General features: G+C 52.0%; 2 protein-coding genes across 3 annotated transcripts in view; both read right to left on the minus strand.

Annotated features, from left to right (window-relative positions):
• Positions 1 to 36,001: 36,001 nt before the first annotated feature.
• LOC144511429 (G-protein coupled receptor 4-like) lies at positions 36,002 to 54,178 on the minus strand. 2 transcript variants are annotated; one of them, XM_078241775.1, is made up of 2 exons: positions 50,030 to 50,205; positions 36,002 to 38,491 (listed from the first exon to the last, which is right to left on the minus strand). In XM_078241775.1, the coding sequence occupies exon 2, from the start codon at positions 38,437 to 38,439 to the stop codon at positions 37,432 to 37,434; it is 1,008 nt and encodes a 335-aa protein (XP_078097901.1). In that variant the 5' UTR covers positions 38,440 to 38,491; positions 50,030 to 50,205; the 3' UTR covers positions 36,002 to 37,431. The 2 variants fall into 2 exon arrangements, with proteins under 2 accessions (XP_078097901.1, XP_078097902.1); XM_078241776.1 differs by lacking the exon at positions 50,030 to 50,205 and adding an exon at positions 54,089 to 54,178 and having other exon boundaries at positions 36,061 to 38,491.
• A 9,967-nt stretch (positions 54,179 to 64,145) lies between these two features.
• LOC144511104 (meiosis initiator protein-like) overlaps positions 64,146 to 72,089 on the minus strand; it is a 140,074-nt gene continuing 132,130 nt past the window's right edge. The window contains exon 14 of the mRNA XM_078241080.1: positions 64,146 to 64,425. Coding sequence (XP_078097206.1) covers positions 64,146 to 64,425 — 280 coding nt within the window. The remainder of the gene's footprint in view (positions 64,426 to 72,089) is intronic.

Here is a 72,089-nt window from a genome sequence, read left to right on the forward strand (position 1 = left end):
CTCAGCATCCAGGTGGCCCTTCCGAGTGCTGCCACGATGGGCCGAATGGCCTCCTTCCGCGCCGTGACAGCGCCCCGATGCTGTGAACGAGGGGGCGGAGAAGTCAGCCGTCTGCCCTCTGGAACCCCGCGGGGGGCGGGGGGGGGGGGAGAAAAGCTTCCTGGGTTGGGGTGAAGGGGTGGGGGTGGGGAGGGCGGTGGGGGGGTGGGGGGGGAGGTTGTGTGGGAGGCGGGGGGAATGGTATGGTGAGGAGGGTGGAGGACCACTTCATTGGCTATAGCAGCCACCATGGTACTAAACGGCAGAACAGGCTCGAAGGACTGAGTGTCCATTCCTGCTTCAATTCTCTACGTTTCTCCCACACGCGGCGAGATTTTCAAGGACAGTCCAAGGATTTTTCCCTCAGTTGTTTTGGCTGCTTTAAAATGGAGAGGTTACCATGGCTGGATGGTGGGGGGCGGGGGGGGGGGGGTGGTGAGGGGTGTGGGGGGGGGGGGGGGTGTGGTTGGTACTGGCTCTGGCCTGAGGTGGCGTGAGAACGGTGTCTAGGGCAGTGCTCCGAAAGCTTGTGTGGCTTTTGCTACCAAACAAACCTGTTGGACTTTAACCTGGTGTTGTTAGACTTCTTACTGCGTGAGAACAGAGAGAGAGAGAGAGAGGGAATGAGAGAAAGAGAATGAGAGAGAGAGAGAATGAGAGACAGAACGAGACAGCGAATGAGAGAGAGAATGAGAGAGAGAGAGAGAACGAGAGAGAGAGAGAATGAGAGAGAGAGAACGAGGGAAAGTACAAGAGAGAGAGAACGAGAGAGAGAACGAGAGCAAGAGAACGGGAGAGAGAATGAGAGCGAGAATGAGAGGGAATGAGAGAGAAAGCGAGAGAATGGGAGAATGAGAGACTGAACGAGGGAGAGAGCAAGAGAGAGAGAACGAGAGAGAGAATGAGAGCAAGAATGAGAGAGAATGAGAGAGAGAACGAGAGAGAGAAAATGTGAGAGAGAACGAGAGAAGAACAAGAGAGAGAGATAATGAGAGAGAGAATTAGAGAGAGAACGAGAGAGAGAATGAGAGAGAGAGAATGAGAGAGAGAACGAGAGAATGAGAGAGAGAACGAGAGAGAGAATTAGAGAGAGAACGAGAGAGAGAATGAGAGAGAGAACGAGAGAGAGAATGAGAGAGAGAACGAGAGAGAGAATGAGAGAGAGAACGAGAGAGAGAATGAGAGAGAATGAGAGAGAGAACGAGAGAGAGAATGAGAGAGAGAACGAGAGAGAGAATGAGAGAGAGCGAATGAGGGAAAATGAGAGAGAGAGTGAGAGAGAGAAAGAGATAAAGTTTGATGTTAGTGTGGGGGTGCACAATCTGAACTCGGAGCGTAAATACTCTCTCTCTCTCTCTCACTGCCTTTCCCGAGCAGCATTACGTCAGGAAGCGGAAGACGCTGACACGATTAACCACATATACTCAGCGTCCGAGTGTGCTTCCTGTTTCCGGCACGGCGGCGCGCTCCCCAGGGGAGCGCCGGGGAGAGAGGGGGGGGGTAGCGGGGAACCTCGAAAGCGGGCACCCGTTGCTTTGATAGACTCAAACTCCACCTACCTTGGCGAGGGGGCAGGCCTGAGGCTGGAGGCGGGCTGGCAGGGCGGGTGAGTCAGTGGCGTGGGGCTCGGTGAGGTGGCCTTGCCTGGCGTGGTCTCAGACGCCGGTGTCCCAGCTCCCGCTGCTGATCTGGAGGGTAAAGCAGGTACTGTCGCTGCCTGTCTTGGCCTCCTGTAGGCATTGGGACCACATGACCCAGGGCAGTGTATAATATGTCAACAGAACAAAGCGCTTGAATGAAGGCTCCTCAAGGGGTAGACGCCCACTTACTAACAGGTGCCAGCGCTGAATCCATCCCAGGCGAACACACAACTAAAAGTATATTAATCGCTGGTCTCATAGAACAACTGTTTGTTCGAGGAACGCAGATGCAAGTCTCTCACTCACATGGTAAACTCTCACTGCAGACAGCAAACAACCTGCCTTTATATAGCACCTTTATCTGCCTCTCATTCTCTCTCTCGTTCTCTCTCAGTTTCCAGAGAAGCTTAATGTTTAACATTTATTTATTATTGTCACAAGCAAGGCTCACATTAACGCTGCAATGAAGTTACTGGGAAAATCCCCTAGTCGCCACACTCCAGCACCTGTTCGGGTTACACTGAGGAAGAATTTAGCGCCTAACCAGCGCGTCTTTCGGACTGTGGGAGTGATGCGCGATTGATTCACACGGGAGGCTAGGACGTACCCGGGAATAAAGGCTTTTATTCACAACAAGATTGGGGCACACTACTTAACAATACTATCCCAGACTAAGGGCTACTAGGAAGTAGCCGTGACCTTTATACTCCTGTAAGAAGGTGGAGCCGAACGGAGTGTACCACATAAGCAATGATAACAGGTGGAACACCCCAACCCTAACCCCAACAGTAACAAGAGTAACATATGTACAAGTACCCATAGTGGTAACCATCTATGGTTCACCACAGGGAGGAAACCGGAGCGCCCGGAGGAAACCCACGCAGACACGGGGAGAACGTGCAGACTCCGCACAGACAGTGACCCAAGCCGGGAATCGAACCCGGGTCCCTGGCGTCGTGAGACAGCAGCGCTAACCCACTGTGCCACCGTGCCGCCCACTTCAACACCAGGGGGGAGATATTTAGGAGAGGCGGCTACAAGGTCGGTCGCAGAGGTAGGTTTTTTTTTTAGGAGGGTCTGATAAAGGACCAAGTGGAGAGAGAGTGAGAGGGAATCCCAGAGCCTAACGTCCCAACTGCTGGAAGGAAGGAGCGAGTGAAATCGAGGGAAAGTTGGAGGAACGCAGTGGTTCCCGCGGGATGGAGGAGGTTACAAGGATAGGGTAAGGTGTGAGGCCACAGGGAAGGGAATTGAAAGCAAGGACTGGTCTGACAGCGGCGAGGAATTGTTAACTGAAAAATCCGGAGTTATACGAAAGTAAAGTTTATTTATTAGTCATAAGTAAGGCTTATATTAACACTGCAATGAAGTTACTGTGAAATTCCCCTAGTCACCACACTCCGGCACCTGTTTGGTCAATGCGCCTAACCAGCATGTCTTTGGACACTAAGGGACAATTGGGGTGGCACGGTGACACAGAGGTTAGAACTGCTGCCTGACAACGTCAGGGACCCGGGTTCGATTCCAGCCTCGGGTCACTGTCTGTGCGGAGTTTGCACATTCTTCCCGTGTCTGCGTGGGTTTCCTCCGGGTGCTCCGGTGTCCTCCCACATTCCAAAGAGGTGCGAGTTAGGTTGATTGGCCTTTCTAAGCTGACCCTAGTGTCAGGGGGATTAGCAGGACTAATGTGTGGGGTTACGGGAATAGGGCCTGGGTGGGATTGTTGTCAGTGCAGACTCGATGGGCCAAATGGCCTCTTTCTGCACTGTAGGGTTTCTATGAATTTATCACGGCCAATGCACCTAACCTGCACATCTTTGGACTGCGGGAGGAAACCGGAGCACCCGGAGGAAACCCACGCAGACACGGGGAGAACGTGCAGACTACGCACAGACAGTGACCCAAGCCGGGAATCGAACCCGGGTCCCAGGTGCTGTGAGGCAGCAGTGCTAACCACTGTGTCACCGCGCCGCCCTTGAATATCTTTGAGGCAGAACTAGATAGATTAAGAATTGGGATTGAAACATTATCGGGGGTAGGCAGGAAAATGGGTACAGGTATATCAGCCATGATCTTACTGAATGGATAGGTTAGGTGGATTGGCCATGCTAAATTGCCCCTTAGTGTCCAAAGATGTGCAGGTTAGAGGGATTGGCCATGCTAAATTGCCCCTTAGTATCCAAAGATGTGCAGGTTAGAGGGATTGGCCATGCTAAATTGCCCCTTAGTATCCAAAGATGTGCAGGTTAGAGGGATTGGCCATGCTAAATTGCCCTTTACTGTCCAAAGATGTATAGGTTAGGTGGATTGGCCATGCTAAATTGCCCCTTAGTGTCCAAAGATGTGTAAGGTTTGGTGGATTGGCCATGCTAAATTGTCCCCTTAGTGTCCAAAGATGTTCAGGTTCGGTGGATTGGCCATGCTAAATTGTCCCCTTAGTGTCCAAAGATGTTCAGGTTCGGTGGATTGGCCATGCTAAATTGCCCCTTAGTGTCCAAAGATGTGTAAGGTTTGGTGGATTGGCCATGCTAAATTGTCCCCTTAGTGTCCAAAGATGTTCAGGTTCGGTGGATTGGCCATGCTAAATTGCCCCTTAGTGTCCAAAGATGTGTAAGGTTTGGTGGATTGGCCATGCTAAATTGTCCCCTTAGTGTCCAAAGATGTTCAGGTTCGGTGGATTGGCCATGCTAAATTGCCCCTTAGTGTCCAAAGATGTGTAAGGTTTGGTGGATTGGCCATGCTAAATTGTCCCCTTAGTGTCCAAAGATGTTCAGGTTCGGTGGATTGGCCATGCTAAATTGCCCCTTAGTGTCCAAAGATGTGTAAGGTTTGGTGGATTGGCCATGCTAAATTGTCCCCTTAGTGTCCAAAGATGTTCAGGTTCGGTGGATTGGCCATGCTAAATTGCCCCTTAGTGTCCAAAGATGTGTAAGGTTTGGTGGATTGGCCATGCTAAATTGTCCCCTTAGTGTCCAAAGATGTTCAGGTTCGGTGGATTGGCCATGCTAAATTGTCCCCTTAGTGTCCAAAGATGTGTAAGGTTAGGTGGATTGGCCATGCTAAATTGTCCCCTTAGTGCCCAAAGATGTTCAGGTTCGGTGGATTGGCCATGCTAAATTGTTCCCTTAGTGTCCAAAGATGTGCAGGTTAGGTGGATTGGCCATGCTGAATTGTCCCTTAGTGTCCAAAGATGTGCAGGTTCGGTGGATTGGCCATGCTAAATTGCCCCTTAGTGTCCAAAGATGTGCAGGTTCGGTGGATTGGCCATGCTAAATTGTCCCCTTAGTGTCCAAAGATGTGCGGGTTAGGGGGATTGGCCATGCTAAATTGCCCCTTAGTGTCCAAAGATGTTCAGGTTCGGTGGATTGGCCATGCTAAATTGCCCCTTAGTGTCCAAAGATGTGCAGGTTCGGTGGATTGGCCATGCTAAATTGCCCCTTAGTGTCCAAAGATGTGCAGGTTCGGTGGATTGGCCATGCTAAATTGTCCCCTTAGTGTCCAAAGATGTGCGGGTTAGGGGGATTGGCCAGGCTAATTTGCCTGTTAATGTCTCTTGTGATGTCCACAGTGTTTAATTTGCCGCCAGTGTGAAGTGCCGGTGATGCTCCGGCCTGACTGACGACGATGGGAACGGAATTGCAAGAACCATATGGGTGTGTTACCCAGCTATCACCGGGAGCGCTGAGCCGCATCCTGGAGGTGATGGATTGGACAGGGTCGAATGACTCCAATCTCCAACGCAGATCCATTTTACTGTTCCAGTTGCCCAGCAACGGATGATAATATTGTCCCTCCGAACAGCACCTGCTTCTTGGCACTTTCTGCAATGTGATTCACACACAAATACTCCTTGGATCAGAGACGCAGTGCAATCAGCCTCTGTCAGGGCATCTCACCCCAACCTTCGATAAGCCCAGATTACTTCATTTGATTCAGAATAGATTAGAATCCCTACAGTACAGAAAGAGGCCATTCGGCCCATCGAGTCTGCACCAACAACACTCCCACCCAGACCCTATCCCCATAGCCCCACATATTTACCTTGCTAATCCCCTTGACACTAAGGGGCAATTTAGCATGGCCAATCCACCTGACCTGCACATCTTTGGACACTAAGGGGCAATTTAGCATGGACAATCCACCTGACCTGCGCATCTTTGGACACTAAGGGGCAATTTAGCATGGACAATCCACCTAACCTACACATCTTTGGACACTAAGGGACAATTTAGCATGGCCAATCCACCTAACCTACACATCTTGGGACACTAAGGGGCAATTTAGCATGGCCAATCTACCTAACCCGCACATCTTGGGACACTAAGGGCCAATTTAACATGGCCAATCCACCTAACCTGCACATCTTGGGACATTGAGGGGCAATTTAACATGGCCAATCCACCTAACCTGTACATTGTGGGACTGTGGGAACTTGAAGAATGGCAGATGAAGATCTCTCTGATGTCCGGGGAAGAGGGGAGGCAACATTTCTCACTCAATCAACATCACTAACGCAGATGATCTGATCATCATCGTGTTGCTGCTGGTGGGATCTTGCTATGCCTTAAATCGCCAGGTGTGTGTCTGAGACTGCGACAGTAACTACAGTTCCACTGCGAAACATCCTGAGGTGGTGAAGGAGGCTACAGGAGTGCACATCCTGGAAATGAGGACAGTAATGGAAAGGAGTGAGGGAAGTGCTTAAGAATGGGAGGAGGCCATTCGGCCCCTCTGAACCCATTCTGTCATTCAGTTAGATCGAGACTGATTGGTATGTTGACCCCATCTTAACTTGCTCCCACAAGGAACGACGGGTAGTTTTAGCTTCAAGCTTGTGTAGAGTGGGAGGGAACAAGGGAGGGAGAGGGTCTTCAGAAGAATAACAACATGCATTTATGTAGCACCTGGAATGAAAAATCTTGCAGGAACATTATAAATCAAAGTGTGACAACAGAGCGCATAAGGTGACGCTAGTTCAGGTGGCCTGGTCCAAGAGGCCGGATTTAAGGGGCATCTTAAAGAAGCTGATCGAGGTGACGAGAGAGAGAGAGAGAGGCGGAGAGGTTTAGGGAGGGAAGCTCAGGGTCCCAGGCAGGCAAAGGCAAGGCCGCCAGTGGCGGACCGATTAAAATCGGAGGGAGGGTGGTGCTCGAGAGGCCAGAGTTAGACATCTCGGGGGAAGTGTGGAGAAGATTGGAGAGATGAGACGACGCAGGGATCGGAAAAAGAGGATGGGAATTTTAATTTTAAATCTTACTGGGATCGAGATTAAATTGATTTGATTTATTATTATCACATGTATTAATATACAGTGAAAAGTATTATTTCTTGCGCGCTATACAAAGCATACCGTTCATAGAGAAGGAAAGGAGAGGGTGCAGAATGTAGTGTTACAGTCATAGCTAGGGTGTAGAGAAAGATCAACTTAATGCGAGGTAGGTCCATTCAAAAGTCCGACAGCAGCAGGGAAGAAGCTGTTCTTGAGTCGGTTGGTACGTGACCTCAGACTTTTGTATCTTTTTCCCAACGGAAGAAGATGGAAGAGAGAATGTCCGGGGTGCGTGGGGTCCTTAATTATGCTGGCTGCTTTGCCGAGGCAGCGGGAAGTGTAGACAGAGTCAATGGATGGGAGGCTGGTTTGTGCGATGGATTGGGCTACATTCATGGGCAGTAGAGATTGGCGGGTCCAGTAGAATTGCAAAGACTTCACTGCGCATTACTCCTGCAGTGTGGCTTAAGATTTTTTAAAGTTTATTTATTCGTCACAAGTAAGGCTTACATTAACACTGCAATTAAGTTACTGTGAAATTCCCCCTAGTCGCCACACTATGGCACCTGTTTGGGTCAATGCACCCTAACCAGCACATCTTTGGACTGTGGGAGGAAACCGGAGCACCCGGAGGAAACCCATGCAGACACGGGGAGAACGTGCAAACTCCGCACAGACAGTGACCCAAGCCGGGAATCGAACCCAGGCCTCTGGCGCTGTGAGGCAGCAGTGCTAACCACTGTGCCACTGCGCCGCTATTCACTGCTGATGGGGGCAGGTCCTTCGCAGGTTCCAAGTTTACTTTCCACCCCCCCACCGTCTGCCCCCCACCCACCCCCGTCACCCCGAACACCCCCAGCCATTGCTGCCCGCATCCCGTTAAAGAATTGAGAACATAAATAAAATCCTGGGAAAGCTCAGCAGGTCTGACAGCCTCTGAGGAGAGAGAAACACAGTGGCTGGAATTTTCCCCGGCCGTTCATGTCCCGCCGCTGCTGCAGCGAGGATGGAGAACTTGGCGCTCAGCTGAATCTCTGTTTACTGCAGCGGGACTGGAGAATCCTGCCAGTATGAATGGCTGGAAAATTCCGCTCCAGTGATTAGGGACAGAGATTTTCCCATCACTCCCTCTGTCAGGATTTTCCAGTCACTCCCACTGATGGGATTTTCCGGTCACTCCCACTGTCAGGATTTTCCAGTCACTCCCACAGGTGGGATTTTCCAGTCACTCCCACTGGTGGGATTTTCCAGTCACTCCCACTGGCGGGATTTTCCAGTCACTCCCACTGGTGGAATTTTCCAGTCACTCCCACTGATGAGATTTTCCAGTCACTCCCACTGGTGGGATTTTCCAGTCGCTCCCACTGTTGGGATTTTCCAGTCACTCCCACTGATGAGATTTTCCAGTCACTCCCACTGTCGGGATTTTCCAGTCACTCCCACTGATGGGATTTTCCAGTCCTCCCACTGATGGGATTTTCCAGTCACTCCCTCTGTTGGGATTTCCAGTTGCTCCCACAGTTGGGATTTTCCAGTTGCTCCCACAGTTGGGATTTTCCAGTCGCTCCCACTGGTGAGATTTTTCAGTAAATCCCACTGTCGGGATTTTCCAGTCACTCCCACTGGTGGGATTTTCCAATTGCTCCCACTGATGGCATTTTCCAGTCACTCCCACTGTTGCGATTTTCCAGTCACTCCCACCGATGGGATTTTCCAGTCACTCCCATTGATGTGATTTTCCAGTCCTGCTGTCAGTACCTTAGCGGCGAAGGGTGCGAACCAACCTGTTGACGGCGGCGGGACTGGAAGACACAATGGCTTCTGCAAAACACACCGCGGGGTGAGGGGGGGTCAGGCGGGTGGGAGTGGGGTGGAAAATCCAATCCAACTCTTCTCTGTAGCTCGAGAGAAAAAGAATGTTTGCTTTCTCATGCCGTGCTGGATGAATTTTCCAGACTATCGCTGCTCTGCCAGGAATCGGTCGGGACCAGGGATTGAACCTGCGAGTTCTTTGGTCTGTGAGGTTTCAGTCTCGATCGGCCAGCGCCTCTGCGATTATTCGAACGCTCGTGGAATCTGTTGCATAAACAACACTTGGTGGTTCTCAGTGCAAATGAGCATTCGAAACTCTGAGACTGGATTATTGCCACAACATCCTTTGGCAGCTGTCCAGAAACCTCCAGAGTTAATGGAAAAAAGACATCTTAACCCTTCCTCCTTGAGGGCTTTTTATTAAAAATCATTCATAGAAACTAGACCCTGACTACAAGGTTCACCAACAAGAGTAGACATCCCCTCCACAACCACCCTGTCAAGACCCCTCAAGATAGAAACATAGAAACTAGAAGCAAAAGTAGGCCATTCAGCCCTTCAAGCCTGCTCTGCTGTTCAGGATCATGGCTGATCATCGAATTCAATATCCTGATCCCCCGCTTCCCCCCCCACCCCGACCCCTGACCCCCCCCACCCCCCCATATCCCTTGATCCCTTTAGCCCCAAGAGCTACATCTAATTTCTTCTTGGAAATCACACAATGTTTTGGCCTCAGCTACTTTCTGTGGGAGTGAATTCCACACACTTGCCACCCTCTGGGTGAAGAAATTTCTCCTCACCTCAGTCCTAAAAGGTTTACCCCCTTACCCTCAAACTATGACTAGGGGCGGCACGGTGGCACAGTGTTTAGCACTGCTGCCTCACAGCGCATTCTAATCAGTATTCTGTAATTTGATTTCTGTGTCTGTGCCCTGTTTGAGAACAGATATCCACTCCATCTGACGAAGGAGCAGTGCTCCGAAAGCTTATGGTATTTGCTACCAAATAAACCTGTTGGACTTTAACCTGGTGTTGTGAGACTTCTTACTGTGCCTCACAGCGCCAGGGACTTGGGTTCGATTCTCGGCTTGGGTCACTGCCTGTGTGGAGTTTGCACATCCTCCCCGTGTCTGCATGGGTTTCCTCCGGGTGCTCCGGTTTCCTCCCACAGTCCAAAGATGTACAGGTTAGGTGGATTGGCCGTGCTAAATTGCCCCCTAGTGTCAGGGAGATTAGTAGGGTAAATATGTGGAGTGACGGAGATAGGGCCTGGGTGGGATTGTAATCGGTGCAGATTCGATGGGCTGAATGGCCTCCCTCTGCACTGTAGGGATTCCATGATCACTCCCTCCCCAGGGAATCTCCATCTTCCTCTTCTCCCTCAGAGGCATCTGGACTGACCGCGGTCTCACTCACCGCCCCCCTCCCCGCCCCCCTCCCTCCGCTCCCCCCCGACCCCGCCACGGCAGGCAGACGCGACCTGGGATCTTCCTGGGCCGCCGCAAGATCAGCGACTGGAAAGTTCGGGCGGAACCAGGGATTGAACCGGGTTCTGCCCGACCTCCGGTCCCACGGAAGGTGACATGGCGCCCCCCCCCCCCTCCCCAACTTACCCGCAAACCCCATACCCCACCCCATCCCCCCCGCCTCCGCACCCACCTTCCCCTCACCGCAGAGGGTCCCTCCAACAGCAGAGAGAATGAGTCACACAAATCATTGTCGACCCCACCAGTGACCAATGGCGAACCCCCTTCGGTAACGCACCGTGCGTGGGGGTGGAGGGGGAGGCGGGGGGTCGACTCTGACGGGGCTGGAAGATTCCGCCAGTGGGAGGGTCTGTAAAATTCCACCCTGAGAATTGGGCCCGTGTTGGAGTCTCACACAGCCAATCCCAGTGCGTGGCTGTCTCATCTCTGAGAGGAGGGATTATGGATAGATGGCCCAACTCCAGAGGTCTGAGTAGATAATCTCGGCCGGCACTCCCAGCGACAATACTCAAGTGGACAAAGTGACCCCACAGGATTATTCTCAAGAGGAGCCTTGGAGTTCCCATTCTTCCCTCAAGCGGCCCAGATAACTGCTTCTCAAAACATTCTCCTATTCCTTTCGGAGAAACATGCCAGATGGGAATTCATGGACTTGAATCTCGTCAGTGCAGAAGGAGGCCATTCGGTCCATTGAGCCAGCAGCGTCAACAATCCCACCCAGGCCCTATCCCCATAACCCTACGCATTTACCCTCCTAATACCCCTGACACTAAGGAGCAACTTAACATGGCCAATCCACCTAACCTGCACATCTTTGGACACTAAGGGGCAATTTAGCATGGCCAACCCACCTAACCTGCACATCTTGGGACACTAAGGGGCAATTTAGCATGGCCAATCCACCTAACCTGCACATCTTGGGACACTAAGGGGCAATTTAGCATGGCCAATCCACCTAATCTGCACATTTTAGGACATTAAGGGGCAATTTTGCATGGCCAATCCATCTAGCCCACACATCTTTGGACACTAAGGGGCAATTTAGCACGGCCAATCCATCTCACCTGCACATGGAGTTTGCAAATTCTCCCCTGTGTCTGCGAGGGTTTTCTCCGGGTCCTCCGGTTTCCTCCCACAGTCCGAAAGACATGCTGGTTAGGTGCTAAATTCTCCCTCAGTGTTACCCGAACAGGCACCGGAGTGTGGCGACTAGGGGATTTTCAGAGTAACTTCCTTGCAGTGTTAATGTAAGCCTTACTTGTGACACTAATAAATAATACTGACACATGTGGCTGATCTGTTTGTTTTGGGTTCCCCCATCCAAACCCCCCCGATAAACTTTGATTCCCCTCACTGAATATTTGCCTCTGCAGTGAAAATATTCAGCGAGATACCTCCCCTCCGCCTTCCGAGGCAGAGTCCTAAAGTCGCACAACCATCCCGAGAGGTAAATCATTTTGCCTCCGTTCTGTCCTGTGAGGGTGACCCCTTAACTTTAAAAGGGTGCCCCCTGCCTCCCCCCGCACCCCCCCTCCCCCGCCCCCAGACCCTGTTCTGGGTAAGTGCAAAGCGTAACTCTTTTTGGGAATAAATGTTTGAACTTTGTGCTTTGCGTCAGAAAGGGATGATGTAACAGCCGGTCACTGTGTGACCTCAACCGCCATTCCTTTTCCCAGCCGAGAATTTTCCAACGTCCTCCTGCTCCGTTTTTCCGGGATCGGAGATAGGGTTGTAGAGAGCGCACTCTGCTGGCAGATTCCTGTCGGACAACATAAGAACATCAGAAATAGGAGCAGGAGTAGGCCATCTAGCCCCTCGAGCCTGCCCCGCCATTCAATAAGATCATGGCTGATCTGAAGTGGATCAGTTCCACTTACCCGCCTGATCCCTATAACCCCTAATTCCCTTACCGATCAGGAATCCATCTATCCGTGATTTAAACATATTCAACGAGGTAGCCTCCACCACTTCAGTGGGCAGAGAATTCCAGAGATTCACCACCCTCTGAGAGAAGAAGTTCCTCCTCAACTCTGTCCTAAACTGACCCCCCTTTATTTTGAGACTGTGCCCTCTAGTTCTAGCTTCCTTTCTAAGTGAAAAGAATCTCTCCACCTCTAATCTATCCAGCCCCTTCATTATCTTATAGGTCTCTATAAGATCCCCCCTCAGCCTTCTAAATTCCAACGAGTACAAACCCAATCTGCTCAGTCTCTCCTCATAATCAACACCCCTCATCTCCGGTATCAACCTGGTGAACCTTCTCTGCACTCCCTCCAAGGCCAATATATCCTTCCGCAAATAAGAGGACCAATACTGCACACAGTATTCCAGCTGCGGCCTCACCAATGCCCTGTACAGATGCAGCAAGACATCTCTGCTTTTATATTCTATCCCCCTTGCGATATAGGCCAACATCCCATTTGCCTTCTTGATCACCTGTTGCACCTGCAGACTGGGTTTTTGCGTCTCATGCACAAGGACTCCCAGGTCCCTTTGCACAGTAGCATGTTATAATTTTTTTCCATTTAGATAATAATCCAATTTGCTATTATTTCCTCCAAAGTGAATAACCTCGCATTTGTTAACGTTATACTCCATCTACCAGATCCTCGCCCACTCACTCAGCCTGTCCAAATCTCTCTGCAGACCTTCTACGCCCTCCACACGATTCACTTTTCCACTTATCTTTGTGTCGTCTGCAAACTTTGTTACCCTACACTCAGTCCCCTCCTCCAGATCGTCTATATAAATGGTAAATAGTTGAGGCCCCAGTACCGATCCCTGCGGCACGCCACTAGTTACCATCTGCCAACCAGAAAAGCACCCATTTATTCCGACTCTCTGCTTCCTGTCGGATAGCCAATCCCCAATCCACGCTAAACCCTACCCCCAACTCCGTGTGACCCAATCTTCTTCAGCAACCTTTTGTGAGGCACCTTATCAAACGCCTTTTGGAAACCCAAAAACACCGCATCCACCGGTTCCCCTCCGTCAACCGCACTAGTCACATCTTCATAAAAATCCAACAAGTTCGTCAAGCACGACTTTCCCCTCATGAATCCATGCTGCGTCTGCTTAATCGAACCATTCTTATCCAGATGGCCTGCTATTTCTTCTTTAATGATGGATTCCAGCATTTTCCCAACTACAGACGTTAAGCTAACCGGCCTGGAGTTACCCGCCTTTTGTCTATTTCCTTTTTTAAACAGCGGCGTAACATTAGCCATTTTCCAATCCGCCGGCACTACCCCAGAATCCAACGAATTTTGATAAATAACCACTAACGCATCCGCTATTACCTCTGACATTTCTTTCAGTACCCGGGGATGCATTCCATCCGGACCCGGGGACTTGTCCACCTTCAGTCCCGTTAGTCTACCCAGCACTGCCTCTCTGGTAACATTAATTGTATGATGATGACAACAACAACAACATGAATCTTGCATTTGTATAGCGACTTTCACCACCACCGGGCATCTCCAGAGCCCTGCACAACCAATCCGGTCAGGTGGGAAACGCAGCAACCAAGCTACGCACAGCAAGATCCCACGGGCTCCAATAATCTGATTCTGTGATGTCCGTCGAAGGATAAATATTGACGAGGACACCGGGGGAACTCCTCCCCTCCCCGTCCCCACCTTACTCTCGTTTCGAAAACGTGACCTGGTGTCAATGCGTCAGCAACTGTATTCTTTGTGTTAAAGGTCCAGGGGGCGGGCACGGTGGCACAGTGGGTTAGCACTGCTGCCTCACAGCGCCAGGGACCCGGGTTCGATTCCCGGCTTGGGTCACTGTCTGTGTGGAGTTTGCACATTCTCCCCGTGTCTGCGTGGGTTTCCTCCGGGTGCTCCGGTTTCCTCCCACAGTCCGAAAGACGTGCTGGTTAGGGTGCATTGGCCATGCGAAATTATCCCTCAGTGTACCCGAACAGGCGCCGGAGTGCGGCGACTAGGGGATTTTCACAGTAACTTCATTGCAGTGTTAATGTAAGCCTTACTTGTGACACTAATAAATAAACTTTAAAATAACTTAAAGATCCAGGCCAGAAACTAAGATGTTTGGGGAGGTGAGCCTAGACCCTTTGATTTATTATTGTCACATGTATTAACATACAGTGAAAAGTATTGTTTCTTGCGCGCTACACAGACAAAGCATACCGTTCATAGAGAAGGAAAGGAAAGAGTGCAGAATGTCGTGTTAAGTCATAGCTAGGGTGTAGAGAAAGATCAACTTAATGCGAGGTAGGTCCATTCAAAAGTCTGATGGCAGCAGGGAAGAAGCTGTTCTTGAGTCGGTTGGTACGTGACCTCAGACTTTTGTATCTTTTTCCCGACGGAAGAAGGTGGAAGAGAGAATGTCCGGGTGCGTGGGGTCCTTGATTGCCGGCTGCTTTGCCGAGGCAGCGGGAAGTGTAGACAGAGTCAATGGATGGGAGGCTGGTTTGCGTCATGGATTGGGCTACATTCACGATATTTTGTAGGTTTTTGTGGTCTTGGGCAGAGCAGGAGCCCCATACCAAGCTGTGATACAACCAGAAAGAATGCTTTCTATGGGGCATCTGTAAACATTGGTGGGATCCGTAATCTAAGGAGAAATAACGGCAGAGAGAAATGGTGGAGGTTGGAACACCAAGGGACAATTTAGCATGGCCAATCCACCTAACCTGCACATCTTTGGACACTAAGGGGCAATTTAGCATGGCCAATCCACCTAACCTGCACATCTTTGGACACTAAGGGGCAATTTAGCGTGGCCAATCCACCTAACCTGCACATCTTTGGACACTAAGGGGCAATTTAGCATGGCCAATCCACCTAACCTACACATCTTTGGACACTAAGGGACAATTTAGCATGGCCAATCCACCCTAACCTACACATCTTTGGACACTAAGGGACAATTTAGCATGGACAATCCACCTAACCTGCACATCTTTGGACACTAAGGGACAATTTAGCATGGCCAATCCACCTAACCTGCACATCTTTGGACACTAAGGGACAATTTAGCATGGCCAATCCACCTAACCTGCACATCTTTGGACACTAAGAGACAATTTAGCATGGACAATCCACCTAACCTACACATCTTTGGACACTAAGAGACAATTTAGCATGGCCAATCCACCTAACCTACACATCTTTGGACACTAAGAGACAATTTAGCATGGCCAATCCACCTAACCTGCACGTCTTTGGACACTAAGCAGCAATTTAGCATGGCCAATCCACCTAACCTACACATCTTTGGACACTAAGGGACAATTTAGCCTGGCCAATCCACCTAACCTGACTATGGGAGGAAACCGGAGCACCCGGAGGAAACCCACGGGGAGAATGTGCAAACTCGACACAGACAGTGACCCGAGGCTGGAATCGAACCCGGGCGTGTGGCGCTGTGAGGCTGGCACAGGCATGATGGGCTGAATGGCTCCTTTCTGTGCTGTACAATAATGCTTCCGATCCCCTGTGGGGTTTCACATTTTATTTGTCGATGGTTTACCGCCTGAACACTAGATGGCGGTCTCCACATTTGCTGATTAATTCACCCGGTCCCCAGTGACTGTCCAATTGGGGGCGATTCTCCCAAAAAGCGAGTCACCTGGTCTGGATCAGTCCAGATCTCTGTTTTTTCAGAGCAGATTCTCACCCGAATTTCCCGCACTCCGTGCAACGGGGAGCTCACAATTGTGAATATCATTAAAACCTTGGCGGGGGCGCGGGGCCTATTCACACCAAAGAGCCTGAAATCGGCAGGATGGGCGGGAATCCGCATGTACGCACATCGCTGGCCTCCCCACAACCCCCCCACACACATCGCTGGCCCCCACAACCCCCTCACAGAGACATGGCCGCCCACTCCATGCCCTCATGGATCCGGATAACGTGGGTATCCAATCCCTCCATCCCTTGAACATAGTGTCCTCACCCCGTGATGCACCTCAATGAGCACCCGGAAACAAGGCTTTAGAACTGAAGGCTTTAATACATTAACAATGAAACTACTAACACAAATTCACCCGTTCAGACTGAAGGGGTCCTGCCGGAGCAGGGGGTCTTATACCCTGCCACCGGAGGCGGGACCCCACTGGAGTGTGCCATGATAACACCCAGGACAGGTAAACACCCTATCCCAACAACATAGTACAACCCCCATAACAACAACACCCTAGCCCAACAGTAATACAATAACAACCCCAGTGGTGAACCAACGATGGTTCACCACATTCACCCCTCCTTTAGGAACCAAAGGTGGCGGGGTGGATGAAAACAGACAATGACAAAAAAAATAACAGGATTCACAAGTCCAGACGGTCTGGAGGACCACACCGACGCTGCGATCTTCTCAACACCGGTTGCGAAACCGGAGCAGGTGCTTGCGGTGGCTCTCTCAAAACAACATCTGGCTGTCCCCTCAAAGACTCCCGGGCCGGCCGGCCCTGATGAGGCGATGGTGTAGGGGATCCTGGAACGTTTGGTGGTGGTGGTGGTGGTGATGATGGTGGCGCCGATCTCCGAGTCTCAGGCAAGCTGTACATGGGAGTAAAAGTGTTATGCACTGGTCCCGGTGCTGACCGCGCCACGTCTGGGGAAGTAATGAGGAGTAGTGGATCTGTGACTGGGGGAATAGGAGCGACAGGAGTTGCTACGTCCCCTGCGGGCGCCAGGTCTCTAATGGAGACAGTGTCCTCTCGCCCGTCAGGATATGCCACATAGGCATACTGAGGGTTGGCGTGGAGGAGTTGGACCGGTTCGACCAAGGGGTCGGACTTGCGAGCCCTCACATGGCGCCGCAGAAGGACGGGTCCTGGGTACGTCAACCAGGCTGGCAATGAGGTCCCCGAGGACGACTTCCGAGGGAATGAGAACATCCTCTCGTGGGGAGTAGCATTGGTTGACGTACACAGGAGGGAGCGGATAGAATGGAGCGCAGTTGGAAGGACCTCCTGCCACCGGGAGACTGGAAGGCCCTTGGATTTCAGTGCCAGTAGGACAGCCTTCCAGACTGTAGCATTCTCCCTTTCCACCTGTCCGTTACCCCTAGGGTTGTAGCTCGTGGTTCTACTAGAGGCAATCCCGAATGAGAGCAGGAATTGCCTCAAGTCGTTGCTCATGAACGACGAGCCCCTGTCGCTATGAATATAGCAGGGGTACCCGAACAGGGTAAAAAGCTCACTGAATGCCTTGATGACGGTGGCAGTCGACGTGTCCGCACAGGGGAAAACAAACGGAAACCGGGAAAATTCGTCTATTATGTTAAGAAAATAGACATTCCGATCCGTTGAGGGAAGGGGGCCCTTAAAATCTACACTCAGCCTCTCAAAAGGGCGAGTGGCCTTGACCAAATGTGCCCGGTCTGGTCGATAAAAGTGTGGTTTGCATTCTGCGCAAATCCGACAACTTCTAGTAACTGACCTGACCTCCTCCACCGAGTAGGGTAGGTTGCGGGCTTTTATGAAGTGGTAGAGTCTGGTGACTCCAGGATGACACAGATCATTGTGGAGAGCCTTCAAGCGGTCCTCCTGCATGATGGCGCATGTTCCGCGCGAGAGGGCATCCGAGGGCTCATTGAGCTTCCCTGGACGATACATAATATCGTAATTATAGGTGGAGAGCTCAATTCTCCACCGCAAGATCTTATCGTTCTTGATCTTGCCCCTCTGCGTGTTACTGAACATAAACGCCACGGATCGTTGATCCGTGATCAGGGTGAACCGCTTACCTGCCAGGTAATGGCGCCAGTGTCTGACTGCCTCCACAATGGCCTGAGCCTCCTTTTCCACCGCTGAGTGCCGAATCTCTGGGCCTTGAAGGGTGCGGGAAAAAAACGCGACGGGCCTGCCTGCCTGGTTTAGTGTGGCGGCTAGGGCGAAGTCCGATGCATCACTCTCCACCTGGAAAGGGATGGATTCATCCACCGCGTGCATCGTGGCTTTCGAGATGTCGCTTTTCAAAACCTTGAAGGCCAATTGGGCCTCCGGCGTAAGTGGGAAGGTCGTGGACTTAATGAGCGGACGAGCTTTGTCCGCGTAGTTGGGGACCCACTGTGCATAATACGAAAAGAACCCGAGGCATCTCCTCAGTGCTTTCGTGCTAGCGGGCAAGGGAAGTTCAGTGAGTGGGCGCATACGGTCTGGATCAGGGCCAATGACCCCGTTTTCCACCACGTATCCGAGGATGGCTAACCTATGCGTACGGAATACGCACTTCTCCCTGTTATAGGTCAGATTCAGGCGAGATGCAGTGCGTAGAAAGTGTTGGAGATTCGTGTCGTGGTCCTGCTGGTCATGGCCGCAGATGGTGACGTTATCCAGGTACGGGAAGGTAGCCCGCAACCCGTTCTGGTCCACCATTCGGTCCATAGCACGCTGGAAGACCGAGACCCCATTGGTGACACCAAATGGAACCCTGAGGAATTGGTATAGACGACCATCCGCCTCAAAAGCCGTATATTGTCGGTCCTCTGGGCGGATGGGGAGTTGATGGTAGGCGGACTTAAGGTCTATGGTAGAAAACACTCGGTACTGCGCAATCTGATTGACCATATCAGAAATGCGCGGGAGAGGATACGCATCCAGCTGCGTGTATCTATTAATGGTCTGACTATAGTCGATGACCATCCGAGGTTTGTTCCCGCTTTTGACTACCACGACCTGCGCTCTCCACGGACTAGCACTGGCCTGTATGATCCCTTCCTTGAGGAGCCGCTGAACCTCAGATCTAATAAAGATCCGGTCCTCAGCGCTGTAACGCCTACTTTTAGTAGCGATGGGCTTGCAGCCAGGTACCAGATTTTTAAAAAGGGATGGTGTCGTGATCTTCAGGGTGGATAGATTGCACGCGGGGCGCTTTGGGCAATTTGGAGGCTGCGGCTGGTTCCCTACTGCCAGTGAAGGGAGTGGCCCACCGTACTGTAGGATCACACTCCTCATGTGGGCCATAAAGTTTAGTCCGAGGAGAATTGGCGCGCAAAGGTGAGGTAGCACAAGGAGCCTGTATTGCTCGTAAACTGTGCCCTGTACCTCAAGAGTTACCATACATTGTCCTTGGATCGGTACAGACCGGGACTGTGATGCCATGGAAATTGTCTGTTTGGCAGGGAGAACCCGGAGTCCACACCTTTTAGCAGTTTCAGGGTGTATGAAACTTTCGGTGCTCCCACTGTCAAACAGACAATTTACAGTTCTGCCACTAACCTTTACCTCCATCATAGAATGTTCCAGTCTGTAATGCCTGGTCTGATCCAGAGAGATCGACGCCACCGTTGGCCCCTGGGCGTCACTGCATGCTGCCGATGTGGATGCTGAGGACCCCTGCTGGTCGCTGCTGCATGCTGCCGATGTGGATGCTGAGGACCCCTGCTGGTCGCTCCTAGTCGTCGTGGACCATGATGGCCGCCCCCATGAATCGCATGTGGCCGAGGGCTCCAAGCGCAGCGACTCCTGGTGGTCTTCCTCCTCCTCTGTCTGCCACGATGGCGCCGTCCTGAGATCGCACGTGGTCGGACCTCGTGGGTACTGCAGCGCCGAAAGAGATGGTCTCCGTTCTGGAGGGTTACAAGCTGCACTGCCGTTTTTAGGTTTGGACCTGCAGACTTTGCCGTAGTGGCCTTTTTTACCGCACTGGCTGCAGATTGCCGTTCTTGCCGGACACTGTTGCCGTGGATGCTTGGCCCCACCGCAAAAATAGCATCGCTGGCCACCTGGAGCTGCCGCCGTCGTCGAATCGATCTGGGAGCGCGGGTTCGCGGGGCGAGGAGGGAGCAGAGCTTGCTCCAACCACGTTGACTGCACGTGGTCCTCGGGGTACAGCGCCAAGCTCTTCGACGCCGCCTCCAACCTCACGGCCATCCCCATTGCCTGGGTCAAGTTGAGTTTCCCCTTTTCTAATAATTTAAGTCTGATGTACGAGGACCCTACCCCTGCTACGAACGCGTCTCGGGCGAGGTCTTGCATGTACTGCTCGGCGGAGACATCCTTACAGTCACAACCCCTGGCAAGCTGCAGGAGTTCATTGGCGTAGTCTTCTATGGTCTCGCCCGACTGCCGACGTCGTGTAGCGAGGAGATAACGAGCGTGAATCTCGTTGGGTGGCGTAATGTACCTATTCTTTAGGAGCTCGACGGCACCCTGGTAAGTGGAAGCTGCACGAATGGCTAGGTAAATCGTGTCGCTTACCCTTGCGTGGAGGACCTGGAGTCTATCACTGTCTGTAGTGATAGCTACCGAGGCTGCCAGGTAGTCCTCGAAGCACTTCCACCAATGTTCGAACGTGTTAGCTGCACCGACCGCACGTGGGTCCAGTGTCAGACGATCCGGTTTTAGGATCTGTTCCATATTCTCAGTTAATGTATTAAATTGATGCACCTCAATGAGCACCCGGAAACAAGGCTTTAGAACTGAAGGCTTTAATACATTAACAATGAAACTACTAACACAAATTCACCCGTTCAGACTGAAGGGGTCCTGCCGGAGCAGGGGGTCTTATACCCTGCCACCGGAGGCGGGACCCCACTGGAGTGTGCCATGATAACACCCAGGACAGGTAAACACCCTAACCCAACAACATAGTACAACCCCCATAACAACAACACCCTAGCCCAACAGTAATACAATAACAACCCCAGTGGTGAACCAACGATGGTTCACCACACCCCGCCCCCTCCTCCCCGGGACACAGTCCTCACCCCGCCCCCTCCTCCCCGGGACACAGTCCTCACCCCGCCCCCTCCTCCCCGGGACACAGTCCTCACCCCGCCCCCTCCTCCCCAGGACACTGCAGCTTATTGATTATGAGCCACTCGGCACCCCGAGGGATGAATGACTCTCAACTGAAAGCAGCCTTCAAAATCTCTCACAAGGATTTGTTGCAAACAGACCCCTGACTGGCCGCACTCACTGCCCCCGCACTCCCCTGACTGGCCGCACTCACTGCACCCGCACTCCCCTGACTGGCCGCACTCACTGCACCCGCACTCCCCTGACTGCCCGCACTCACTGCACCCGCACTCCCCTGACTGGCCGCACTCACTGCACCCGCACTCCCCTGACTGCCCGCACTCACTGCACCCGCACTCCCCTGACTGGCCACACTCACTGCACCCACACTCCCCCTGACTGGCCACACTCACTGCACCCACACTCCCCCTGACTGGCCACACTCACTGCACCCGCACTCCCCTGACTGCCCGCACTCACTGCACCCGCACTCCCCTGACTGGCCACACTCACTGCACCCACACTCCCCCTGACTGGCCACACTCACTGCACCCACACTCCCCCTGACTGGCCACACTCACTGCACCCGCACTCCCCTGACTGGCCGCACTCACTCCACCCGCACTCCCCTGACTGGCCGCACTCACTGCACCCGCACTCCCCTGACTGGCCACACTCACTGCACCCACACTCCCCCTGACTGGCCACACTCACTGCCCCCGCACTCCCCTGACTGGCCGCACTCACTGCCCCCGCACTCCCCTGACTGGCCGCACTCACTGCACCCACACTCCCCCTGACTGGCCACACTCACTGCACCCGCACTCCCCTGACTGGCCGCACTCACTGCACCCGCACTCCCCTGACTGGCCGCACTCACTGCACCCGCACTCCCCTGACTGGCCGCACTCACTGCACCCACACTCCCCCTGACTGGCCACACTCACTGCACCCGCACTCCCCTGACTGGCCGCACTCACTGCACCCGCACTCCCCTGACTGGCCGCACTCACTGCACCCGCACTCCCCTGACTGGCCACACTCACTGCACCCACACTCCCCCTGACTGGCCGCACTCACTGCCCCCGCACTCCCCTGACTGGCCGCACTCACTGCACCCGCACTCCCCTGACTGGCCACACTCACTGCCCCCGCACTCCCCTGACTGCCCGCACTCACTGCCCCCGCACTCCCCTGACTGGCCGCACTCACTGCACCCGCACTCCCCTGACTGGCCGCACTCACTGCCCCCGCACTCCCCTGACTGGCCGCACTCACTGCACCCGCACTCCCCTGACTGCCCGCACTCACTGCCCCCGCACTCCCCTGACTGGCTGCACTCACTGTCCCCGCACTCCCCCTGACTGGCCGCACTCACTGCCCCCGCACTCCCCTGACTGGCCGCACTCACTGCACCCGCACTCCCCTGACTGGCCGCACTCACTGCCCCCGCACCCCCCTGACTGGCCGCACTCACTGCCCCCGCACTCCCCTGACTGGCCGCACTCACTGCCCCCGCACCCCCCTGACTGGCCGCACTCACTGCACCCACACTCCCCTGACTGGCCGCACTCACTGCACCCACACTCCCCTGACTGGCCGCACTCACTGCCCCCGCGCTCCCCTGACTGGCCGCACTCACTCCACCCGCACTCCCCTGACTGGCCGCACTCACTGCACCCGCACTCCCCTGACTGCCCGCACTCACTCCACCCGCACTCCCCTGACTGGCCGCACTCACTGCCCCCGCACTCCCCTGACTGGCCGCACTCACTGCACCCGCACTCCCCTGACTGGCCGCACTCACTGCCCCCGCACTCCCCTGACTGGCCGCACTCACTGCACCCGCACTCCCCTGACTGGCCGCACTCACTGTCCCCGCACTCCCCTGACTGGCCGCACTCACTGCACCCACACTCCCCCTGACTGGCCGCACTCACTGTCCCCGCACTCCCCTGACTGGCCGCACTCACTGCCCCCGCACTCCCCTGACTGGCCGCACTCACTGCACCCGCACTCCCCTGACTGACCGCACTCACTGCACCCGCACTCCCCTGACTGGCCGCACTCACTGCCCCCGCACTCCCCTGACTGGCCACACTCACTGTCCCCGCACTCCCCTGACTGGCCACACTCACTGCACCCACACTCCCCTGACTGGCCACACTCACTGTCCCCGCACTCCCCTGACTGGCCACACTCACTGCCCCCGCACTCCCCTGACTGGCCGCACTCACTGCACCCGCACTCCCCTGACTGGCCGCACTCACTGCCCCCGCACTCCCCTGACTGACCACACTCACTGTCCCCGCACTCCCCTGACTGACCACACTCACTGTCCCCGCACTCCCCTGACTGGCCGCACTCACTGCACCCGCACTCCCCTGACTGGCCACACTCACTGCACCCACACTCCCCTGACTGGCCACACTCACTGTCCCCGCACTCCCCTGACTGGCCACACTCACTGCCCCCGCACTCCCCTGACTGGCCACACTCACTGCACCCGCACTCCCCTGACTGGCCGCACTCACTGCACCCACACTCCCCCTGACTGGCCGCACTCACTGTCCCCACACTCCCCTGACTGGCCGCACTCACTGTCCCCACACTCCCCTGACTGGCCGCACTCACTGCACCCACACTCCCCTGACTGGCCGCACTCACTGCACCCGCACTCCCCTGACTGGCCGCACTCACTGTCCCCGCACTCCCCTGACTGACCGCACTCACTGCACCCGCACTCCCCTGACTGTCCTCACTCACTGTCCCCGCACTCCCCTGACTGGCCACACTCACTGCACCCGCACTCCCCTGACTGGCCGCACTCACTGCACCCGCACTCCCCTGACTGGCCACACTCACTGCACCCGCACTCCCCTGACTGTCCTCACTCACTGTCCCCGCACTCCCCTGACTGGCCACACTCACTGTCCCCGCACTCCCCTGACTGGCCACACTCACTGCACCCGCACTCCCCTGACTGGCCGCACTCACTGCACCCACACTCCCCCTGACTGGCCGCACTCACTGTCCCCACACTCCCCTGACTGGCCACACTCACTGCACCCGCACTCCCCTGACTGGCCGCACTCACTGCACCCGCACTCCCCTGACTGGCCGCACTCACTGCACCCGCACTCCCCTGACTGGCCGCACTCACTGTCCCCGCACTCCCCTGACTGGCCGCACTCACTGCACCCGCACTCCCCTGACTGGCCGCACTCACTGTCCCCGCACTCCCCTGACTGGCCGCACTCACTGCACCCGCACTCTCCTGACTGGCCGCACCCACTGCACCCGCACTCCCCTGACTGGCCGCACTCACTGCACCCGCACTCCCCTGACTGGCCGCACTCACTGCCCCCGCACTCCCCTGACTGGCCGCACTCACTGTCCCCGCACTCCCCTGACTGGCCGCACTCACTGCACCCGCACTCCCCTGACTGGCCGCACTCACTGCCCCCGCACTCCCCTGACTGGCCGCACTCACTGTCCCCGCACTCCCCTGACTGGCCGCACTCACTGCACCCGCACTCCCCTGACTGGCCGCACTCACTGCACCCGCACTCCCCTGACTGGCCGCACTCACTGCCCCCGCACTCCCCTGACTGGCCACACTCACTGCACCCGCTCTCCCCTGACTGGCCGCACCCACTGCACCCGCACTCCCCTGACTGGTCACACTCACTGCCCCCACACTCCCCTGACTGGCCGCACTCACTGCACCCGCACTCCCCTGACTGGCCGCACACACCGCACCCGCACTCCCCTGACTGGCCGCACTCACTGCCCCCGCACTCCCCTGACTGGCCGCACTCACTGCCCCCGCACTCCCCTGACTGGCCGCACTCACTGCACCCACACTCCCCTGACTGGCTGCACTCACTGTCCCCGCACTCCCCTGACTGGCCGCACTCACTCCACCCGCACTCCCCTGACTGGCCGCACTCACTGCACCCGCACTCCCCTGACTGGCCACACTCACTGTCCCCGCACTCCCCTGACTGGCCACACTCACTGCACCCGCACTCCCCTGACTGGCCGCACTCACTGCACCCACACTCCCCTGACTGGCCGCACTCACTGCCCCCGCACTCCCCTGACTGGCCGCACTCACTGCCCCCGCACTCCCCTGACTGGCCGCACTCACTGCACCCGCACTCCCCTGACTGGCTGCACTCACTGCACCCGCACTCCCCTGACTGGCCGCACTCACTGCACCCGCACTCCCCTGACTGGCCACACTCACTGCACCCGCACTCCCCTGACTGGCCGCACTCACTGCCCCCGCACTCCCCTGACTGGCCACACTCACTGCACCCGCACTCCCCTGACTGGCCACACTCACTGCACCCGCACTCCCCTGACTGGCCGCACTCACTGCACCCACACTCCCCTGACTGGCCGCACTCACTGCACCCGCACTCCCCTGACTGGCCGCACTCACTGCACCCGCACTCCCCTGACTGGCCGCACTCACTGCACCCGCACTCCCCTGACTGGCCGCACTCACTGTCCCCGCACTCCCCTGACTGGCCACACTCACTGCACCCGCACTCCCCTGACTGGCCGCACTCACTGCACCCGCACTCCCCTGACTGGCCACACTCACTACACCTGCACTCCCCTGACTGGCCGCACTCACTGCCCCCGCACTCCCCTGACTGACCGCACTCAATGTCCCCGCACTCCCCTGACTGGCCGCACCCACTGCACCCGCACTCCCCTGACTGGCCGCACTCACTGCACCCGCACTCCCCTGACTGGCCGCACTCACTGTCCCCGCACTCCCCTGACTGGCCGCACTCACTGTCCCCGCACTCCCCTGACTGGCCGCACCCACTGCACCCGCACTCCCCTGACTGACCGCACTCACTGTCCCCGCACTCCCCTGACTGGCCGCACTCACTGCACCCGCACTCCCCTGACTGACCGCACTCACTGCACCCGCACTCCCCTGACTGACCGCACTCACTGTCCCCGCACTCCCCTGACTGGCCTCACTCACTGTCCCCGCACTTCCCTGAATGGCCACACTCACTGCACCCGCTCTCCCCTGACTGGACGCACTCACTCCACCCGCACTCCCCTGACTGGCCGCACTCACTGTCCCCGCACTCCCCTGACTGGCCGCACCCACTGCACCCGCACTCCCCTGACTGGCCGCACTCACTGCCCCCGCACTCCCCTGACTGGCCGCACTCACTGCACCCGCACTCCCCTGACTGGCCGCACTCACTGTCCCCGCACTCCCCTGACTGGCCGCACTCACTGTCCCCGCACTCCCCTGACTGGCCGCACCCACTGCACCCGCACTCCCCTGACTGGCCGCACTCACTGTCCCCACACTCCCCTGACTGGCCGCACTCACTGCACCCGCACTCCCCTGACTGGCCGCACTCACTGCACCCGCACTCCCCTGACTGGCCGCACTCACTGCCCCCGCACTCCCCTGACTGGCCGCACTCACTGCCCCCGCACTCCCCTGACTGGCCGCACTCACTGCACCCGCACTCCCCTGACTGGCCGCACTCACTGTCCCCGCACTCCCCTGACTGGCCGCACTCACTGTCCCCGCACTCCCCTGACTGGCCGCACCCACTGCACCCGCACTCCCCTGACTGACCGCACTCACTGTCCCCGCACTCCCCTGACTGGCCGCACTCACTGCACCCGCACTCCCCTGACTGACCGCACTCACTGCACCCGCACTCCCCTGACTGACCGCACTCACTGTCCCCGCACTCCCCTGACTGGCCTCACTCACTGTCCCCGCACTTCCCTGAATGGCCACACTCACTGCACCCGCTCTCCCCTGACTGGACGCACTCACTCCACCCGCACTCCCCTGACTGGCCGCACTCACTGTCCCCGCACTCCCCTGACTGGCCGCACCCACTGCACCCGCACTCCACTGACTGGCCACACTCACTATCCCCGCACTCCCCTGACTGGCCGCACTCACTGCACCCGCTCTCCCCTGACTGGCCGCACTCACTGCACCCGCATTCTCCTGACTGGCCGCACTCACTGCACCCGCACTCCCCTGACTGGCCGCACTCACTGCACCCGCACTCGCCTGCCTGGCCGCACTCACTGCACCCGCACTCCCCTGACTGGCTGCACTCACTGTCCCCGCACTCCCCTGACTGGCCACACTCACTGCACCCACACTCCCTTGACTGGCCGCACACAGTCCACCCGCACTCCCCTCTAAGCTGCACTTGCTCCTGGGGTGTGGTGGGTGCGTGGGTGGTTGCAGCCCCCTCACTGCACAGCACCAGCTGGGTGAAGCGGCTGCAATCAAGTCGTCCCTCGCTGCCCTTCCCTGCCGGACACCTGCCATCGCCGCCCGCCCTCTTCCCTCCGGCTCTTCATGTGGTGGGGCGCCCACCTCGCCCCCTCGCCACTCCCCCTCCTGATCCCCGTCCAGCTGGTCTCCCCGCTGCTCGATGATGTTGTGAAGAGCGCTGAAAATGATAACGATGCGTGAAGCACGCAGAGGGTCATAATGGAGGGCCCCTCAGGGCGGTCCAAGCAGCGAAACCGCATCTTCAGCAGGCCGATGCACCGCTCAACGCTGGACCGGGTGGTTGCACGGGCCTCGTTGTAGCAGGTCTCCGCCTTGGTCTGGGGCCTCCACACAGGCTTCATCAGCCATGACCTTAGTGGGTATCCTTTGCCACAGTAGCCTGGGTGACTGGGCTGGTCTTCAACAAGCCCAGGGATGTCCGACTGTCGGACCTCAAAGCTGTCATGGACACTCCCTGGTTGGCGTGCATCGACCTGCATGACCTTCAGCCGATGGTCGCAGACGATTTGGACGTTCAGGGAGTGGAATCCTTTCCTGATCACTGCCCTCCTGCATGTGGGGCCCGTAAGACGATGTGTGTCACGTCCACTGCTCCCTGGACATTCGGGATCCCAGCAATGGAAGCGAAGCCAGGAGCCCAGGGCTCCTGCTGTGCACGGCCCACATCGAAATTAATGAACTGCCCTGCCCGGGCATACAGGGCATCTGTGACCTGCCACGCACACACATCTGTGCACGGAGGCCTGGGAGATCCCGGCTCGGTTGCCACTGGGAGCCTGGAATGATCCGGAGGCTTAGAAATTGAGGGCTGCCGTCACGTTCACGTCCACAGGGAGTGGGTGGCCGCCCCTCCCTCGCCAGGTGTGTGAGCTCCTCACAAACGTGACGCACCGCGGTCTTAGACAAGTGCAGCCGGCGACGGCACATCTCCGAGAGGGCGTCGAAGGAATTGCGAGGCCTGTACCTCTTTGGCCTCGGCACCCTCTGCCCTCTGTGCACCCTCTCGGGTGCCTCCTCACCCACCTCCTGGCCCTCAGCGGCAGCCCCCTGCCCTCCTTCCTGAGGGTCTGGTGGTGGCTGCTCCTGCGGTGGTCTCTCCACGCCCCGTCATCTCCTGAGCTGCCTCCTCCTCCTCCTCCTCCTCCTCCGCCCCTGCTTGCCACCAACATGGCCAGCTCCCGATCGAGCAAACCGAGATCCATCTGGGGGTTTGGAAAGAGCATAGAATGACGGATTATTATCATCGGCTTCATAGACCCAGCAACACCCCAATCCCTCACTTGTGGGAGCTGGCTGATGCACCATCAATCGTGCAAAGACTAGTTTGTATGCAAGAACAAATAGGCTTTTATTAGCAAAAGACTTGGAGCTCACCCATGCCGATGAACTGGTCCAAAGTCTGAGGGAGTGGGGTGGGGAGCAGTCGCCTTTATACCTGGACCGGGGGGGGGGAGGAGTCCCGGGTAGGGCCGGCAGGGGCGTGTCCAGGCATGTCACACACACACACACACACACACACACACACAGGCAATAAGCTAACAGTGGCTTACCACACTGGCAACCCCACACAATCCATGGTGCCACGCGTGGCCTGATTCGGGTAGTGTGAGATTCCCATCATGACAAATGCTGGCACAGGTTGTGCAGGTCGGTGTGGGCAATGCACACCAGTGAGCCATTGCTATGTGTGTAACTGCAGCATCCGTTACAGGCATGCGTTGCTGGTCCCTGTCACGGGGCAGGGACTGACTGCAAAGCAGCACCAGATGGGTGCCCAGTGACAGCAGATTCCATGCAGTCCGTGTCTGAACCTCGGCACCCCGGCCTGGAGCAGCGGCAGCTTCATCTGGTTAGGCCTCAGTCAGCCCATGGTGCACTCCTCCCCCACCCCGGAACAACAGTCGGGTCCCTGACCACACCCCGCGGCAAGACAAGTGTCCTGGAGGGGAGGGCTGATTTGATTTGATTTGATTTATTATTGTCACATGTATTAGCATACAGTGAAAAGTATTGTTTCTTGCGCGCTGTACAGACAAAGCATACCGTTCATAGAGAAGGAAACGAGAGAGTGCAGAATGTCGTGTTACAGTCATAGCTAGGGTGTAGAGAAAGATCAACTGAATGCGAGGTTCAAAAGTCTGACGGCAGCAGGGAAGAAGCTGTTCTTGAGTCGGTTGGTGCGTGACCTCAGACTTTTATATCTTTTTCCCGATGGAAGAAGGTGGAAGAGAGAATGTCCGGGGTGCGTGGGGGTCCTTGATTAAGCTGGCTGCTTTTCCCCGAGGCAGCGGGAAGTGTAGACAGAGTCAATGGATGGGGGGCTGGTTTGTGTGATGGATTGGGCTACATTCACGACCTTTTGTAGTTCCTTGCGGTCTTGGGCAGAGCAGGAGCCCCAGACCAAGCTGTGATACAACCAGAAAGGATGCTTTCTATGGTGCATCTGTAACAGTTGGTGAGAGTTGTAGTTGACATGCCAAATTTCCTTAGTCTTCTGAGAAAGACTAGTCTTCTTAGTCTTGGTCAGTCTTGGTCAGAAGACTTAGTCTTCTGAGCAGGACTCCTTGAGGGTGCCTCCCACACTGAGCTACAGGCGCTGCCCTGGAGGGGAAGGCTGAGCGGGACTCCTTCACGGAACCTTATCCAGAGAGTCCTGAGAAAATGCAAGACCCCCCCCCCCCACCCCACCCAACCCCAGTATCATTGGTCCATGGGCCAGCATCTGAAGACAGCAGGAGGAAGCCCACCAGGCATCTCCAGGGCCTGCCTGCAACATCCCCTGAGCTCCGCTGGGAGAACTTACCTCTTCACGCCAGTTCAAGGCTGCCACGCCAGGTTGAGACTTTTATAGAGCTACTCTGGTTCGCGCCAAGGTGGCATCACGCCAAAGAGGTGGGAGAGTGCGGGAGGAAACCGGAGCACCCGGAGGAAACCCATGCAGACACGGGGGAGAACGTGCAAACTCCACACAGACCCAAGGCAGGAATCTAACCCAGGTCCCTGGTGCTGTGAGGCAGCAGTGCTCACCATTCTCCCTTCCTGTCTCGGGTAGTGGGCAGAGGTTGCCGTGTCGATCCCGATAATGACATGCTAAGGTATGGTAAGTAATGCAAATCAGCGGCACGCCGGTTTTCAGCGCGGTCCCGGCGACGCCATTTTTTTCCGGTTGGGAGATGCGCGCAGGTCGTAAACGATCGCGGGGAACCCACGAAATGGCCGCCACACGCATCCCCCAACCCGACCCGCCAGAAGCTTTGCGGGTCGCGATGGGAGAATCGCCCCCATTCTTTCTGGAGTTCCTGGGATCACTCGCAGGGCACGCATTTATTACCCATCCTTCCCTCTCTCTCCGTGAGGGGGTGATGCTGGCTACAATATTGCGCTGCCGCCATGCTTTGCGGCGATTCGTCCCCTACGGAACGGCCTGGGGTCCATTACGTACTGGCTACATTGCTGTTGTCCTGGCGTCACCTATCAGCCCAGTCTCATAGAACATAGAACATAGACAGCCACAGCACAAACAGGCCCTTCGGCCCACAAGTTGCGCCGATCACATCCCCACCTCTCGGCCTATCTATAGCCCTCAATCCCATTAAATCCCATGTACTCATCCAGAAGTCTCTTAAAAGACCCCAACGAGTTTGCCTCCACCACCACCGACGTCAGCCGATTCCACTCACCCACCACCCTCTGAGTGAAAAACTTACCCCTGACATCTCCTCTGTACCTACCCCCCAGCACCTTAAACCTGTCTCGGATAAGAATGGGAGTTTCCCCCTTCCTAAAGGACATCCAAAAGTGTCCAGACCCCGTAGGGGTGTCAGAGGTTCGAGGCACCCGATTCTCTCAGGCTAGCTTGCGGACATTGGGGCTACCCTAGAGAGGAAGGGAGAGTGGTGAGCACTGCTTCCTCACAGCGCCAGGGACCCGGGTTCCATTCCCGGCTTGGGTCACTGTCTGTGTGGAGTTTGCACATTCTCCACGTGTCTGCGTGGGTTTCCTCCGGGTGCTCCGGTTTCCTCCCACAGTTCGAAAGATGTGCAGGTTAGGTGGATTGGCCGTGCTAAATTGCCCTTTAGTGTCTAAAGATGTGCAGGTTAGGTGGATTGGCCATGCTAAATTGTTCCTTAGTGTCTAAAGATGTGCAGGTTAGGTGGATTGGCCATGCTAAATTGTTCCTTAGTGTCCAAAGATGTGTAGGTTAGGTGGATTGGCCATGCTAAATTGTCCCTTAGTGCCCAAAGATGTGCAGTTTAGGTGGATTGGCCATGCTAAATTGTTCCTTAGTGTCCAAAGATGTGTAGGTTAGGTGGATTGGCCATGCTAAATTGTCCCTTAGTGTCCAAAGATGTGCAGGTTGGGTGGATTAGCGGGGTAAATGTGCAAGATCATAGTTTATGGAGTTAGGGCAGGGTTGGCTTGCTTGGTCAGATTATCTGCACAGGTTCGATGGGCCGAGTGGCCTCCTTCTGCACTGTCGGGATTCGATGATTCTATGGAAGCTGGATCCTGCAGACTGCACGAAGATCTCACAGAACAGCAGGGGAGGGTTAAAGGGATATCGCATTGCTTACCGCAGACTGCCGATGGAGTGGATAGTGGACCTCACAGGGCATGGCTGTTGGAGAGAGGGGATGAGAGAGAGGATTAGAGACAGAGAGAGAGAGAGAGAGGGGATTAGAGAGAGAGGGGGGGGGGATTAGAGAGAGGGGGGAATTAGACAGAGAGAGAGGGGGGATTAGTGAGAGGGGGGGATTAGAGAGAGAGGACGAGAGAGAGGGGGAATTAGAGAGAGAGAGGGGGGGGATTAGAGGGGGGGGATTAGAGAGAGGGGGGCATTAGAGAGAGAGAGGGGGGATTAGAGAGAGAGAGGGAAGATTAGAGGGAGAGGATTAGAGAGAGGGGGGATTAGAGAGAGGGGGGGATTGGAGAGAAGGGGGGATTGGAGAGAGGGGGGATTAGAGAGAGAGAGGGGGGATTAGAGAGAGAGGACGAGAGAGAGATGGGGGATTAAGGAGAGAGGATTAGAGCGGGAGGGGGGAATTAGAGAGAGAGAGGATTAGAGAGAGAGGGGGGATAAGAGAGAGGGGGGATTAGAGAGAGGGGGAATTAGAGAGAGGGAGGGGGGAATAGAGAGAGGATAAGAGAGCGAGGGGAGAATAGAGAGAGAGAGAGGGTAAAAGGGATAGAGAGAATAAAGGAGACAAGGAGAGGGACAGAAGACAACAGGAGGAGTCCATTCTACCCCTCGAGCCCATTCCGTCCCTCTGGGAGATAGTGTCCGACCTGCATCTTAACTCCATTTATATGCCTTGGTTCCGTAACCCTTCATAAACTAACCCAGAAGCAATCGCAGTTGTGAAATTTTCAGTTGAGTGCCCCAGACTAGTTGGGAAGAGTTCCAAACTTCCAGTCCTGCTCTGTATACTTCATAACAACCCTGAAATTCACGTTCAAAGAGGGCAACTAATGAGAAATATGAGGGTGCAGAGGAGACTCACCAGGATGTTGCCTGGGCTGGGGCGTTGCGGCTATTAGGGGAGGCTGGTTAGACTGGGGTTGTTTTCCTTGGAGCAGAGAAGGCTGAGGGGAGACCTGACTGAGATGTACAAAATTCTGAGGGAGATAGAATCTGTACAGTGCAGAAAGAGGCCATTTGGCCCATTGAACCTGCACTGTCAACAATCCTACCCAGGCCCTAGCCCCGTAACCCCAAGTATTTACCTCGCTAATCCCCCTAACAATAAGGGACAATTTAGCATGGGCAATCCACGGAAACTACACAGGGCCACACGGTGGCACAGTGGTTAGCACTGCTGCCTCACAGCGCCAGGGACCCCAGTTCAATTCTGGCCTCTGATCACTGTCGCTGCAGAATCTGCACGTTCTCCCAGTATCTGCGTGGGTTTCCTCCGGATGCTTTGGTTTCCTCCCACAGTCCAAACATGTGCTGGTTAGGGTGCATTGGCCATGATAAATTCTCCCTCGGTGCACCCGAACAGGGGCGCCGGAGTGTGGCGACCACGGGATTTTCACAGTAACTTCACTGCAGTGTTAATGTAAGCCTACTTGTGACAATAAATAAACTTAAAAAAACTCACCTAATCTACACATCTCTGGACACTAAGGAGCAATTTAGCATGGCCAATCCACCTAACCTGCACATCTTTGGACACTAAGGGGCAATTTAGCATGGCCAATCCACCTAACCTGCACATCTTTGGACACCAAGGGGCAATTTAGCATGGCCAATCTACCTAATCCACACATCTTTGGGCTATGGGAGGAAACCGGAGCACCCGGAGGAAACCCACGCAGACACGGGGAGAACGTACAAACTCCACACAGATAGTGACCTGAGGCCGGAATTGAACCCGGGTCCTTGGCTTTGTGAGGCAGCAGTGCTAACCATTGTGCCACCATGTCAGATAGGGTAGATAGGAAGGATTGTTTCCCCTTAGTAGAGGGGTCAGTAACAAGTGAGCAGAGATTTAAGGTAAGGGACAGGAGATTTAGAGGGGATTTGAGGAAAAACGTTTTCACCCAGAAGGTGGTGGGAATCTGGAACTCGCTGCCCGAAAGGGTGTTACAGGCAGGAACCCTCACAACATTTAAGAAGCATTCACGAGCATTGGAAACGCCCTAGCACACACGGCTACGGGACCAAGTGCTGGAAAATGTTGGCCTTCATTGCGAGAGGTTTCGAGTACAGGAGCAGGGATGTGTTGTTGCAATTATACAGGGCCTTGGTGAGGCCACACCTAGAGTATTGTGTGCAGTTTTGGTCTCCTTTTCTGAGGAAGGATGTTCTTGCTCTCGAGGGAGTGCAGCGAAGGTTTGCCAGGCTGATTCCGGGGATGGCGGGACTGGTATATGAGGAGAGATTGACTAGGTTAGGATTGTTTTCACTGGAGTTCAGACGAATGAGGGGGGGGTCTCATAGAGATTTATAAAATTCTAACAGGACTGGGCAGGGTAGATGCAGGGAGGATATTCCCGATGGTGGGGGTGTCCAGAACCAGGGGTAACAGTCTGAGCATTCAGGGTAGACCATTTAGGACGGAGGTGAGGAGACATTTCTTCACCCAGAGAGTGGTGAGCCTGTGGAATTCATTACCACAGGAAGGAGTTGATGCCAAAACATTGCATGTATTCAAGCGGCGGTTGGATATAGCACTTGGGGCGAATGGGATCAAAGGTTATGGGGAGAAAGCAGGATTAGGCTATTGAGTTGGACGTTCAGCCATGATCGTAATGAATGGGGGAGCAGGCTCGAAGGGCCGAACGGCCTCCTCCTGCTCCTATGTTTCTATGAAATGGGATTAGAATAGATAGGTGCCTGATGGCCGGCGTGGGTACGATGGGCTGAAGGGCCTCTTCTCATGAGATAAACCCCTACAGTCAGCTCACCACTCTTTGGGTGAAGAAATGTCTCCTCACCTCCGTCCTAAACGGTCTACCCCGAATCCTCAGACTGTGACCCCTGGTTCTGGACTCCCCCCACCATCGGGAACATCCTCCCTGCCCAGTCCTGTTAGAATTTTATAAGTCTCTCTGAGATCTCCCCCTCATTCATCTGAACTCCAGCGAAAACAATCCTAACCTCGCCGCCAGTTGGGATTCTCCAGTCCCGCTGCAGTTGATATGAGGGTCCTCCAGGCTGGAAACGTTGGCTCTATTCTCTCTCCACAGATGCTGCCGAGATTTTCCAGCACTTCCTGTCTTTGTCCGTGTTGACTCTGTCGGGGTTTCTTACCACGGGGGTTTTTGCCCTGTTGTAGGGAAATATCCCTTTACCAGTGCAGAATAGAAGTCGAGTCGCAAATCAAGGTTCAAAGCGTGTCTTTATTGTACAATTACTGGGATCCCAGGGAGACCCCCGTAGCCAGCTCAGAAACAGTGGCTTGGCCACGTTGATCTCAATCCTTTCACATCAGCTCTGGATCTTTATAGGGATCCAAATTTGAGCGGGAACATTTGATTATGCATTTTTACAATATGTATAAAGTGGTCTGTCAGTTTAAAAAGTCCCTAGGAAGTTTCATCGATTAGCATTTGTATGGTGTGTGTTCGTGTTAATGGGATTACTTGGTCCTGCCCCGGTGTCTAAATGCGTTTCCCATTATCTTCTCTATGTGTCCTCTTATCTGAATTGATCTTATTGTTTCGTGTCTGTGTTTCCTGCTTGTGAGATTGAGTGTTAATGTCATCCTGTCCTGTTGGATGTCTGGAGTATTTCATTCTAATCTTTTATTCTTATATCTTAGTTTATCAGATTTTTATGTCTGCCTTGGCCGAATTGGTAATATTTCAGTGATAGCTTGGTTTTGATAACCCACTCTATGTCTCGTTTCGTAGGGATCTTGATCGTCCTTGGCCAGTTTAAAATGCAGCTGCGCGCTGTTGCTAGGCAGATTAGGGATCTTCCGTAGTCTTTGAAATTCGCGAGTCTCTCAGCTGTGCAGGGGGGGGACCCGATCGAATATCCATCCGGGGGTGCCCCTCTGCATTGTTGGCCCGTTATGAGTGGTGCCAATTAGTCCAATAAGTAAATATGTTTGATGATACAAAATATGGTTTTCTGGAAAATTTTCTCCTTCAGCCCGTTTGCCCGATTTTAACTTGGTTTCTTTGTACGAAGTTTGCGGTGTAAGTCTCTCTGAAATTCAACCTCTACGTTTCATGAAGAAAGTACCATGAAGCAAAAGAAGAAACGTTAATGACACTGTGTTTTTCTTTAATGAAAATGGTATCTCAGTGACGGGGCACATATCGGGGACCTAATTAGATATGCAGATCACGAATATCTCATTACAGACACAAATTATGGGCATCTCATTACATATACAAAGTATAGCAATCTCATTACAAATGTAAATGGCAAATATTCATTATATATGCAAATATGCCATCATTAATTGCATGGTCTTGCATACACATGTAGCTTATTACACATTAAAAATCCCGAGGGGTCCCTTCAGCTGAATAACTTAAATGTCAAACTCTTAACCGGAGTGAGGAAGTTTGAGACTTGGTTCTCCTCACTGCAGCTCCGGGCTTTGGTTCGGAAGACCCGCAGTAATGCAGCACTCCGTCTTCGGGGCGGGCAGTGGTTAGCACTTGCCGCCTCGCAGCGCCAGGGACCCCGGGTTTGATTCCGGCCTCGGGCCGCTGCCTGTGCGGAGTCCGCACGTTCTCCCCCGCGTGTCTGCGTGGGTTTCCCTCCGGGTGCCCCGGTTTCCTCCCACAGTCCAAAGATGTTCAGGGTTAGAGGGATTGGCCATGCTAGATTGCCCCTTAGTGTCGGGGGGATTGGTTAGAGTGAATTACACAAACTCCCCCTGTAGTCCTCCCCCACCCCCGCTTGGCCAGTTGTTGGGTAGGGCCTGTCCAGTTGAAGTGTGTCCAATTCTGGTCGCCGCACTACCAGAAGGACGTGGAGGCTTTGGAGAGAGTGCGGAAAAGGTTTACCAGGACGCTGCCTGGTATGGAGGGTATTAGCTATGAGGAGAGATTGAATAAACTGGGATTGTTCTCCTTGGAAAGATGGAGGGTGAGGGGTGACCTGATAGAAGTTTATAAAATTATGAGGGGTATGGATAGGGTGAACAGTTGGAAGCTTTTTCCCCAGGGCAGAAATGACAATTACAAGGGGGCACAAGTTCAAGATAAGGGGGGAAAGGTTCAGTGGAGATGTGCGGGGGAAGTTTTTTACACAGAGGGTGGTGGGGGCCTGGAATGCACTGCCAAGTGAGGTGGATGAGGCAGATATGTTAGCGACATTTAAGACGTATCTGGATAGGCACATGAATAGACGGGGAATAGAGTCTAGATAGGACAATGTGATCGGCGCAGGTTTGGAGGGCCGAAGGACCTGTTCCCACGCTGCACTCTTCTTTGAAGTAATCCCCTCAAGAGTCTGGCTTGAAAATTTCACAAGTCCCACTTGACTATTCGTATCTCTAGCCGAGGAGGGTTCATTTTTTAAGATTGTCAGTCATGTCACTGGCCACGAAAGCCCAGATTCCACCTCCTGCCTTATCCACGTCTTGCCTCCCGAGTCCGAGAGCCAACGTCCTTCCAATATTGGAGAGGCTGCGGCGAACCCAAGCTCCCGGCCATTTCGCCCGCCTTCACTCCGGTCACCGCGGTCACGCGCGGCTAATCGCGGCGGTGGTCTTGGGAAGTGAAGTGGGAGAGCTGTTCACCCTCCCCTGTGCGGAGACAGCCCAACCCCAGGAGGTAAGGGACTTCCTCAGGTCCTTCTTGACACTGTTGCTGACCAGCACGTAGAGGATTGGGTCCACTGCGCTGTTGAGGCTGGTCAGCGCCAGGGCGACATTGAAGGCCAGATGGACCCTCTCCTCAAAGTCACAACTACAGTTGACCAGGGTGAAGTTTATCGTCCGGAGCAGGAGGATGATGTGATAGGGGGCGAAGCAGATGACAAAGATGAGGATGACCGATATGGAAATGAGCTTGACCTTTGACTTCTGCTCCCTGCTCAAGGTCACGCTCTTCCTGACACCTTTGAAGATCCTCTGGTAAGATATGATCAGAACCAGCAGGGGCGCCAAGAAGCCAACAGCAAAGCGGAGGTAGTTGCTGACGGCCACCGACTGGATGAGGGGGATGTGCTCGAAGCATGTCTTATTGTCCGCCTCATGGCCTCCATCTTGGCTGGCGGAGCCCAGGAAGATGGCGAGATGGAAGGCGAAAGTGGTCAGGAATATCAGCAGGCTGACCCGCACGGCTGTCGCTGGACGGCGGAACCCCTGAGATTCGAAGGGGTAGACGACTGCCAAGTAGCGGTCGGTCGAGATGCAGCAGAGCAGGAAGATGCTGATGTAGATGTTGGAGTAGAACACAAAGCCAGCGAAGAAGCAGGTAGTCTGGCTAAACATCCAGTGGTGGCCATTGTAGTAGTACAGGACCCAGAGTGGAATGGTCAGCACGTACAGGAAGTCCGATATGGACAGGCTCAATAGGTAAATTCCAAGGACGTTCCTCTGCCTGACCTGAAGGATGATAGGCCAGAGGGTCAGACAGTTCATGGTAAAGCTCATGGTAAAGGTTACACTGTACATTGCCGCCAACTCAACACCATTCCTCTTAAAATCGATCTGACACTGGCTGCAGTTGGTTGATGATTGGTTCATGTTCTCTGCGGACGTGCGGTGGAAGGGGACCCCTGAACTCCCACGCCGGGATCTGGAAGAGAACAATTAAAGGCACATTCAGCTAAGTGGTTAACAGTGAGGTTGAGTGTCTTGGGAGGTATAGACAAGATGGTCAAATGGGCGCTTAAGTGGCAGATGGAATTTAACCCTGAAAAGTGTGAGGTGATGCACTTTGGAAGGAGTAATTTGACAGGGAAGTATCCTGTGAAAGGTCTGACACTGGGAAGTTCCGAAGAACAAAGGGATCTTGGCATGTTTGTCCATAGATCTCTGAAGGCGGAAAGGCAGGTTAATGGGGTGGTGAAAAAGGCACATGACACACTCGCCTTTATCAATCGGGGTATAGATTACCATAAGACATCGGAGCAGAATTAGGCCACTCGGCCCATCGAGTCTGCTCCGCTATTCAATCATGGCTGATATTTTTCTCATCCCCATTCTCCTTCCTTAACCCCATAACCCCTGATCCCCTTATTAATCAAGAACCTATCCATCTCTGTACTAGAGACACTCAATGACCCGGCCTCCACAGCCTTCTGCGGCAAAGAGTTCCACAGATTCACCACTCTCTGGCTGAAGAAATTCCTCCTCATCTCTGTTTTAAAGGATCGTCCCTTTAGCCTGAGGTTGTGCCCTCTGGTTCTAGTTTTTCCTACTAGTGGAAACATCCTCTCCACGTCCACTCTATCCAGGACTCGCAGTATCCTGTAAGTTTCAATAAGATCCCCCCCTCATCCTTCTAAACAAAAGCAGAGAGATCATGATGGAGTTGTATAGAACTTTGGTGAGGCCACAGCTGGAGCACTGTGTGCAGTTCTGGTCGCCACATTATGGGAAGGACGTGAACGCACTGGAGGGGTGATGCGCTATCAATAAGGCGAAAGACTACCGGTGTGCCAATACAAGTGTAGGCTTTTATTCACAACAGAATCAGGAGCAGATCCCAACAAATAACCAACCTGGACTGAACAAGGGGGAGGAGACAGCCACCTTTATACTAGGTGCCGAGGGGAGGAACCAAACCGGGAGGGGATGTGTCCAGGTATGACAAACACGCACAACGGTGGTCCATATAGGACAAAGGCACAACTGAGGTCCACCACAAGGGGGTGCAGAGGAGATTCACCAGGGTGCTGCCCGGGATGGAACATTTCAGTTATGAAGAGAGGTTGGATAGGCTTGGGTTGTTTTTGTTGGAGCAGAGAAGACTGAGGGGCGACCTGATTGAGGTGTTCAAGATTATGAGGGGCATGGACAGAGTGGATAGGGAGCAGCTGTTCCCCTTAGTTGAAGGGTCAGTTACGAGAGAACACAAGTTAAAAGTGAGGGGTGGGAGGTTTAGGGGAGATTTGAGGAAAAACCTTTTTACCCAGAGGGTGGTGAGGGTCTGGAATGCGCTGCCTGGGAGGGTGGTGGGGGGCGGGATGCCTCACATCCTTTAAAAAGTACCTGGATGAGTACTTGGCACATCATCACATTCAAGGCTATGGGCCAAGTGCTGGCAAGTGGGGTTAGGTGGGCAGGTCGGGGCAGTTCATGCGTCGGTGCAGACTCGATGGGCCGAAAGGCCTCTTCTGCACTGTAGTATTCTGTGAATCTGTGAAGTCACGTCTAAATACAGGGGTACAGTGAACAGGGCCGATGGATAAACCTCAAAACCCTCAAATAATCTGTCAACATCGAAACTCCGAAGGCTACAGCAACAGCTCAGCATCTGAAAACCTAAAGTCATGTGAGGTCAGCCAACACTGATGGAAAATGACTGGTGCCCACCTGAATTCAGTTGGTGAGACAGAAAGGTGTCACATTTCCATTGCACGAACTTGTCAACTCACCCACAATACTCTGTCACTGAGTAATTTTGGTAAATCTCAATCCCTGCCCAAATCTATGTTCCTATGTCTGCTACTATACCCACATGACCCAAGTTCCCATGTCTTATTTTCTTATGTTTCCGTGGTCTATGTTCCTTCTGTCCCAGTGGCATGTGTTCATATGTCCTATGGACCAATGTCCAATAAGACATGGGAACATATGGGTCCCCATATGTTCCCATGTCTTGAACATATGGGGAGGCGATGGCCGAGTGGTATTATTGCAAGACTATTAATCCAGAAACTCGGCTGATGTTCTGGGGACCCAAGTTCGAATCCCGCCACGGCAGATGGCGAAATTTGAATTCATTAAAAAATATCTGGAATTAAGGATCTACTGATGACCATGAAACCATTGTCGGAAAAACCCATCTGGTTCACTAATGTCCTTTAGGGGAAGACATCTGACGTCCTTCCTGGTCTAGGCTACGTGTGACTCCAGAGCCACAGCAATGTGGTTGACTCTCAACTGCCCTCCAAGAGCAACTAGGGATGGGCAATAAATGGTGGCCCAGCCAGCGACACCCATGTCCCACGAATGAATAAAAAAAATGTAACAGGGCAACTGAATCATCATAGAATCCCTACAGTGCAGAAGGAGGCCATTTGGCCCATCGAGTCTGCACCGACCACAATCCCAGCCAGGCCCTATTCCTGTAACCCCACATATTTACCCCGCTAAGCCCTCTAACCCGGGACACCAAGGGGCAGTTTATCATGGCCAATCAACCTCACCAGCACACCTTTGGACTGTGGGAGGAAACCGGAGCACCCGGGAGAAACGAACGCAGACACGGGGAGAACGTGCAAACTCCGCGCAGACAGTGACCCGAGGCTGGAATCGAACCCGGGTCCCTGGGAGCTGTGAGGCAGCAGTGCCAACCACTGTGTCACTGCGCACAATACATAGGAATATCGGGCATAGGAACATAGAAACCAAGGACATAGGAACATTAGAAAGTAAGTCATTGGAGGATAGGACACAGAAACATTGGACATAGAAACATAAGTCACAGGAACATAAGAACAAAAGCCATAGGAACACGGGACATAGGAACATGGGAGATAGGAGTGGTTGGGCCAGAACGTATTGTTCATCCCTGTGGCGCGTCTGATAAATAGACAAGGCTGATGTTGCCAGGAACAGAAGGCTTTTATTCGCTAAAAAGGAACGATGTGGAACAGACAATAAACAGAACAATACTGGGCATGAGGATCTCCTGACTGAGGCCGTAGGGGGAGGGCTGCAGCCTTTATACCCTGAGGGCGGAGCCTCCAGTTAAAGGTGCAGCCGAATTAAAGGTGTCAGGGAGTGTCTCATATACGAACAGTAGTGGCAACAATATATACAGCTCAACCCTGCCGAAGGCACGACAGTGGTTTACCACAATCCCTAATTGCCCCTTGAACAGAATGACATCTTTCAGAGGCCGTTTTAAGAGGGAACATCTTTGCTGATGATCTAGGGTTATAGGTAAGCCTAAAGGTTAGGCTTTGTATCCACTGGTTTGCGGATGGGTTAGAGGCAACTTGATAGAAACCTTTTAGGATCCTGGGGGGGGGGGGGCAGTATTAACAGGGTGGATGTGGAGAGATGTTTCCTCTTGTGGGAGAATCTAGAACAAGGGGGGGGGGGGGGTTTAAAAATAAGGAGTGGCCCATTTAAAATGGAGGTGAGGAGAACTTTTCTCTCCCAGAGGGTGGTGTGCCTCTGGATCTCTCTTCCTCAAGAAACAGAGTCATCACAGAATCCCTACAGTGCAGAAGGAGGCCATTCGGCCCATCGAGTCTGCACCAACCACATACCCACCCTATCCCCGTAATCCCATGCACTTACCCTAGCTAGTCACCCTGACACTAAGGGGTAATTTAGCATGGCCAATAAACCTAAACTGCGCATCTTTTGAGTGTGGGAGGAAACCGGAGCATCCGGAGGAAACCCACGCAGACACGGGGAGAACGTGCAGACTCCACACAGACAGTGACCCGAGACCGGGTCCCTGGAGCCGTGAGGCAGCAGTGCTAACCACGGTGCCACCGTGCACAATACATAGGAATGTCAGGCATAGGGACATAGAAACCAACGACATAGAAACATGAGAGCATCCGGAGGAAACCCACGCAGACACGGGGAGAATGTGCAAACTCCACACACAGCATCTTTGAATATTTTTAAGGCAGAGCGATTAACAAGGGTAGGGGGTGAAAGGTTAACGGGGGTTGCCAGGAATGTGGGGTTTAGGTTACAATCAGTTCAGCCATGATCTTATTGAAAGGCAGAGCAGGCTTGAGGGGCCGAGTGGCCTCCTCCTGTTCCTATTTTGTATTTCCGTAAAGGAAATGAGTGAACCAGATGGATTTTTATGACAATGATTTCATGGCCAGCATTAGATTTTTAACTGCAGATTTTTATTGCGTTCAAATTCTCACCATCTGCTGGGGTGGGATTCGAACCCGAGTCCCCAGAGGGTTACCCTGGGCCTTCCGCATTACTGGTTCAGTGGCAATTCCACTCCCCATCCCAATATGCTTGATCGGGTGTAAGCACGTTGGGAGGTTGTGAAAGGGGCTGTCTAACAGGACTAGACAGGGTGGATGCAGGGAGGATGTTCCCAATGGTGGGGGGAGTCCAGAACCAGGGGTCACAGTCTGAGGATTCGGGATAGAACATTTAGGACGGAGGTGAAGAAACATTTCTTCACTCAAAGAGTGTCGAGCCTGGGAATTCATTACCACAGGAAGGAGTTGATGCCAAAACATTGAATGCATTCAAGAGGCGGCTGGATATAGCACTTGGGGCGAATGGGATCAAAGGTTATGGGGAGAAAGCAGGATTAGGCTATTGAGTTGGACGATCAGCCATGATCGTGATGAATGGTGGAGCAGGCTCGAAGGGCCAAATGGCCTCCTCCTGCTCCTATGATCTATGTTTCTATGATTCTATAGACACAAGTTCTCTTGGCTTTATTAAACACTTTCCTGTTTCTCTCTCTATTTGCTGTTCTCTAGAACCTTCTTCACATACTCAATTTACAGATCTGGTCTGAATTTTAACCTTTTGAGAAAATCGTGCTTTGAACATGAATGTAAAACTCCGTTACAATCTTCCACAAAATGACAGAAGGAGGCCATTCAGTCCTCCATGTCTGTTCTAGCTATTTGCAAAGGCAACTCAAAACTAATGCCCCTCTGGTTTATTACAATAATCTTCAATCCAACCCAATGCAACACAAGTTATCCTAATCCAATCCAATCCAATCTAATCTAAGACACTCTAACCCAATACAACCCAATACAACTCAATGAAATCCAATCTATCCCAATTTAACACATTCTAACCAAATCTACCCCATATTAATGCAATCCAACCCAACCAAACCCAATCTATTGCAATCTAACCCAACCTATCCCATTCAAACCCCATCTAACTCAACCTAATCCAACCCAACTCAATTTACCGCAATCTAACCCAATCTACCTCAATCTCACCCCAATCTACCCCGATCAAGCCCATCCTAAACTAATCGAACCCAATATATACCAATCCCACACAATCTAACCCAGTCCAACCCAATCCTACCAAATCCAACTCAATCCCATCCAATGTAAACCAATCCAACCCAATCTAAACCCGTTTAACTCAAATCAAATCCAATCCAACTCAATTTACACCAATCTAACCCAATCTGACCCAATCAAACCCAATCAAACCTAATCCCACCCACTCCCACCCACTCCCACCCAATCAAACCCATTCAAACCCAATCAAACCCAACACAACCCAATCCCACCCAATCAAACCCAATCAAACCCCATCCCACCCATACCCACCCAATCAAACCCAATCAAACCCAATCCCACCCAATCCCACCCAATTAAACCCAATCAAACCCAATCCCACACAATCCCACCCAATCCCACCCACTCAAACCCAATCAAACCCAATCCCACCCAATCAAACCCAATCAAACCTAATCAAACCCAATCCCACCCAATCAAACCCAATCCAACCCAATCAAACCCAATCCCACCCAATCAAACCCAATCCCACCCAATCCAACCCAATCAAACCCAGTCCCACCCAATCCCACCCAATCCCACCCAATCAAACCCAATCCAAGCCAACCCAACCCAATCCAACCCAATCCCACCCAATCCCACCCAATACAACCCAATCCCACCCAATCCAACCCAATTCCACCCAATCCAACCCACTCCCACCCAGTCTAACCCAGTCCCACCCAGTCCAACCCAATCCCACCCGGTCCCACCCAATCCAACCCAATCCCACCCAATCCCAATCCAATCCCACCGAATCCCAACCAATCCAACCCAAACCAACCCAATCAAACCCAATTCAACCCACTCCCACCCAATCCCACCCAATCCAACCCACTCCAACATACTCCCAGCCAATCAAACCTAATCCCACCCAACCCCACGCAATCCCACCATTCCAACCCAATCCCACCCAATCCCATCCAATCCCACCCAATCCAACCCAATCCCACCCAATGTATCCCTATCCTACCCAATCCCACCAATCCCACCCGGTCCCACCCAATCCAACCCACTCCAAAACAATCCCACCCAATCAAACCCAATCCCACCCAATCGAACCCAATCCAATCAAATCCCACCCAATCCAACCTTATCCCACCCAATCCCACCCAATCCAACCCTATCCCACCCAATCCCACCCAATCCCACCCAATCCCTCCCAATCCAACCCAATCCCACCCAATCCAACCCAATCCCAACCCAATCCAACTCAATCAAACCCAACCCCACCTAATCCCACCCTACCGCGCCCAGTCCAACCCAATCCCACCCAATCCAATCCAATCCCACCCAATCAAACTAAATCCCACCCAATCCAACCCAATCCCAACCCAATCCAAGCCAATCCAACCCAATCGCACCCAATCCCACCCAATCCCACCCAAGCAAACCCAATCCAAGCCAATCCAACCCAATTCCACCCAATCCAACCCAATCCCACCCAATCTAACCCAATCCCACCCAGCCCAACCCAATCCCACCCGGTCCCAGCCAATCCAACCCAATCCCACCCAATCCCAATCCAATCCCACTGAATCCCAACCAATCCAACCCAAACCGACCCAATCAAACCCAATTCAACCCACTCCCGCCCAATCCCACCCAATCCAACCCACCCCAACATAATCCCACCCAATCAAACCCAATCCCACCCAGTCCCACCCAATCCCACCCATTCCAACCCAATCCCACCCAATCCAATCCAATCCAACCCAATGCCACCCAATCTAACCCAATCCTACCCAATCCCACCAATCCCACCCGGTCCCACCCAATCCAACCCACTCCAACACAATCCCACCCAATCAAACCGAATCCCACCCAATCGAACCCAATCCAATCCAATCCCACCCGATCCCAGCCAATCCAACCCAATCCCACCCAATCCAACCCAATCTCACCCAATCCCACCCAATCCCACCCAATCCAACCCAATCCCAACCCAATCCAACTCAATCAAACCCAATCCCACCCGATCCCACCCAATCCAACCCAGTCCCACCCAATCTCACCCAATCCCAACCCAATCCAACCCAATCCCACCCAATCCAACCCAATCCCACCCAATCCAACCCAATCCCACCCAATCCAACCCAATCCCACCCAATCCCACCCAATCCAACCCAATAAACCCAATCCAACCCAATCCCAACCAATCCGACCCAATCCCACCCAATCCCACCCAATCCAACCCAATCAAACCCAATCCAACCCAATCCCACCTACTCCAATGCAATCCAACGCAATCCCACCCAATCAAACCCAATCCCACCCAATCAAACCCAATCCCACCCAATCCAATCCAATCCCACCCAATCCCACCCAATCCAACCCAATCAAACCCAATCCCACCCAATCCAACCCAATCCAAACCAATCCCACCTACTCCAACCCAATCAAACCCAATCCACCCCCTCTCAAACCCAATCCCACCCAAACCCACCAAATCAAACCCAATCCCACCCAATCCAACCCAATAAATCCAATCCAACCCAATCCCAACCAATCCGACCCAATCCCACCCAATCCCACCCACTCCAACCCAATCCCACCCAATCCAACCCAATCCAACCCAATACCACCCAATCCAACCCAATCAAACCCAATCCCACCCAATCCCACCCAATCCCACCCAATCAAACCCAATCCCACCCAATCCGACCCAATCCGACCCAATCCAACCCAATCCCACCCAATCCAACCCAATCCCACCCAATCCCACCCAATCCCACCCATGAGGTTGCTTTGGCAGACAGAGTGAAGGAAAATCCAAAGAGCTTCTATAGGTATGTTAGGAGCAAAAGGATAGTGAGGGATAAAATTGTTCCTCTTGAAGACCAGAGTGGTAGACTGTGTATGGAACCAAAAGAGATGGGGGAGATACTAATGGTTTTTTTGCATCCGTATTTACTGAGGAAATGGACATGGAGTCTACGGAAATAGGGCAAACAGGTAGGGAGGTCATGCAACCTTTACAGATTAAAGGGGAGCAGGTGCTTGCTGTCTTGAGGCAAATCAGAGTGGATAAATCCCCAGGACTGGACAGGGTATTCCCATGGACCTTGAGGGAAGCTAGTGTTGAACTTGCAGGGGCCCTGGCAGACATATTTAAAATGTCAGTATTCACGGGGGAGGTGCCGGATGATTGGAGGGTGGCTCATGTTGTTCTGTTGTTTAAAAAAGGTTCCACAAGAAATCCGGGAAATTATAGGCCAGAAAGTTTGACGTCGGTGGTGGGCAAGTTATTGGAAGGTGTGATAAGGGATAGGATCTACAAATATTTGGATAGACAGGGACTTATTAGGGAGAGTCAACATGGCTTTGTGCGTGGTAGGTCATGTTTGACCAATCTATTAGAGTTTTTCGAGGAGGTTACCAGGCTAGTGGATGAAGGGAAGGCGGTGGATGTTGTCTACCTGGATTTCAGCAAGGCCTTTGACAAGCTCCCTCATGGGAGGTTCCTTAGGAAGGTTCAGTCGCTGGGTATACATGGGGAGGGGAGGTAGTAAATTGGATTAGACACTGGCTCAATGGAAGAAGCCAGAGAGTGGTTGTGGAGGATTGCTTCTCTGAGTGGAGGCCTGTGACTAGTGGTGTGCCGCAGGGATCGGTGTTGTGTCCATTGTTGTTTGTCATCTATATCAATGATCTGGATGATAATGTGGTAAATTGGATCAGCAAATTTGCTGATGATACAAAGATTGGAGGTGTAGTGGACAGTGAGGAAGGTTTTCAAAGCTTGCAGAGGGATTTGGACCAACTAGAAAAATGGGCTGAAAAATGGCAAATGGAATTTAACGCAGACAAGTGTGAGATATTGCATTTTGGTAGGACAAACCAAAGTAGAACGTACAGGGTAAATGGTAGGACTCTGAAGAGTGCAGTTGAACAGAGGGATCTGGGAATACAGGTACAGAATTCCCTAAAAGTGGCGTCACAGGTGGATAGGGTTGTAAAGAGTGCCTTTGGTACATTGGCCTTTATAAATCGGAGTATCGAGTATAAAAGTTGGAGTGTTACGGTAAGGTTATATAAGGCATTGGTGAGGCCGAATTTAGAGTATTGTGCACAGTTTTGGTCACCTAGTTACAGGAAGGATGTAAATAAAGTTGAAAGAGTGCAGAGAAGGTTCACAAGGATGTTGCCGGGACTTGAGAAGCTGAGTTACAGAGAGAGATTGAATAGGTTGGGACTTTATTCTCTGGAGCGTAAAAGAGTGAGGGGAGATTTGATAGAGGTGTACAAGATTTTGATGGGTATAGATAGAGTGAATGCAAGCAGGCTTTTTCCACTGAGGCTAGGGGAGAAAAAAACGAGAGGGCATGGGTTAAGGGTGAAAGGAGAAAAGTTTAAAGGAAATATTAGGGGGGGCTTCTTCACGCAGAGAGTGGTGGGAGTGTGGAATGGGCTGCCGGATAAAGTGGTAAATGCAGGGTCACTTTTAACATTTAAGAAAAACTTGGATGGGTTCATGGATGAGAGGGGTGTGGAGGGATATGGTCCAAGTGCAGGTCAGTGGGACTAGGCAAAAAATGGTTCGGCACAGACAAGAAGGGCCAAAAGGCCTGTTTCTGAGCTGCAATTTTCTATGGTTCTATCCCATCCAATCCAAACCAATCCCACCCAATCCAGCCCAATCCCACCCAATCGAACCCAATCGAACCCAATCCCACCCAATCCCACCCAATCCCACCCAATCAAACCCAATCCCACCCAATCAAACCCAATCCCACCCAATCAAACCCAAACCCACCCAATCCCACCCAATCCAACCCAATCCCACCCAATCCAACCCAATCCCACACAATCAAACCCAATCGAACCCAATCCCACCCAATCAAACTCAATCCAACCCAATCCCACCCAATCCCACCCAATCCAACCCAATCCCACCCAATCAAACCCAATCAAACCCAATCCCACCCAATCAAACCCAATCAAACCCAATCCAACCCAATCCCGCCCAATCAAACCCAATCCCACCCAATCCAACCCAATCCCACCCAATCCCACCCAATCCAACCCAATCCCACCCAGTCCAACCCAATCCCACCCAATCTAACCCAATCCCACCCAATCCAACCTAATCCCACCCAATCAAACCCAATCCCACCCAATCTAACCCAATCCCACCCAGTCAAACCCAATCTAACCCAATCCCACCCAATCCCACCCAATCGAACCCAATCCCACCCAATCGAACCCAATCGAACCCAATCCCACCCAATCAACCCCAATCCAACCCAATCCCACCGAATCCCACCCAATCCCACCCAATCCAACCCAATCCCACCCAATCCCACCCAATCAAACCCAATCAAACCCAACCCCACCCAATCAAACCCAATCAAACCCAATCCCACCCAATCCCACCCAATCAAACCCAATCCCACCCAATCCAACCCAATCCAACCCAATCCCACCCAGCCCAACCCAATCCCACCCAATCCCACCCAATCTAACCCAATCCCACCCAATCAAACCCAATCAAACCCAATCCCACCCAATCTAACCCAATCCCACCCAATCAAACCCAATCCCACCCAATCAAACCCAATCCCACCCAAGCCAACCCAATCCCACCCAATCAAACCCAATCCCACCCAATCAAACCCAATCCCACCCAATCTAACCCAATCCCACCCAATCAAACCCAATCTAACCCAATCCCACCCAATCTAACCCAATCCCACCCAATCAAACCCAATCCCACGCAATCCCACCCAATCCAACCCAATCCCACCCAGCCCAACCCAATCCCACCCAATCCCACCCAATCTAACCCAATCCCACCCAATCAAACCCAATCAAACCCAATCCCACCCAATCTAACCCAATCTAACCCAATCCCACCCAATCAAACCCAATCCCACCCAATCAAACCCAATCAAACCCAATCCCACCCAAGCCAACCCAATCCAAACTCAATCTAACCCAATTCAGCCTAACCCAAACACCAAGCACTATTGCCAAATTGCTTTGATTCCCAAACTGTGCATGCACCAGCAATGCAAAATATCCCAATTCCTCCTTGTATATCAAAGCAGCACAAGAAAAAACAATGCCAGCATCAGTGTACATCTTTCCCTGAACGTGGAAAAAAAAAGGATTCTTGTGGTCCTTTGAGCACCTACCGCTGAGGCCGGCGTTAGTCTAGCATTCCAATCTCTTACTCCGCTGTGTCGTTTCTCTGGGTAATGCCACACCGTGTGCCGCCGCTTCCAGCGGTGGGTGAAGCGACGGGAGAACTCCGAATTCCTCTGTGTGTGAGCGCGGTGGAGAATGATTCTGCAGGTTTGACAGCTCACACAGGCTGGAGCTGTCACTCGCAGGAAGCTCGCAAAGCGTTAAACCCAAATGACGCACTGCTACACTTGAAAGCGAGCCAGCAGGGAGAGAGAGCAACTCAGGCTCGTTTGGTCACCCCACTGGCTCAGCGATGAGGTTTGATTACAGAAACCTCGGGCCCTAACAGCTGCAGAATGTTGAAGTGTAAACACATTTTGGTCGGCAACTCCAAAGATGATTGATTTTTAGAGACTGCTATCAGTTTCCTCTTCACTCCTCCAGAAGGTGATCTCACTGCCCTGACACCATGTGGCTTCTCTTTATAGGTGATCCACAGACAGTGAGCAGCAGCCAGCTATTCCACCACAGAATGCATCACAGTTGAGTCCAACCCTGAGTGTTTGCAATCTCCACATGTAGATGGCAATCAAGTTCAAAACTGTGATTGCTTCCTCTCTCAGAGAGTCAGCTTCACAGCATAAAAAGAGGCCCTTCAGCCCATCGACTCTCATCCTATTTTCCCAGCATTTGGTCCTGTAGCCTTGTGTGCTAGGGCATTTCAAGTACTCATCTAAGTGCTTCTTCAATGTTGTGAGGGTTCCTGCCTCCGCTACCCTTTCAGGCAGCGGGTTCCAGACTCCCACCACCCTCTGGGTGAAAAGCTTTTTCCTCAAATCCCCTCTAAATCTCATGCCCCCTGGCTATTGAACCCTCAACTAAAGGGGAAAGGTTTCTCCTTGGAGTGCTGTGCTCAGTTCTGGTCGCCTCATTACAGGAAGGATGGGGAAAAGATTGAAAGGGTGCAGAGGCGATTTACAAGGATGTTGCCTGGATTGAGTGACATGCCTTATGAGGATAGGCTGAGGGAGCTCGGTCTTTTCTCCTTGGAGAGACGTAGGATGAGAGGAGACCTAATAGAGGTGTATAAGATGTTGAGAGGCATAGATCGGGTGGACTCTCAGAGGCTTTTTCCCAGGGTGGAAATGGCTGCTACGAGAGGACGAAGGTTTAAGGTGCTGGGGGGTAGGTAAAGGGGAAATGTTAGGGGGAAGTTTTTCACACAGAGGGTGGTGGGCGAGTGGAATCGGCTGCCATCAGTGGTGGTGGAGGCAAACTCAATAGGGTCTTTTAAGAGACTCCTGGATGAGTACATGGGACTTAATAGGATGGAGGGTTATAGGTGGGCCTAAAAGGTAGGGATGGGCCTGTTTTGTGCTGTAGTTTTTCTATGTTCTATGTTCTATCTACCCTATCAATGTCCCTCAGAATTTTATACACCTCGACCAGATCCCCCTCAGCCTTCTCTGCTCCAAGGAAAACAACCCCAGCCTAACCAGCCTCTCTTCAGAGCTGCAACACTCCAGCCCAGGCAAATTTCCTGGTGAATCTCTGCACCCTCTCTATTTTGGCGGCACAGATCTAGGACGACACAGTGGCACAGCGGTTAGCACTGCTGCCTCACAGCACCAGGTACCCGGGTTTGATTCCTGGCTTGGGTCACTGTCTGTGTGGAGTTTGCACGTTCTCCCTGTGTCTGCATGGGTTTCCTCCAGGTGCTCCGGTTTCCTCCCACACTCCAAAGGTGTGCAGGTTAGGTGAATTGGCCATGCTAAATTGCCCCTTAATGTCCAAAGATGTGCAGGTTAGGTGGATTGGCCATGCTAAATTGCCCCTTGGTGTCCAAAGATGTGCAGGTTAGGTGGATTGGCCATGCTAAATTGCCCCTTAATGTCCAAAGATGTGCAGGTGAGGTGGATTGGCCATGCTAAATTGCCCCTTGGTGTCCAAAGATGTGCAGGTTAGGTGGATTGGCCATGCTAAATTGCCCCTTAGTGTCCAAAGATGTGCAGGTTAGGTGGATTGGCCATGCTAAATTGCCCCTTGGTGTCCAAAGATGTGCAGGTTAGGTGGATTGGCCATGCTAAATTGCCCCTTAGTGTCCAAAGATGTGCAGGTTAGGTGGATTGGCCATGCTAAATTGCCCCTTGGTGTCCAAAGATGTGCAGGTTAGATAGATTGGCTATGCTAAATTGCCCCTTAGTGTCCAAAGATGTGTAAATTAGGTGGATTGGCCATGCTAAATTGCCCTTTAGTATCCAAAGATGTGCGGGTTCGGTGGATTGGCCAAGCTAAATTGCCACTTAGTGTCAGGGGATTAGCAGGGTAAATATGTGGCATTACGGGGATAGGACCTGGGTGGGATTGTTGTCGGTGCAGACTCGATGGGCCGAATGGCCTCTTTCCGTACTGTAGGGATTCTATGATTCTTGTCGCTCCATTTCACCTGATCCTGAGGCAGCGTTGCATTCGAAAAGCTGACCACAACTCGTTGCAGGAGAACTGAAACCAGGGAGAGGGTTTGCGAGGATCAACGCCACCAGCGCAGGAAGAGGGAGAATTCAAAGATTCAGCAGGAAGTGACATTCTGCGTTTGAGACAAAAACTCAGAGGGCCAAGCGGAAATCTGAGGACTTTCCAGGTGCAGTTAAAGCAACTGCCATCTACGACATGACTATAATTACTTTTTACATGATGATGAAACTAAAACCACATTTGACCAGGGAATGGTTTCCCCTGAAGTCCCACAGGGCCTTTGGGAGATTTTGCGTTCGTACTTTTCCCTCGTGGTAACCTCAAATTGCTCAGGGCATCTCTTCTCCACCCACACTTACAACCTCTTGGAGGCATTGTGGTCAACCTCTGTATGTATGCTGGCAGTGCCAAGATCAGTCACGAGGTGACACAGGTCACAGGGACACAGGGCGGCACGGTGGCACAGTGGTTAGCCTCACAGTGCCAGGGACCCGGATTCGATTCCCAGCTTGGGTCACCGTCTGGGCGGAGTTCGCACATTCACCCCGTGTCTGCGTGGGTTTCCTCCGGGTGCTCTGGTTTCCTCCCACAGTCCGAAAGACGTGCTGGTTAGGGTGCATTGGCCATGCTAAATTGCCCCTTAGTGTCAGGGGGACTCGCTAGGGTTGTGGGAGTAGGGCCTGGGTTGGATTGTCGTTGGTGCAGACTCGATGGGCCAAATGGCCTCCTTCTACCCTGTTGGATTCTATGATTCTAGGTTCGGAGGGACAAGAGGTTTCGGGGGGAATGTGAGGAAAATCTTTTTTATCCAGAGAGCAGTGACGGTCTGGTTTAGTTCTATTCTGGAAATTCAACCGAGATTTTCTTCATTTTTCCCGCAATCTCGGTTGCAAGCAAGCGTGTTAACAACCGTAAGCAGCTCGCTGGTGACAATGCATCGGTCGTCACCCCCGGTAAACCTTCCCCCCAGCACCACCGATCTGGCCATTCAACTCCTGGGATCTTATCATAGAATCCTACAGTGTAGAATGAGGCCACTCGGCCCATCGAGTCTGCACCAACTTGGAATCTTATCATAAAATCATAGAATCCTACAGTGTAGAATGAGGCCACTCGGCCCATCGAGTCTGCACCAACTTGGAATCTTATCATAGAATCATAGAATCCTACAGTGCAGGAGGAGGCCATTCAGCCCATCAAGTTTGCACCAACCACAATCCCACCCAGGCCCCATGCTTAACTAGTCTCCCTGACACCAAGGGGCAATTTAGCATGGCCAATCCACCTAACCCACACATCTTTGGAGCGTGGGAGGAAACGGGAGCACCCGGAGGAAACCCACGCAGACATGGGGAGAATGTGCAGACAGTCACTGACACAGGAATTGAACCCGGGTCTCTGGCGCTGTGAGGCAGCAGTGCTAACCACTGTGCTACCCATGACCTTGCTGTGCAGAAGGAGGTCACTCTAAGTCCTTGTGCTACAACAGTGGGGCTGGATTGTTTCTGTCGGGTGACCTGATAATGCAAGTCACCAATCGAATGCAACTTCCGTTTATTAATAGCCCCAAGTCCAGTAATCTGTTCACAAACCGTGGTGGTGTGTTCCTATTTCCTGAACTTCTGGCTCCCCCGGTGCTTCTGGTAATCAGTCAACTCTCTCTCACACCTCTGCCTTCAGACTCATTTAAAAACCCGGTTCTACGTCTGAACCAAGAAAGAACTATCTCCAGTTTTGCTCTGTTATTGCTGCATTGCCGAGGCTATGACGTTATGAAGTAAGAGTGTCAGAAATGAGTCTTTGACATGCCAATGTAGCTTGTCCCTTTCCCGCAACAGTTCAAACGAGTTTCACTCTCCATTTGTTCTATTCTGGGAACTCTTAATGAATCAGCCGTCACTCATAGAATCCTTACAGTGAAGAGGGAGGCCATTTGGCCCATCGAGTCTGTACGGACCACAATCCCACCCAGGCCCTATTCCCGCATATTTACCCTGCTAATCCCCCTGACACTAAGGTCAATTTAGCAAAGCTAATCAATCATGCAGAATCATAGAATCCTGCAGTGTAGAAGGAAGCCATTCGGCCCATCGAGTCTGCACCGACCACAATCCCACCCAGGCCCTATCCTCATAACACCATGCACTTACCCTACCTAGTCCCCCTGACACTAAGGGGCACTTTAGCATGGCCAATCCACCTAACCCGCACATCTTTGGACCGTGGGAGGAAACCGGAGCACCCGGAGAAAACCCAAGCTGACACGGGGGAGAACGTGCAAACTCCACGCGGACAGTGACCCAAGCCGGGAATCGAACCCGGGTCCCTGGCGTCGTGAGACAGCAGCGCCAACCCACTGTGCCGCCGTGCCGCCCAACCTTTGGATTGTGGGAGGAAACTGGAGCACCCGGGGGAATCCCACGCAGACATGGGGAGAACGTGCAGACTCCACACGGACGGTGACCCGCGGCTGGAATTGAACCCGGGTCCCTGGCGCTGTGGGGCAGCGCTCGCTGTATGTCAGTGGGCATGTGTGACCTCCACTTCTTCTCATGCATTTAACTTTTACCTCCCAAGGCCGATTGTTGATCCCTGCAGGAAGTTACACTCCTCGTATGTTTTCCTTCGCCTTTTCCCTTCATGAAATATAAGGACTTAAGAAATAGGAACATGAGTAGGCCATTCGGCCCCTCAAGCCTGGTCTGCCATTCAAAGGGATCTTGGCTAATCCGACATTCCTCACATACACTTTCCTGCTCTTTCTCCGTAATCCTTGATTCTCTTACTGGTCAAAAATCTATCTACCTCACCCTTAAATATAGACTAGAACTCTTCCCCACAGCTCTCTGTGGCAACGTCTCACAACCCTCTGAGAGGAGAAATTTCTCCTCATCTCAGTCTTAAATTGGTGCCCCTTTATTCTGAGACTCCGCCCTCTGGTCCTGGACTGTCCCATGAGGGGAAACGACCTCTCACCATTTACCCTGTCAAGCCCCTTAAGGATCCTGCATGCTTCAATGAGACAACTGTAATGATCTCAACAAAGCCCATGCCTCTTAGAGTATGAGCTCCCTGATTGAGGTAAGAAGACCATAAGACGTCGGAGCAAAATTAGGCCCATCGAGTCTGCTCTGTCATTCAATCATGGCTGATATTTTTCTCATCCCCATTCTCCTGTCTTTTCCCCATAACCCCTGATCCCCTTATCAATCAAGAACCTATCTATCTCTGTCTTAAAGACACTCAATGATCTGGCCTCCACAGCCTTCTGCAGCAAAGCATTCCACAGATTCACCACTCTCTGGTTGAAGAAATTCCTCCTCATCTCTGTTTTAAAGGATCGTCCCTTTAGCCTGAGGTTGTGCCCTCTGGTTTCAGTTTTTCCTACGGAAACGCCTTCTCCATGTCCACTCTATCCAGGCCTCGCAGTATCCTGCAAGTTTCAATAAGCTCCCCCCTCATCCTTCCAAACTCCAACGAGTACAGACCCAGAGTCCTCAACCGTTCCTCATACGACCAGCTCTTCATTCCAGGGATCATTCTTGTGAACCTCCACTGGACCCTTTCCAAGGTCAGCACATCCTTCCTTAGCTATGGGGCCCAAAACTGCTCACAGTACTCCAAAGCCTTATACAGCCTCAGAAGTACATCCCTGCTCTTGTATTCTAGCCCTCTCGACATGAATGCTAACATTGCATTTGCCTTCCTAACTGCCGACTGAACCTGCACATTAACCTGAAGAGAATCTTGAACAATGACTCCCAAGTCCCTTTGTGTTTCTGATTTCCTAAGCATTTCCCCATTTAGAAAATAGTCTCTGCCTCCATTCCTCCTACCAAAGTGCACAACCTCACACTTTTCCACATTGTATTCCATCTGCCATGATTACGTGCCCAATCAGGGAGTCTCACCTGTATATATATATATATATATATATATATATCGAGGAGTGTCAGGACTACTGGCGCTCCGGATTCTGGCTTTGTATCTGAAGCATTCTTAGGAGTGGAATTGAGTTTATAAATAAAGGGAACCTGGTGAAGGAACACCAGCCTCTGAGGAGTTATTTCAATCACATCTCATTCTTCTAAAATCCAATGCGTAGGGTTCCAACCTATCGGGAAAGTGATGGCCTCATGGTATTATCGATAGACTAGACTATTAGCAGGATTAATACGTGGGATTACGGGGATAGGGTGGGGGAGAAAGTTTGGGTAAGATACCCTGTCAGCGAGTTGGTGCAGACCCGATGGGCTGAACGGCCTCCTTCTGCACTGTCGGGACTCTATAATGTTGCCGTCTGGGCGGCACGGTGGCACAGTGGTTGGCACTGCTGCCTCACAGCGCCAGGGACCCGGGTTCGATCCCCGGCTTGTGTCACTGCCTGTGCGGAGTCTGCACGTTATTCCCGTGTCTGCGTGGGTTTCCTCCGGGTGCTCCGGTTTCCTCCCACAGTCCGAAAGATGTGCTGGTTAGGGTGCATTGGCCGTGCTAAATTCTCCCTCAGCGTACCCGAGCAGGCGCTGGAGTGTGGCGAGTAGCGGAATTTCACAGTAACTTCATTGCAGTGTGAATGTAAGCCTTACTTGTGACTAATAAATAAAAAAACTTTAAATAAATAAACTTTACTACATCCTGAGGTACTGTGTTGTATTAATAGAACCATCCAGAATAAAAAAAACACTGTTTGCTGCAATAGATCTCACCCAGTGTATTGTGACCAGTACTGATCCCCTTACAAGGTGTGTGGCCTTGGAAAATAGCCAGAGGAAAGATACAAGAATGGGGTTTACCTTATCAGGACAGTTAGAGCAGGTTGGGCCTACACCCAAAGGAATTTATGAAAATGAGAGGTGATCTTATTGAAACGTATAAGATTCTGAGAGGGTCGGTGGGGGTGGGAGAGGAGGGGGTGTGGGGGGAGTCGACAGGGGCGACGCTGAGAGAACGTTTCCCCTCGCGAGAGAATCTAGGACTCGAGGGTACAGTTTCAAAAGCAGGGGTCTCCCATTGAAGTTGGAGATGAGGAGGAATTTCTTCTCTCAGAGGGCGGTTAGTCTGTCGAATTCTCTCCCCCAGAGCGCAGAGGGGGCTGCGAAACATTGAAGATATTCAAGGCTGAGTTAGACAGATTGACAAGGGGGGGGGTCAAGGGTTATGTGGGGGGGGACAGACAGGACAGGGGAGTTGAGGCCACAATCAGAGGGATATGGGCCAAACACGGGCGATTGGGAGTTGCTTAATGGTACAAAACTGGGCGGCATGGGCAAATTGGGCCGAAGGACCTGTTTCCATGCTGTAAACCTCTATGACTCGATCCATGATCTTACTGAATGGTGGAGGAGGCTCCATGGGCTGAATGGCCTTCTCCTGCTCCTCTCTTAAGATTCCCTACATTAAGAACTTTACCTGCTCAAATAGTCTTGGTATCTTTACTGTAGGGCATCGTAGATTGATTTGATTTGATTTATTATTGTCACATGTATTGGGTGGAATGAAGTGAAAAGTATTGTTTCTGACGCACTATACAGACAAAACATGCCATTCATAGAGTACATAGGGGAGAAGGAAAGGAGAATATAGTGTTACAGTCATAGCTAGGGTGTAGAGGTGTAAGGTGGATTATCCATCTAACACCTCTACACATTATTAGGCCCCTAATTATTTTATAAACCTCTATAAGATCACCCCTAAACCTCCTACGCTCCAGGGAAAAAAGTCCCAGTCTATCCAGCCTTTCCTTATAACTCAAGCCACCAAGTCCCGGTAGCATCCTAGTAAATCTTTTCTGCACTCTTTCTAGTTTAATTAAATCCTTTCTGTAATAGAGCAACGAGAACTGTACACAGTATTCCAAATATGGCCTTACCACTGTCTTGTACAACTTCAACAAGACGTCCCAACTCCTGTATTCAATGTTTTGACCAATGAAACCAAGCATGCCGAATGCCTTCTTCACCACTCTGTCCACCTGTGACTCCACTTTCAAAGAGCTATGAACATGTACCCCTAGATCTCTTTGTTCTGTAACTCTCCCCAACGCCCTACCATTAACTGAGTAAGTCCTGCCCTGGTTCAATCTACCAAAATGCATCACGCCGTATTTATCTAAATTAAACTCCATCCGCCATTCGTCAGCCCACTGGCCCAATTGATCAAGATCCCGTTGCAATCGGAGATAACTTTCTTCACTGTCCATTATGCCACCAATCTTGGTGTCATCTGCAAACTTACTAACCATGCCTCCTATATTCTCATCCAAATCATTAAAGTAAATGACAAATAACAGTGGACCCAGCACCGATCCTTGAGGCACACCGTTGGTCACAGGTCTCCAGTTTGAAAAACAACTCTCTACAACCACCTGTCAAGAAGCCAATTTTGTATCCATTTGGATACCTCACCCTGGATCCTGTGAAATTTAATCTTATGGAACAACCTACCATGTGGTAGGTTGTCAAGGCCTTGTCAAGGCAAGGCCTTGTCAAAGGCCTTGCTAAAGTCCATGTAGACAACATCAACTGCACTGCCCTCATCTACCTTCTTGGTTATCCCTTCAAAAAACTCAATCAAATTTGTGAGACATGATTTTCCACTCACAAAGCCATGCTGATTGTCCCTAATCAGTCCTTGCCTCTCTAAATGCCTGTAGATCCTGTCTCTCAAAATAACTTCCAACAATTTACCCACCACAGATGTGAGGCTCACCGGCCTGCAGTTCCCAGGCTTTTCCCTGCAGCCATTCATAAAGAACCAGTCAGGACAAGAGCTGAGCAATTAAAAACAGCCCACATCCTGAACGACAGAAGGGACGAGGTTGATAAGTATTATTTTGACCACATAGGCAGCAGCACAGAGCGAGGAAGCTGGCGACTTAGAAAGCACAGCCCCGGGTGGGTGTATACCTCATCAAAATCTCACAGAATTGTTCTGGTGCAGAAGGAGGCCATTTGGCCCATCATGTCTGTACCGCCTCTCCAAACGAGCATCATGACCTAGTGCCATTCTCTTGCCTTCTCCCCCGTTCCCCCCCACCCCCCCCCCCCCCCGCTCCACCCCCCCACACACTCCTGCACATTGTTTCTATTCAGATAATCATCTCACGTCCCCCTGAATGCCTTGATTGAACCTGTCTCCGGGTTTCCTCCCACAGTCCGAAGATGTGCAGATTTGGTGGATTGGCCATGCTAAATTGCCCCTTAGTGTCCAAAGATGTGCGGGTTAGATGGATTGGCCATGTTAAATTGCCCCTTAGTGTCCAAAGATGTGCGGGTTGGGTGGATTGGCCATGCTAAATTGCCCCTTTGTGTCCAAAGATGTGTAGGTTAGGTGGATTGGCCATGCTAAATTGCCCCTTAGTGTCCAAAGATGTGCAGGTGGGTGTATTGGCCATGCTAAATTGCCCCTTAGTGTCCAAAGATGTGCAGGTTAGGTGGATTGGCCATGCTAAATTTCCCCTTAGTGTCCAAAGATGTGCGGGTTAGATGGATTGGCCATGCTAAATTGCCTCTTAGTGTCCAAAGATGTGTAGGTTTGGTGGATTGGCCATGCTAAATTGCCCCTTAGTGTCCAAAGATGTGCGGGTTAGGTGGATTAGCCATGTTAAATTGCCCCTTAGTGTCCAAAGATGTGCAGGTTGGGTGGATTGGCCATGCTAAATTGCCCCTTAGTGTCCAAAGATGTGTAGGTTAGGTGGATTGGCCATGCTAAATTGCCCCTTATTGTCCAAAGATGTGTAGGTTAGGTGGATTGGCCATGCTAAATTGTCCCTTAGTGTCCAAAGATGTGCAGGTTAGGTGGATTGGCCATGCTAAATTGCCCCTTAGTGTCCAAAGATGTGCAGGTTGGGTGGATTGGCCATGCTAAATTGCCCCTTATTGTCCAAAGATGTGTAGGTTAGGTGGATTGGCCATGCTAAATTGTCCCTTAGTGTCCAAAGATGTGCAGGTTAGGTGGGTTGGCCATGCTAAATTGCCCCTTAGTGTCCAAAGAGGTGCAGGTTAGGTGGATTGGCCATGCTAAATTGCCCCTCAGTGTCCAAAGATGTGCGGGTTAGGTGGATTGGCCATGCTAAATTGCCCCTTAGTGTCCAAAGATGTGCAGGTTAGGTGGATTGGCCATGCTAAATTGCCCCTCAGTGTCCAACGATGTGCGGGTTAGGTGGATTGGCCATGCTAAATTGCCCTTTAGTGTCCAAAGATGTGCGGGTTGGGTGGATTGGCCATGCTAAATTGCCCCTTATTGTCCAAAGATGTGTAGGTTAGGTGGATTGGCCATGCTAAATTGCTCCTTAGTGTCCAAAGATGTGCGGGTTGGGTGGATTGGCCATGCTAAATTGCCCCTTAGTGTCCAAAGATGTGCGGGTTGGGTGGATTGGCCACGCTAAATTGCTCCTTAGTGTCCAAAGATGTGCGGGTTGGGTGGATTGGCCATGCTAAATTGCTCCTTAGTGTCCAAAGATGTGCGGGTTCGGTGGATTGGCCATGCTAAATTGCTCCTTAGTATCCAAAGATGTGCGGGTTGGGTGGATTGGCCATGCTAAATTGCCCCTTAGTGTCCAAAGATGTGCAGGTTTGGTGGATTGGCCATGGTAAATTGCCCCCTACCCAGCACTTCTTTCGAACTGTGGGAGGAAACCGGAGCGCCCGGAGGAAACCCACGCAGACACACGGGGGAAGAACGTGCAGACTCCACACAGACAGTGACCCAAGCCGGGAATCGAACCCAGGTCCCCGGCGCTGTGAGGCAGCAGTGCTAACCACTGCGCCACCGTGATGCCCTTCCAGCACTCAAGAAACAATACTTCTCACTGTATCCCAATACTTGTGACAATAACAATAAATCAAATCAAATCAAATCAAATCTGATGATTAACCCTCCATCCTTCCGTCCCAGGGTTCACTCCATTCCCCGAAGCATTTTGTTTTAACTCAACATAAGAATGAAACGTAAAAGCTTCAAGAGGTTAAATCCCTGCTTCAACAATTGGAAATATATCCCTAAATCGGTCGAGTGGTCTCGCATTTGCCCCTTCCCCTTTTATTTTGTCCATTTTGGGTTTTTGTCTCGTCACTAATATAATTTCCCTTGAACTAAATTCCTCATTTTAATCTATGAATAGTCTTACTCGGGGTCAGCTGGTTTCCTCATGGCATCCAATGCTGAGCTTTGCATTTTACTTCCCTCTGCGTGAGAACAGTTTCTGATGATGGGGGGGATCTGTTCAGATTGCACACAGTCCATAGTGACCTCGCTTTCCCACGTCCAGCTGACACAGAGTCACCTCGAACTGCTGTCCGTACAGCACTCCGAGTCTCCCACTGCCCATCAGACTGACCTACTGACCCTGAAACCAACCCACTGCCTCTGAAACTGACCTGCTGATCCTGAAACTGACCCACTGGCCATCAAACTGACCCACTGACCCTTAAGCTGATCCAACGACTCTGAAACTGACCCACTGACCATCAAACTGACCCACTGACCCTGACATGGACCCACTGACCCTGAAACTGACCCACTGACCATCAAACTGACCTACTGACCATCAAACTGACCCACTGACCCTGACACGGACCCACTGACCCTTAAACTGATCCAGCGACTCTGAAACTGACCCACTGACCATCAAACTGACCCACTGACCCTGACACGGATCACTAACCCAAAGAATGACCCACTGACCAGCAAACTGACCCACTGACCCTGAAACTGACCCACTGACCAGCAATCTGACCCACTGACCCTGAAACTGACCAATTGACCCTGAAACTGACCCACTGACCCTGAAACTGACCACTGACCCAAAAAATGACCCACTGACCCTGACACACTGACCTTGAAATGGATCCATTGAGCCTCAAACCAACATACTGACCCTGAAACTGACCCACCGACACTGACCCACTGACCCGGACACTGACCCATTGACCCTGAAACTGACCCACTGACACTAAAACCAATCCAGCGAACCTGAAACTGACTCACTGACACTAAAACCAATCCAGCGAACCTGAAACTGACTCACTAGCCCTGAAACGCTGACCACTGACCCTGAAACTGGCCCAATGACCCTGAAACTGATCCACTGACCCTTAAACTGACCCACTGAACCTGAAACTGGCCCATTGACCCACTGACCCTTAAACTGACTCACTGACCCTGAAACTGGCCCATTGACCCTGAAATTGACCCACTGACCTTGAAACTGACCCATTGACCAATAAACTGGCCCAGAAACTGACCCATTGACCAATAAACTGGCCCACTGACCCTGAAACTGACCCACTGACCCTGAAACTGGCCCACTGACCCTGAAACTGGCCCACTGACCATCAAACTGGTCCACTGACCCTCAAACTGACCCAATGATCCTGACACTGACTCACTGACCCTGAAACTGACCCACTGACCCTGAAACTGGTCCAGTGACCCCAGAAATTAGAGGATTAGGGTGGTCAGTTTAGCTCAGTTGGCGGGACAGCTGGTTAGTGATGCAGAGCGACACCAACAGCACGGGTTCGATTCCCACATCGGCTGAGGTTGTCCATAGTGGTCCTACCTTCTCAACCTTGCACACTCGCCTGAGGTGTGGTGAGCCTCGGGTTAAGTTCCCACCAGTCAGCTCTCTCCCCTCAGAGGAGAGAGCAGCCTCTGGTCATCTGGAACTGTACTGACCTTCCATTTCAGTAACTTGGGCTTCTTAGGTTCTAAAGGGCTGGGGTGCCGTGATCATTTCTGATGCCTAGGTCGATGCTGGGTGGTCCGTCCAGTTTAATTCCTTTTTATTGTTCTGTAGCGGCTGGATATAACTGAGTGTCTCGCTCGGCCATTTCAGAGGGGCAATTAAGTGTCAATCAAACGGCTGTGGGTCTGGAGTCACATGTAGGCCAGACCGGGTAAGGACAGCAGATTTCCTTCCCGAAAGGGAACCAGATGGGTTTTTCCGACAATGGTTTCATGGTCGTCAATGGATTCTTAATTCCAGATTTTTTCCATGGAATTCAAATTTCACCATCTGCTGTGGTGGGATTCGAACCCGGGTCCCCAGATCATTCCCCTGGGTCTCTAGATTACTAGCCCAGTGACAATACCACCGTGCTACCCTAGCAAGCCACTCAAGGGCCAGTTAGTAATGGGCAACAATCATAGAACAATCATAGAATCTACAGTGCAGGAGGAGGCCATTCAGCCCATCAAGTCAGCACCGACCACAATCCCACCCAGGCCCTATCCTCATAACCCCATGCATTTACCATAGCTAGTCCCCCTGACACTAAGGGGCAATTTAGCATGGCCAATTCACCCTAACCCGCACATCTTTGGACTATGGGAGGAAACTGGAGCACCCAGAGGAAACCCACGCAGACACGGGGAGAATATGCAGACTCCACACAGACACAGTGACCCAAGCCAGGAATCAAACCCGGGTCTCTGGCGCTGTGAGGTAACCTGGTGTTGTTAAACTTCTTGCTGTGAGGCGGCAGTGCTAACCACTGTGCCACTGTGCTGCCTACAAATATTTGCCTTGCCAGTGACATCCACATCACTGGGTCAAAACCTAACAGCACAGTGGGTGTACCTTCACCCCATGGACTGCAGCGGCAACAGCTCAACTCAATTCCATGTAAAACCACCAGATAACATTGATTACTTCAACCAAACCTCAGAATCTTTCTCCTCTTGGACTTTCCCTGAGCAGAGGTGTTTGAACGGTAGATTTCCAGTGTGGGTTGGGGTTTCCCCTTGAAGGGTGACTGGCAGAAAAATGGGAAAACTCGGCGCTCCATTTTTAACCAGGTGTAACCTTGGCCGGAGGTTTCTGGATCCAGCTGCCTCACTGGTCTGTGAAAGGTCGGTCGCAGAGAGGCAGTCTTGTCCTCCCTCTCTGATTGTATTAGCTATGTGTCCGTACTGCGCATCTCCAATGCTGAAGGCACAAAGCCAATAGCACCAATTACCACCAGCAATCAAACAGCGCTTTTCATTTCGCTCTCGAAGAGACGGCACGGTGGCACAGTGGTTAGCACTGCGGCCTCACAGCGCCAGGGACCCGGGTTCAAATCCTGGCCTTGGATCACTGGCTGTGTGGAGTTTGCACATTCTCCCTGTGTCTGCGTGGGTTTCCTCTGGGTGCTCTGGTTTCCTCCCACAGTCCAAAGATGTGCGGGTTAGGGTGAATTGGCCATGCTAAATTGCCCCTTAGTGTCGGGGGGACTAGCTAGGGTAAATGCATGGGGTTGTGAGGTTTTGGTCAGGGTGGGATTGTGGTCGGTGCAGACTCGATAGGCCGAATGGCCTCCTTCTGTACTGTAGGATTCAATGATTTTATGACTCTAACCTGCACATCTTTGGACACTAAGGGGCAATTTAGCACGGCCAATCCACCTAATCTGCACATCTTTAGACTCTAAGGGGCAATTTAGCATGGCAAATCCACCTAGCCCACACCTTTGGACACTAAGGGGCAATTTAGCATGGCCAATCCACCTAACCTACATCTTTGGACACTAAGGGGCAATTTAGCATGGCCAATCCACCTAACCTGCACATCTTTGGACACTAAGGGGCAATTTAACATGGTCAATCCACCTAACCTGCACATCTTTGGACACTAAGGGGCAATTTAGCATGGCAAATCCACCTAGCCCACACCTTTGGACACTAAGGGGCAATTTAGCATGGCCAATCCACCTAACCTACATCTTTGGACACTAAGGGGCAATTTAGCATGGCCAATCAACCTAACGTGCACATCTTTGGACACTAAGGGGCAATTTAACATGGTCAATCCACCTAACCTACATCTTTGGACACTAAGGGGCAATTTAGCATGGCCAATCCACCTAACCTGCACATCTTTGGACACTAAGGGGCAATTTAACATGGTCAATCCACCTAACCTGCACATCTTTGGACACTAAGGGGCAATTTAACATGGCCAATCAACCTAACCCGCATATCTTTGGACACTATGAGACAATTTAGCATGGCCAATCCACCTAACCTACATCTTTGGACACTAAGGGACAATTTAGCATGGCCAATCCACCTAACCTGCACATCTTTCGACTGTGGGAGGAAACCGGAGCACCCAGAGGAAACCCACGCAGACACGGGGAGAATGTGCAAACTCCACACAGCCAGTGACCCAAGGCCAGGATTTGAACCCGGGTCCCTGGCGCTGTGAAGCCAGAGTGCTAACCACTATGCTACCGTGCCGCCTCTTCGAGAGCGAAATGAAAAGCACTGTTTGATTGCTGGTGGTAATTGGTGCTATTGGCTTTGTGCCTTCAGCATTGGAGATGCGCAGTACGGACACATAGCTAATACAATCAGAGAGGGAGGACAAGACTGCCTCTCTGCGACCGACCTTTCACAGACCAGTGAGGCAGCTGGATCCAGAAACCTCCGGCCAAGGTTACACCTGGTTAAAAATGGAGCGCCGAGTTTTCCCATTTTTCTGCCAGTCACCCTTCAAGGGGAAACCCCAACCCACACTGGAAATCTACCGTTCAAACACCTCTGCTCAGGGAAAGTCCAAGAGGAGAAAGATTCTGCGATTTGGATGAAGTAATCAATGTTATCTGGTGGTTTTACGAGGAATTGAGTTGAGCTGTTGTGTCATTTTAAACAGATTATTATTTCATGGGAAGTGGGCGACGCTGGCTTGGCCCATCTCTAACTCCCCCTTGAGAAGGTGGTGGGTGAGCCGCCATCTTGAACCCGCTGCAGTCCATGGGGTGTAGGTACACCCGCCGTGCTGTTAGGGAGGGAGTTCCAGGGGTTTGACCCAGTGATGTGGATGTCACTGACAAGGTCGGCATTTGTGGGCGGCACAGTGGTTAGCACTGCTGCCTCACAGGTATACGGGTATAAGGTCTAGGAGGGGCTGTTCTCCAGTGCAGGCTCGATGGGCCGAATGGCCTCCTTCTGTAATGAGGGGTTTCTATGATTTCTATGATCGTGGCTTCCCTCGACTCTGACCTCGCTCCCTTCCTCCCGTCATTACATCACTGAATCCCCCACTGGCAACATCCTGGGGGGTCACCACTGAGCAGGAACTCAACTGGACTCACCACGAAGACACAGTGCCTACAAGAGCAGGTCAGAGGCTGGGAATGCTACGGAGAGTAACTCACCTCCTGACTCCCCAAAGCCTGTCCACCATCTACAAGGACACAAGTCAGGAGTGTGATGGAATACTCCCCACTTGCCTGGATGGGTGCAGCTCCAACAACACTCAAGAAGCTCAACACCATCCAGGACAAAGTAACCCCCGCTTCATAGGGACCCCATCCACAAATATCATAAAAGAAATATCATATCAATAAAGGAATAAAAGAATGACCAGGGTGAGGTTAGGGCCGGTCAAGGACAGTAGTGGGAACTTGTGTATGGAGTCAGTAGAGAGAGGCGAGGTGATGAATGAATACTTTTCTTCAGTGTTCACCAAGGAGAGGGGCCATGTTTTTGAGGAAGAGAAGGTGTTACAGGCTAATAGGTTGGAGGAAATAGATGTTCGGAGGGAGGATGTCCTGGCAGTTTTGAATAAACTGAAGGTCGATAAGTCCCCTGGGCCTGATGAAATGTATCCTAGGATTCTTTGGGAGGCAAGGGATGAGATTGCAGAGCCTTTGGCTTTGATCTTTGGGTCCTCGCTGTCCACGGGGATGGTGCCAGAGGACTGGAGAATGGCGAATGTTGTTCCTCTGTTTAAGAAAGGGAATAGAAATGATCCTGGTAATTATAGACCGGTTAGTCTTACTTCGGTGGTTGGTAAATTGATGGAAAAGGTCCTTAGAGATGGGATTTACGACCATTTAGAAAGATGCGGATTAATCCGGGATAGTCAGCACGGAGTCGTGAAGGGCAAGTCGTGCCTCACAAATTTGATAGAATTTTTTGAGGAGGTAACTAAGTGTGTTGATGAAGGTAGGGCAGTTGATGTCATATACATGGATTTTAGTAAGGCGTTTGATAAGGTCCCCCATGGTTGGCTTATGATGAAAGTGAGGAGGTGTGGGATAGAGGGAAAGTTGGCCGATTGGATAGGTAACTGGCTGTCTGATCGAAGTAAGAAGTTTAACAACACCAGGTTAAAGTCCAACAGGTTTATTTGGTAGCAAAAGCCACACAAGCTTTCGGAGCTCCAAGCCCCTTCTTCAGGTGAGGGGGAATTCTGTTCACAAACAGAGCATATAAAGACACAGACTCAATTTACATGAATAATGGTTGGAATGCGAATACTTACAACTAATCAAGTCTTTCAGTATTGTTGTAAGTATTCGCATTCCAACCATTATTCATGTAAATTGAGTCTGTGTCTTTATATGCTCTGTTTGTGAACAGAATTCCCACTCACCTGAAGAAGGGGCTTGTGGCTCCGAAAGCTTGTGTGGCTTTTGCTACCAAATAAACCTGTTGGACTTTAACCTGGTGTTGTTAAACTTCTTACTGTGTTTACCCCAGTCCAACACCAGCATCTCCACATCATGCCTGATCGAAGACAGAGGGTGGTGGTGGATGGAAAATTTTCGGATTGGAGGCAGGTTGCTAGCGGAGTGCCGCAGGGATCAGTGCTTGGTCCTCTGCTCTTTGTGATTTTTATTAATGACTTAGAGGAGGGGGCTAAAGGGTGGATCAGTAAATTTGCTGATGACACCAAGATTGGTGGAGTAGTGAATGAGGTGGAGGGCTGTTGTAGGCTGCAAAGAGACATAGATAGGATGCAAAGCTGGGCTGAAAAATGGCAAATGGAGTTTAACCCTGATAAATGTGAGGTGATTCATTTTGGTAGGACTAATTTAAATGTGGATTACAGGGTCAAAGGTAGGGTTCTGAAGACTGTGGAGGAACAGAGAGATCTTGGGGTTCATATCCACAGATCTCTAAAGGTTGTCACTCAAGTGGATAGAGCTGTGAAGAAGGCCTATAGTGTGTTAGCTTTTATTAACAGGGGGTTGGAGTTTAAGAGCCGTGGGGTTATGCTGCAACTGTACAGGACCTTGGTGAGACCACATTTGGAATATTGTGTGCAGTTCTGGTCACCTCACTATAAGAAGGATGTGGAAGCGCTGGAAAGAGTGCAGAGGAGATTTACCAGGATGCTGCCTGGTTTGGAGGGTAGGTCTTATGAGGAAAGGTTGAGGGAGCTAGGGCTGTTCTCTCTGGAGCGGAGGAGGCTGAGGGGAGACTTAATAGAGGTTTATAAAATGATGAAGGGGATAGATAGAGTGAACGTTCAAAGACTATTTCCTCGGGTGGATGGAGGTATTACAAGGGGGCATAACTATAGGGTTCGTGGTGGGAGATACAGGAAGGATATCAGAGGTAGGTTCTTTACGCAGAGAGTGGTTGGGGTGTGGAATGGACTGCCTGCAGTGATAGTGGAGTCAGACACTTTAGGAACATTTAAGCGGTTATTGGATAGGCACATGGAGCACACCAGGATGATAGGGAGTGGGATAGCTTGATCTTGGTTTCAGATAAAGCTCGGCACAACATCGTGGGCCGAAGGGCCTGTTCTGTGCTGTACTGTTCTATGTTCTATGTTCTATCATTGGGTCGTGAATGTAGCCCAGTCCATCACGCAAACCAGCCTCCCATCCATTGACTCCATCTACACTTCCCGCTGCCTCGGAAAAGCAGCCAGCATAATCAAGGACCCACGCACCCTGGACATACTTTCTTCCACCTTCTTCCGTCGGGAAAAAGATACAAAAGTCTGAGGTCACGTACAACGAACTCAAAAACAGCTACTTCCCTGCTGCCATCAGACTTTTGAATGGACCTACCTCGCACTAAGTTGATCTTTCTCTACACCCTAGCTATGACTGTAACACTACATTCTGCACTCTCTCCTTTCCTTCTCTATGAACTGTATGCTTTGTCTGCATAGCACACAAGAAACAATACTTTGCACTGTATCCCAATACATGTGAGAATAATAAATCAAATCAGATCAAATCCACTCCCTCCACCACCGACGCTCAGTAGCAGCAGTGTGTACTATCTACAAGATGCACTGCAACAACTCACCAAAGATCCTTAGACAGCACCTTCCAAACCCACCACCACTTCCATCTAGAAGGACAAAGGCAGCAGATACTTGGGGGACACCATCACCTGCAAGTTCCTCTCCGAGCCACTCACCACCCTGACTTGGAAATATATCGGCCGTTCCTTTGCAGTCACTGGGCCAAAACCCTGGAATTCTCTCCCTAATGGCATTGTGGGTCAACCCACAGAACATGGACTGCAGCGATTCAAGAAGGCAGCTCACCACCACCTTCTCAAGGGCAACTAGGGATGGGCAATAAATGCTGTAAGAAGTTTAACAACACCAGGTTAAAGTCCAACAGGTTTATTTGGTAGCAAAAGCCACAAGCTTTCGGAGCGCTGCTCCTTCGTCAGGTGAGTGGGAATTCTGTTCACAAACAGGGCATATAAAGACACAAACTCAATTTACAGAATAATGATTGGAATGCGAGTCTTTACAGCTAATCAAGTCTTAAAGGTACAATGTTTTTGTCTGTAAATTGTCTGTAAATTGAGTTTGTGTCTTTATATGCCCTGTTTGTGAACAGAACTCCCGCTCACCTGACGAAGGAGCAGCGCTCCGAAAGCTAGTGGCTTTTGCTACCAAATAAACCTGTTGGACTTTAACCTGGTGTTGTTAGACTCCTTACTGTGTTTACCCCAGTCCAACGCCGGAATCTCCACATCAATAAATGCTGGCCAGCCGGCGACACCCATGCCCCATGAATTAATGTAAAAAAACCTCCTCCAGTTCCTTCTGCTGCCGTTGGATTTAGGCCTCTTGTTTCTCTCTATCTTTTTTGTTTGGATGTTGTGTAGTGAAGCGAAGAAGGGCTCAAACTCTGCTCAGTGAAGCAACAAATAACGATGGAGCTTGCAGAGAAAGGAGAAAGGTCTGAAGTTCCATCGGCCCAAAACTCTGACTCAAGGGGCAAGCCCAGGCAAGTCTGGGTGAGTCCCCAACTCGGGCTCCCAATTGGACCAGTGGCCCTTTTAGGGAAATGCCTCATAAAAGACTATGATGGTAGTTCCATAGAATCATAGAATCCCTACAGTGCAGAAGAGGCCATTTGGCCCATCGGGTCTACGCCAACTGTCTGACAGAATATCTTACCCAGGCCTTCTCCCCCACCCTAACCTGGTAACCCCACACATTTAGCATGGCCAATCTACCTAACCCACATATCTTTGGACAGTAAGGGGCAATGTACCATGGCCAATCCACCTAACCCACATATCTTTGTACACTAAGGGGCAATTTAGCATGGCCAATGAGATCGCAGTGGCACTGCTGCCTCACAGCACCAGGGACTTGCGTTCGATTCCCGGCTTCGGTCACTGTCTGTGTGAAGTTTGCACGTTCTCCCCGTGTCTGCGTGGGATTCCTCTGGGTGCTCCGGTTTCCGCCCACAGTCCAAAGATGTGCAGGTTAGGTGGATTGGCCGTGTTAAATTCTCCCTCAGTGTACCTGAACAGGTGCCGGAGTGTGGCGACTAGGGGATTTTCACAGTAACTTCATTGCGGTGTTAATGTAAGCCTACTTGTGACACTAATAAATAAACTTCTTAAAACCTAACCTGCACATCTTTGGACACTAAGGGGCAATTTAGCATGGCCAATCCACCTAACCTGCACATCTTTGGACACTAAGGGGCAATTTAGCATGGCCAATCCCCCTAACCTGCACATCTTTGGAGTGTGGGAGGAAACCAGAGCACCCGGAGGAAACCCACGCAGACACAGGGAGAATATGCAGACTCCACACAGACAGTGACCCAAGTCGGGAATCGAACTCGGGTCCCTGGCACTGTGAAGCAGCCGTGATAACCACTGTGCCACCGTGCCACCCAAATCATGAGGGGCGTTCTTCAAGCGAGTGGAGATAAAACTGTTTTCAGCGGCAGAGGGACACAAATCCAAGATAATTTGCACAAGAACCCATGGAGACACGAGGAGACATGTTAAGAAGATTGGAAATAGGAGCAGGAGTAGGCCATTCAGCCCTTCGACCTGTTCTGCCATTCAATAGCCAATCTTGTCCTTCGATAAGACTTTCCTGCATTATTCCCCATAGCCCTTGATGTTTTTACGTGGTAGAAATTTATTGATGGGTGTTTTGAGCGACTTCACAACCCTCTGGAGGCAGATATTCTAAAGCTTCACAGCCTCGACTGCGAAAGCAATTTCTATTTTATTTCCGGCATCCGCAGTAGGTTCGACAGAGATGGTGCGGTGGAGGTGCAATGCTGAATGGAAAGTGATGAATGTCCCATAGAATATGACGGAATGATTTTATAAGGTCAGATCACCCGATGTGGCGTTACTCTCAGCTGTCATGCTGTGTCTGAAATCTGGGTGCCGCACAGGAAGGGCCCAGACACACAATCACCAGCCCAAACCACAGCTTCCTATTCATGCTGTCTGTGGCAAAGTCTGCAAGACAAAGTCTGCACTTCAACCTGGTGGCTTCATTGTAAGATCTGACGGGATGGAATTAATGACTCCCCGACTGAGAAATCCGCTATTGTGAAGGAGAGGTGGGGAAAAAAACAA

The sequence above is a fragment of the Mustelus asterias genome, chromosome 24 (genome assembly GCF_964213995.1).
Source record: "Mustelus asterias chromosome 24, sMusAst1.hap1.1, whole genome shotgun sequence".
In the NCBI taxonomy this organism is placed as follows: domain Eukaryota; kingdom Metazoa; phylum Chordata; class Chondrichthyes; order Carcharhiniformes; family Triakidae; genus Mustelus; species Mustelus asterias.

What these genes read in the sequence shown, in the direction of transcription:
- LOC144511429 (XM_078241775.1), bottom strand. Translation starts at nt 38,439, where the DNA reads ATGAACCAATCATCAACCAACTGCAGCCAGTGTCAGATCGATTTTAAG.